Genomic DNA, 72089 nt, shown 5'->3' with positions numbered 1-72089 from the left:
CATATCACCAGAGTATTTACTGTGATATCACCCAAAACATTTTTGTAGTAAAATATCCACATACTTATTAGATAGATCATCACTGTAATGGAGACTACATATCTCTGTGTATATATCCATTTAGCTGAAGGGTTGACCAAACAATTGCTCTGAGAAGTGATCAGGGTACACTTTAAAAGATGAATTAAACAGCATCAGATTACTTTCACGAGTTCTTAAAGATATCAATATCTAATTAAGTTGAAATAATTTCTTAAATAATTGAAAATATTGCTTTTTGTCTTGATTTATTTCACAGCTATACAATGAGACAAATGATTAACTCATTTTTCATCTTTGGGTAACTGGGATAAGAATTTTCTTTTCATTGATTACAAGCATTTCAACAAAGTCTTACTTACCTGTACAGCTGACTAAATGAAATACATTAAAGCACTTATTAGATATAAGGACCTCAAAACATTGGACAAACAATTCTGAAGTCAGTCTTTGTGTGTGTAAGAGATGAGGGGAACATATGTGGAGATAGACAGGCAATATTGCATGTGCATCCTTTTCTTCCATTTTGTTTTTTCACTTCTATATAAATCAGGCTCAAAGGAGCTTGTGAACTCTTCTGTCTCCATCTTTCTCACCCAAGAGGAGAAGGCTTACAGAAGTGCAACCATACCCTGATTGACATATGTTCTTTGGATTCAAACAAATCCTTATGTGTGCATAGCAAGTACTTGACTTGCTCTTTCAATGTCATTACCTATCCAAACCCTTAAAAAGTACAGTACTGTTTGTGTTAGATATTTAATGCACCGTAAATATTTCCTCGAATCTCAGAATCTTATAATACAAAGAATTTTAGAATTGGGACACTAACTATTGTTTAGGATAATATGTTGAAATACAAAGCTCAGCCTGAAGTAATCACAGATGAGTCCCTTTGCCAGTATTATCAAGACTATAAAACATGCATGGAAAGTAATAAAAGAAATAAACTAGAATAGATCCAACAGGCACTATGCAGTCAAACTTTAAGCATGTCGTTGAAATGGTTGAAAAAAAAAACCAATACAATAGTTAGAATAAACGTGTCATTATGAAATGTTATTTTAACAAATATTTCTAATTTTTCTGCCTGGAGTACATACACCACATTCATATCAAGCACTGTGCACAGTAGTATTGATTTCCAGCTTTAGTAAAGAAAAAGTGATATGATAGCAAATCAGTTCAGCTTTTGCTTTTGTCTCTGTTGTGTCTACTGACTAACGTTGAAAGGCAACAGCAACAAACTGGTCTGGCATTTAAGTTTTAAATTAACTGAATTGTTCCTTTGTTTATAAATTACTTTTTAACGGGAAGATGCAAAACTATTATGCATAGTTTAATACTGAAGGACACAAATAAGAAATACACACACATATGAATACAACTATTTTCAAGAAGAATATAATTGCTATAAACTGGTAAACATTGTCAGTTATATGTATGCTGGATATCTTTGCCTCCAAGCAACATAAGGTAGGAGGAGAGGGGATGGCAAAGAAGAATTCAGCCTGAAGAATAAGAGCAGAAACATTAATATGTGTGTATTTTCTTGAAACATTAAAATTTTAACATTGCATAAATATAAGGTATGAAGGAAAACATGCACTGCTCTTTCTCTGCCATCCTTCCATAACCTGTGACGTCTACCTGAAGAGCAGGAAGCATTGATGGAGCCCTTATCTGAGCCAGGCTTGCTGCCACTGCTTGATTCGGCTACAGTCTTCCTGGGCCCATAGGTTCAGCCTTATCGTCTGAAATACTAATTCTATATGAAGAGAAGAGGAGGCAGAACGATATCCTAGGAACTCCTGGCATCCTTCTGAAGTAAGTCAGTTAAATCTGCATACTCTGTGCAGTGGGTGAAAAGTAGAGGGGGAGACTCTATTGTAAATGTTTCCAGCTATAAAATACAACAGCATGTATAGGAACTGAATTACTTAAAAGAATGTCGGAGACTAGACCATTAAACTATGTTTAAATAATCCTTAAATAATCCTGTTTTATTTTGACTGCTAAGGGATGTTATACTGGGAAATATTGGTGAAATGATTAAGGCCACTCCACGTAGTTAAAAGGGAGGTTTATTTAGTGGCATAACTTACAAATGAAGGGATAGGTAGGTTGCAGGGTCTGGGAAAGACAGCGCAGTCCTGTGGTGTTCTTTGGAGAACTCTCCTTGGTCTACCTCCAGCATCCAGGGTCCAGGAACCAAGAGAGATGGCGCATACAGATCTCGGGTCTTCAGGGTCCTCTCTTGGCCCTGCCTTGTAGGCGTGACAGTTACCGAAGTCTCAGTGGGGCTTGGAACTTCCAGATCAAGGTTGGAATGGCTACCCATTAGAGGGAAACATATGTAATTCTTGTTAATGGCTATTATATTTGTCAAGTATTTACCTAGACTTCATCTAGACATAGTGGACAACTTTGTCTTGTTCCTCATTTTAGTGGAAATGATGTGGGTTTCTCTTCATTTAAGTTGATGTTGGCTATGGAGTTCTGTAAATTGCCTTTCTTGAAATATGTCTCTTTTACCCCTAATCTCTCCAGGACTTTTATCATAAAGGAATCTTGGATGTTTGTTAAAGGCCTTTTCTGTATCTAATGAGATGATCATCTGTTTTTTCTCTTTCACTTTATACAGTGGATTACATATATCAATTTAGTTATATTGAACCATTCCTGAATCTTTTGGATGAAACCTACTTGATCATGGTAGATGGATAATCTTTCCATTGTTTTATTTTAATCAGTTTGCAAGTGTTTTATTGAGAATTATGACATCTATGTTTATAAAGAAAATTGGTTTGTAATTTTCTTTCTTTCTTGGGTGTTTATATGGATTGGGTTTCAAGGTAACTGTGGCCTCATAAAATAAATTGGGCAATGTTCCTTCTGTTTCTATTTTGTGGAACAATTTGAAGAGTATTGGAATTAACTTTGCTTTCAAAGTCTGGTAGAATTCTGTGCTAAAAATGTCTGACCATGGGCTTTTTTTTGATTGGGAGACTTTTAATTATTTCTATGTCATTGGAGTTTATAATTCTATTTAAATTGCTTATCTCATCTTGATTTAACTTTGCAAAGTGTTATGTATCAATTTATTTTATGTTTTCTAATTTGGTGGAGTATAGATTTTTAAATTATGTTCTTATTATTATCTGGATTTCCTTACTGTCTGTTATGTGCCTTTTTTAATTTCTAATTTTGTCAGTTTAGATGTTCACTCTCTGCCTTTTAATGAATTTGAATAAGGATTTGTCAATATTACTGATTTTCTCCAAAAACCAGGTCTTCTTCATTGATTCTTTGTATTTTTTGTTTGTTTGTTTCTATTTTTATTGATTTTGGATCTGAGATTGATTATTTCTTACTATTCACTCATTTTTGGTGTTATTTCTTATTTTTGTTCTAGAACTTTCAGATGTGCTTCTAAGTTGCTAATATGAGATCTCCTCTCTTTCTCTCTCTCTCTCTCTCTCTATTTTTTAATGTAGGCACTTACTGCTATGAACTTGCCTCTTAGAACAACCTTCATGTGCCCCATAAATTTTAATATGTTATATATTCATTTTATTCAATTCTACAAAGTTTTATTTTCTTTCTTACTTCCTGTCTTGATTCATTTTTCATTCAATAGTAAGCTTTTTTCTTAGGTATACCAGCTTTATTAGGTCCATTTGCTTGAAATATCTTTTTCTTCCTTTTACCCTGAGGTGGTGTCTATTCATGATGCTAAAGTATAGTTCTTGGATACAGCAGAAAGATGAATCCTGTTTTCTCATCCATTCTGTTAGTCTGTGTCTTTTAAATGGGGAATTGAGACCACTGATGTGAGAGATATCAGTGAGCAGTGATTGATTCATGGTATTTTGCTATTATTGTGGTGTATGTGTGTGTGTGTGTGTGTGTGTGTGTGTGTGTGTGTGTGTGTGTATTTGGTGTGTGTTTCTCCCTTCTTGATTTGCTGATCTGGGGTTATTTATTCATTGTAATTTCTTGACTGTGGTTAGCCTCTTTATGTTTGGGTTTCCCTTCTAATGCTTTGTGTATGGACAGATTTGTGTGTGTGTATATATATATATATATATATATATATATATATATATATATATATATATATTGCTTAACTTTAGTTTTATGATGGGACGTCCTGTTTTATCCATCTATTGTGATTGAAAAGTTTGCTGGATATGGTAGTGTGGGCTGGCATCTGTGGTCTCTTAGAGCCTCTAGAACATCAGTTTAGGCCATTCCTTCTTTTAGTCTCCATTGAGAAGTCAAGTGTTATTCTAGCAGGTCTGTCTTTATATGTTACTTGGTCTTTCTTCCTTGCAGCTTTTAATATTTTCTTTGCTCTGTATATTTAACATTTTAATCATTATGTGTGGTCAGAATTTCTTTTCTTGTCTAATATATTTAGTGTTCTATATGCTTCTTGTACCTTGACAGGTATCTCCTTCTTTAGGTTAGGAAACTTTTCGTCTATGATTTGTTTTTGTTCTCAAAGATTTCTTTAAGAGTTTGTCAATTTATTTTAATGACTTTTATCATATTCATAAAAGCTATTTTAATGTCTTTCTCTTGTGCTTCAGCTATGTTGAAATATTCAGGGCCTGCTATTGGAGGGTTGTTGGGATCTAGAGAAGATATATTGTCATTGCTGTATAGAATGTCTTTTTACACTGGGGTCCAGGTATCTCTGGTTTGGGAAGATTGTAGTTCTAGCTGCTGATATCTGGTCTTTTCTTTGTTAAGTGGGGTGATATTTCCCTGGTTTCTGCTGCCCTTTCTGGTTCTAAGGAGAGTTTGATGGTTATGTATTGGATGGTATGAGATTCTTCTGAGAACCAGATGTGTGTGACCACTGGGGTTTTTAGGTATTTGGAGTTGACAGTTAAAAATGAAAATGAGGATAGGCTGTCAGGTAAGCCTGATGGAATCTACAGGATGGAGGAAATCAGGGTTTGTCACAGTACTCAGCTTGTGACATAGTGCCCAGGGAATGGGGAAAAAAACCTATGGAGAGGCCACAACATATTGTCTGCAAAAGAGCTGAGGGACAGACTAGCAGATATAGAGGAAAGGTGAGAGAGTGATGACATGAAGCTTGCCTACCTGCTTTGCTGGCCTACTTGCTTCTCTGGCTACCTTGACCCTTGATGGGTTTCAGAGAGTGCCACAGGAGGTGGGGTGGAGCTTTGATAACAGGATGAGTGGTTGAAGGTTGGAGAAGATGGGTGCCAGAGCCAGAGGAGGTCACAGTAGGTGGTTCACTCCAGAGACTGGGGTGTTGAATTTGGAGGAGAAGAGGGTTAGGTGATAATCTGCAGTTAGCTTATCTGCTTCCGAGACCAGTGAATCCCCAGGAAATTCCTGTTAGAATTTGGGTCTGAGAATAAGCAAAGAACTGGGAGAAGGTAGTTTGGAATAGAAGATCTGTGTGAGCCCCCATAGATGGGGGAAGAAATGAAAGATGTGCAGCAGGTTGTTTATTACAGAGCTGGGGACAGGACTGGGACATTGGGTTTGGAGGAGCAGAAGAGTAGGTGAAAATCTGGTTAGCTTAGCCCATAGACTTCTTACATGTTGACTGTGTAAAGTTGTTTGCCTGAAAAAAAGTAAGAAAGAAGAGCAGATATAATAGAACTAAAATGAAATAAAGCATTAAAGTAGTTAAATCTCCCACTGCTAATATTTTAGACATAATAGGCTAAGGCTGGGTGGTGGTGGCGCATGCCTTTAATCCCAGCACTCGGGAGGCAGAGGCCGGCGGATCTCTGTGAGTTCGAGGCCAGCCTGGTCTACAGAGTGAGTTCCAGGAAAGGCGCAAAGCTACACAGAGAAACCCTGTCTCAAAAAAAAAAAAAACAAAAAACAAAAAACAAACACACACACAAAAAATAGGCTAAGGTGTTAATGATGATTCAATGTGAGAGAAAATAAAGGGCAAACAGACAAAGAACACCATGAAACTTTGCAATCATTTTGGATAGTTCTTCTTGCTTTTGATTTTGGCATGGATAGCAAATAGTGACTTGAAGAGCACTAAGTTCCTGATTTTGAATCACTGGTTTATTCACTTCAAACAAAAGAAAGACTTAGTTATGTTCATTCTGGAGTACACTCAAGCAAAAATAAACAAGAAAAGCAAACTGGGATTTTGGTAAAGAGAGATTTTATGTGAAAAAGAATATTGTAATTGAAATTGGAAAATCTCATCAACCCAATTGCTGGGGGATGATCTGTATGTTAAATTGCTCTGATTGGTCAATAAATAAAACACTGATTGGCCAGTGTGTAGATGTAACCAACCTTCTTATTAAATAAGAAACACAGAACCAATGCAAAGAAGAAAGCCAAGAGGTCAGAGCTAAGAGCTAAAACCTTACCCTTCCTCCTGCAGTGGTCCTACCTCTCCGAACCAGAGCTACCCCTGTGTTAAAGTCTTTATATAGAGTTCCTGTTCTGCCTTCTCATTGGTTGTAAACCCAACCACATGACCGCCTCATCACGGCCTGTCTGTATAGGCCTCCAGGTTTTCCATGATTGGTATTGAGATTAAAGGCGTGTGTATCCAATAATGGCTGTATCTCTGAACACACAGAGACTTACCCAGCTCTGCCTACCAAGTGCTGGGATTACAAGCGTACGCCACCACTGCCCTGCTTTCCTATGGCTTGCTAATAGCTCTGACCCCCGGGGCAACTTTATTTATTAACATACAAATAACATTTTAATACAAATAAAATAACACCATACCAGTGGCCAGGCAAGAAGTATAGGTGGGACTAACAGAGGAGAATTGAGGAACAGGAAGGCAGGGAGAGTCACTGCCAGCCGCCGTCATGACAAGCAGCATGTGAAGATGCCCGTAAGCCACAAGCCACATGGCAAGGTATAGATTTATAGAAATGGATTAGTTTAAGATATAAGAACAGTTAGCAAGAAGCCTGGTACGGCCATACAGTTTGTAAACAATATAAGTCTCTGTGTTTACTTGGTTGGGTCTGAGCGGCTGTGGGACTGGCGGGTGAGAGAGATTTGTCCTGACTGTGGGTCAGGCAGGAAAACTCTAGCTACACCCAATGGGGTGGAAAGAGGTATGTTTAAAAAATAATGGAAAGAGCAAATTTGGCTGGAAAGAAAATGTTATGCATAGTTGGGGTGAAGGAGATTAAGGAGTGGGTGGGGCAGTGACAGGCCAGTAGAATATTTTAGTTCAAAATGAACTAACTCTTGAGGGGCTTTTTAAGGAAATTTTGAACATAGAAGGGAGAAATAGGTTTATATAGGGAAACTTGGAAATGGAGAAGTTTCACTAATATTCAGTTAATAAATATTCTTTTTACAACTCAATCAATTTTCAAGAGATTCTGTTCTCAGCCTAGTCCCAACAAGCAAGAGAATGTCTCTGAAGGTTAGATGGGAGACTTGAAAAACGTGTAGTTTTGTGCTAAGCAGCTGCTAGGACATCATAGTAGGTGGTCTTCAACCCTCAGTCTTCCTCAGATCACAGAATAAGTGAAGAACTGACAAGCACTTTGACTGAGATGAATCAATGCTGTTTTTAACAAATGTTGTTCATTTGTTCCCCAATACTGAATCATACATTTCCCATAATTAGCTATGAAAACTCCTGCTTCATAGTCATAAAATACTTTTAAAGATTTATTGTCATTATTGTGTGTGTGTGTGTGTGTGTGTGTGTGTGTGTGTGTGTGTGAAAATATAGAAAATGTCATCTTGAATAAGGTAACCCAGACTCAGAAGGACAAACATAGTATGTACTCACTGATAAGTGGATACTAGATGTGAGGGAAGGGATGGCCAGACTGCAACCCACAACTCCAGAGAGGCTAGCTAACAGGGAAAGACCCTAGGAGGGACACATTGATGACCCTGCAAAAGAGAAGTGGATGAGATCTACATGAGTGGACTGGGTGTGGGGGGAGGCAGAGGACGACGAATGGGGGATGAGAACATAGGGAAATGGGAGGGTCAAGCTGGAACAGGGACAGAGCAGGAGGGCAGGGAGGAAGATACCATGATAGATTAGGACATCATGGGAATAGGAAGAGGCAGAGTGCTGGGGAGGCTCTCAGGAATACAAAGGGATGATCTCACTTTGATCTGATGGCAGTGGTCCAAAGGGTGCCTGGACTGGTCTACTCTGGTGACCGGTCTAGCAAATAACCTAGCTGTCATCATAGAGCCTTTGTCCAGTGACTGATGGAGGAAGATGCAGAGATCCATGGCCAGGCACCAGGCTGAGCGCCGGGAATCCAGTTGATGAGAGAGAGGAGGGATTCTGCAGGAGAGGGACATCAAGATCATGATGGGAGGACGTGCAGAGATGACCAGCCACTCTAGTGGAAGCCCATGAACTGTGGACTGGTGGCTCTCTAGATATGGAAGACAGTTGTTTGGCTTGAACTGGGGCGCACCCAGGCAGGGGGATTGGGATCTGTCCCTGGTGCGTGCTCAGCCTTGGTGCAGTGGGGAGGACACTTGGACCTCAGTGTGCTGGGCTCTGCTGACTCCCCATGGGAGACCTTGATTTGGGGGATGTAGGGATGCGGGGTGGCTTGGGAGAGAGGGCTGGGGGTAGGAGGAGGGAGGAGCAGGATCTGTGGGTGGTATGTATTTCTTTCTTAATAAAGAAAAACGAAAAAAATGATTTATTTTCATTAGTGTGTGTGTGTGTGTGTGTGTGTGTGTGTGTGTGTGTGTGTGTGTGTGTGTGTTTATGTGTACAGGCAACCAAGGCCAGAAATGCCAAGATTTCCTGGGATCTGGAATTAAGAATTAATCTGGAATTAAGATGTTTTATTAGCCACCCAATGTGAATGTTAGGAACTAATCTCATATTTTGTACTAGAGCAATACATGTTCTTAATCACTGAACCAGATCTCCAGACACTACCTTCATCAGGTTTTAAACAAACCTCTCTAGCATTATGCAGTTGACCATGTGGCTTATAGGAGCTTGTCTATTCTGTTAGGGATTAAACAAAGCAACCAAAGGATTTGCAGATGTTATAGTGTGCTTCTGTAACCTGACCATCGGCAGGCTTGATTTGATCTTAGGAGCCCTGCATGGGCATTGCTGACACATGCATGAAGGTTTCATTGAACATTTGCATGTATTGTGCATAAATCATTGTAATTTGTTGGTTTACATTGAAGCTGAATATTGTGATTTTAGTATTATACTATGTTACAGGTGTGGGAACATCACAGTGTACTCATAAAGTATAGATAATATGTATAAAATGAAAATAATTGTAAATAAAAACTATGTAATAAACACTTGTATATTATTTAAAACTTTCAAAGACTGAATAAAGTCTATTGTTTAGTGTTTACCTTTAGAAATTATGATTTAGGCATCAATTTGTTTTAAAATATCAAGAATGATTGACAAAATACTATTAAAAATAAAATTTTATGAGAACTCTGGGACTTAAAATCTTGAGAGAAAGAAAATATTTTGGTATCAAAGGCCAATCCTCTGGCCATTTCTATGTATTTAGAGTCATTCACTGACACCTTAGATATCAATTCTTTGTCCCTTGTTAAATTACAGGGCTTTTTACTCTTTAGTGAGCCGAAACACTTTCATTTGCCAATAATTTCTCCATGCCCTCTAAGTAGAGCAAAGAAATAAAACTAGGAAAAATAAAAATATAGCTGCATTTCTTGTCTGTTACTTCATTTCTTTTAATAGCAGTTGTTTTAATTTCAGTTTTGTTGCTATAACAAATGCCAGAACCAAAAACTATTTAGAAAAACATGTTTATTTGGTATATATTTCCAGGTCCATTCCATCATTGATGGGAGTGAGGGCAGGAACTGAAGACAGGAATGTGCAGACAAGGATGGTGAAGGAAAGCTGCTTGCTGGCTCACGCTCTGGCTGGATCACAGGGTCTTGATTGGGTAGCTTTCTTTATTAACATGGACCTCTTGCCTAGGGATGGTTTTGCCTGCAGTGGGCTGGGACCTACTACTACAATTAGTACATAAGACAATCTCCCACAGAGAGAGAGGCCCATAGGACAATCTGTTTTAGATAGTTCTTCAACTGTGGCTGTCTTTTCAGACTACAGTAGCCTATGTCAAGTTGAAGTTAAAGCTAACTAGATCAACAATTAAAATCATAATATATTTGATAAGAGTTGGTTTAGACAAACCAGTGAGCTTTTCACAGAAAGAGAAGGATTAATCACTTACAGATGCTGTGCATCATGTCAGCATAAGTCTTTCACATGACATTATCTGATCATTACCTATGGGAAAACTGAAACTGAAAATATAGTTGAGGTACCACTAGCCAAAAATGGCAGAAACAAGCAAACAAACAAATGACATGTTGATCTGTTTGTGCTCAGTGATTAATATCATAGCCACTATTAAATATTATACAAACACTTGACTAGATTACTCTTCCAAGCCCAGTCAGAATAGTGGCCAAATGTATGTGCCATCTGTTTATCTATTTGTATACATCTCTGTACTTGAGTTAGTGTCACTGTCTGGAAATTATGTATATTATTCACATAGTATGAAATCGATTAACCAAATTAAACCCTTTGCTTTGAAAAAAATGTGCTTAAGGAAGGCTATACCCAAATAGAAGCACTGGTATTTATGAATAATATATTTCTGTCATTTATTTTCCATTCACAGATCATATTTAAAAAACGAAGCAAATTGGTGGAAGATAGAAAGATTTATCTTGATAAGAGTTATCTTTGTTGGATAAGCAAAAGACTAAACATGTTAAGTATCTCATATAACGACTAAGAAGCCCTTCCAAATTCATCCTGCTCTTCATTACTTTCTGAATCCTTCTCTGACTTTACATAGCTGAATGTTCTTTCAAATGTTATCCAAGATCATCCCCTCTCAAGCTAGTTAACAGAACTTTCCTAGTTTGATCCACACAGTGGTCCTGGTAAGCCTGCTCTCACCACGCCACTGCTCTTTCCTGCACTGCTTTCTCTGCAATTGTGAATTCCTTGGATATTATCTGAAGGGGAAAGTAACATCTCCAACTTATGACCAGAAGTATTATTAACTCTTTTAAACTCTTATGGCTACTAGAATATTTTCTTAATAGTAATCCCCATATTCAGGTGACTTGGGCTGTTGCTGACGTATGACTACTATACCCACAACCTTTGTGGAAAACTGAGCTTTATAAATAAAGATACAAGGATAAAGAATCTCACAAACAAATACCCCAAAGCAGTAATCCATGAACTCCAGGTTTGACTTTATGGTCTAGTTGCGTTTGGTGTAACAATAACATTTGTTTTGACTACTGGAGAAAAATATGAATAATCATATATTATAATCTTTAAAAGTTCAGGACTGATTACATGGAACAGGAGGTGTCTGTTATTCAAGTATGAGTATCTAAGGTTGTGTTCTAAGCAATAAGGTAAAACCCAGGGATAGCTGTATGCTGGTGCTGAATGGGAAGCCCTGGGTATCATTGACCAAAGTTCTACTGAAATGAATGTATAACAAGTTCAGTGAGCAACTTTCCTTTGGAGGATAGAAAGGAGAGCAATTAAGTAAATACTGACAATGTCCTTTGGCCTCCATACAGTTGCACACATATATGCTCACACCAATGTGAACATGCATGTATAATACACATACACACAAAAAATAATTTAACAGTCATAAAAATTGATGTTTCTAGGGAAGCAGACGATCTGTAATATATAATTTAAGAAAACTGAGCCTGAAAGAAACAGAGAACTTAACTAATCTCGTTTTTCTTTTACAAAAGTAAAATCATTAAAGACATTCTTATTGAAAAGAAAATACCTTAGGATGAAACATATTCACTGGTAAATTAAAAGAAATAACACTAATCTTTCATAAGCCTCATTAAAATGCAGAATAAAGTGGGAATGTTTTGCAACTTATTTTTTAGGCTCTACATGTACAGTAACAAAGCATAAAAATATTATCTTTTTAATTGCAGATTAATCTTATTTCTAAACACATTTAAAAAGTGTTTAACAAATGTTAACTAACAAACTACAGAAGAATATCGGATAATAATAAAAGAAGAAATTACAAATATTTTAGTTGTTATAAGAATTCAAAGTAGATTTAGCACTTAATTCAATGCAATTAAAAATTTGAGGTGACAGAAAAAAAGTAAGAGGTATAATATAAAAAACTAAAAAGTATAATCATTTAACTTATTTTATAAATAGTTTGAATAAACTTAACATAGCAAAGAAAGCAAATGACCATTTAGTAGAAGCTACAAATAAACTACAGGAACATATAATGAGGATGTTTTTGTTTGTCTTGCATGGAGTTGGATGGAAGGAGGTGGGGAGGATCTGAGAAGAGTTGTGGGAAGGGAAGCCTTGATCAGAATATATTATATGAAAGAAAAATAATTTTCAACAGAAGAAAATAGCAAGAACATTGTTGAAGAAAAGCACAGTTGAGCAGATTACACTAATTAGCTATGCAAAGCAATCATCGTGGTGCAAGAAACAAGACACAGTTGTTTATATGCAAAGACAAGCCATAGAAGAAGGAAAGCTGCACATACACCTTTGTGGGCATAAAATTGTGACAAGGGGCCATGCACAGGCATGCACAGAGGACAGTCTTTACAGTGAGCTGTGCAAAGTGAATGCCATATCTATAGTTAAAATATAAGACGTGACCTGAGCTTCCCATCATAAAAGAAAAAAAATCAGTCCTCTGCAGAATGTGGATATAAATGGCAAAGGCAAAGTGTCAAATATCAAAGGCAAACTAATAAAAGTATAATATGAGAAAAATATTCATAAACTTGAAGCAGAGTAAGTGGTCAGAAACAGAACGAGAGGTACTAACAGTTCAACTGAAATTTTCAAATGAGAGGTTCGGATATCCCAATCTCAAATGAAGGAGAACAAAAGGCCAACTATGTAGTGAAACACATCAGAGAATAAAAATGACCAAAAGTAGGTCATGAAATTTTATACTTTGAAAATAAAAACAAAACCACAAAGCAGTATAAGATAGATTGTTATAGTGCTTCATGAAACCAAATAGTCAATGACCATGAAAATATAAAGTGATCTCTAGTTTATTAGTGTCATGGGAAATAAAAGTAAAAATCAAAACATGGACACTACTGCATGGCTATCAAATAGATAAAATAAAACACAGAAAATAAGTAAAATTGCTGAGCTCAGAATCAAGGAGACTTCTCACAACACTAAGTCTGTGTATAGTAAATACTGTGAGGATCTGGAAAAAAAAATCTCCCCAATTTGAAAACTGATATCTCTGTAACTAAGCCATTCTGCTCTTTGGTATACACCCAGAAGATTTGTGTGTACAGTTATAGCAACATCATACATAGATATTTACATAGTAGCACTTTTCATAAGAGTTAATATATGAAAAGCCTCAGATTTTCTAGTTGTAACTTACATAGATAAATCACTTACATACTATTTAGCAATAGAATTGAGTGGAGTAAATTATATAATATAAACAATTTCTTTAGAAAGTTGTTTCAAATTTAGTCTTGTTTGATTCTATTCAAGAAAGTTCTCAAATATATATATGCCTATATATAGACATATATATAGGCATATATATATATATATATATATATATATATATATATATATATATCATGAGGAACTTGAAATCATGATAGCATTTGCACAGAAACAAAAGTCTAGACTCATTTTTTGAGAGACATAAAGAGGGATATGGAAGGCTGATACATTTTTGTTTCAGACATTGATGGTACCTTTGTGATTTCTCATGCATTTGATTTTTTTTTTTTTACTTTGTGACTCATGCTTCACAGTAATTTTTAATAACATTTAAAGTAAATATCAAGTTATTAGAATAAGAAAGGGCAGTTAAATATATCCTATCCATTACGTTCTGGTGTCTTTGTTCTGAGACGTAAGTGAGAATGAAGAATTTGGTAAAAGGAGGAAGTAGGAAATAGAACAGTACTGTTAGTCAGTAGACTGGTGAATTCATTTCATTTTTCATTATATTAGGGAAGGACAGTAGCCTTGAACTTTTCTAGTTCTGGTCTTGTTTCTTCTCCTCTTGTATCAGATAGCTGCTGACATTACAACACCTGATTTCTTTCTTTTTTTTTTTTTCATTTTTCTTTATTAAGAAATTTTCTACTCTCTCCACATAACATCCACAGATTCCCCCCTCCTCCCTCCTCCCACCCCCCAGACCTCTCTCCCAAGCCACCCTACATTCCCACATCCCCCTAATCGAAGTCTCCCGTGGGGAGTCAGCAGAGCACAGCACACTGAGCCTAGGCAGGTCCAAGCTCCTTCCCACTGCACCAAGGCTGTGCAAGGCGTCACACCACAGGCACCAGATTCCCAGAAGCCTGCCCATAGACTAGGGACAGATCCTGATCCCACTGCCTGGGTGCCCCCCAAACAGTTCGAGCCAAACAACCATCTTCCATATCCAGAGGGCCTAGTCCAGTCCCATGGGGGTTCCACAGCCACCAGTCAACAGTTCATGGGTTTCCACCAGTGACAACACCTGATTTCAAACATTGCTATTTTTCCTAACTAATTTATTCACCTGGTCCAAGCAACTTCTTCCCTATGAACTATTTAACATATTTAACATATTTAATGGTATAAAATATTGACTGTTTATGGTAGAAATTAAAGGCATATTTTGCCTAATGATTTGTTTGTATGAAGAAAGCCAATTTTATATTTTGCAACACTGATTATTTTGTAAAATCCTGGCAAATAGTCAGCATTCAATAAACTGAAGGTTTGCAGAGACGACACTGACCTTCATCTTTTCTTCTTATTGAGAACAAATAAATCATCATGGTGAGAAACTGGGCTTGACTCGTTTTGCAGGGAAACAAACTTGTAATTGTTATTAAAATTGTTATGGCCTGTTATAAAGAATTAGCTGGTACCTACATCATTTATACATTTTTGTAACTAGAATACAACATCAATAATATTCTTGGGTTTTATAAGATTTCCATAAGATTCATAATGACAGTGACATCACTTAGATGCCCTGTCTTGTAGCCATTGGTTTCTAGCCAGTGGCTTCTCAAACTTCCTATTGACTAATTTTCTATTGATGTAACTAATCAGATTTGTTAGCAGAGTATGATGGAAACAAAATGAAATCTTACATTTAAAATGACTAAGATACTCTCTGTTTCATGGAAGAAAATTTAATATGATTTTATTCATTCAGCAGTGGCCTACCCTCTTCAGCTAAGTAAAATGAGCTAGCCACGCTGAAGTGCATTTTAAGTCACTTGTAGATTTGTTCAAATGTGTTTCTCTCTACAGTTGGATGCTGAGCTTCTTTGCCCAAACGATGAAGATTAGGTGGCCTACTAACCAGAAGCTGATTGCCTAGGTTTCCATGGCAAGAAGTTGACTATTACTGCTGTTAGAGTCAGTTCCTTCTGAAGGCAGTGGGGATCATCTGATATCTGTCTCTTTATAATATTGTTGTCTGTTTGTGCTGCTCTAGCCAAACATTAGAATGAGAAACCCATTTCTCACAGTTCTAGGAACATGGCAACTCAAGATTATGGCATTGGGTCATTTAGTTTCTGAGGAAGTGCAGGCATCTGTTTCCAAGAGGGGACTCCCAGCGCTGCTTCCCACAGAGAGGACAGTTACTACAGCAGGGCAAAGGAGACCTAATTTATTCTCCATCTGTTTTAGTGGATTACTAATCCTAGTCCCGAGGGCTCTTCCTACATGGCTTAATTAGCTGCTACAACCCTTCCTTCTCCATGCTACAACATTGGCAATGTAGTTTCAACACACAAATTCTGTAGGGCACATCCCTGTCATAATTCATGGCATCAAGTGGTTTGCTAAGCATCCTTTGGTGTTTCTGGGTCTCTACTACATTCATATAACATTTTTCTTACTTTGTGTCTCTATGACTGAATCACTTTTTTAATGTATAGGCCTAAGTAATATTGGATTAAGACCCACACTAAAGAATTCATCTTTCCTAATTACATCTGCGAAAGCTCTCTATATAAATATAGTTTCTGAAATGCAGGTACTTGTTAAACATTTCAAGATGTGACTTTGGAGAGGATAGATTCAGTGATAATATAGACCTTTTACACACACACACACACACACACACACACACACACACACACACACACATTTTCCTCTTAATCTCAGCTCCTTATTATCTGTTAGGTTAAAATGTTAGGATTTATCAAACCATAATAAGTTTTTAGCTAGACAACAACAGAATGAAACATATCACTTGTAATCCTTGCATGTGAATGGTATGATTACATGCATGTATATGAGTATGAGCACATGTGTGTCAATCTATGTGAATGGAGGTCAGAGGAGATCTCATATGTCAGTCCTTGACACCTATCTTTTGAGGACAAATGTCATGTTACTTGCCTCTGTGTATGCCAGATTAGCTGCAAAAAAGATCTGTTTCCATCTCCCTTGAAGAACACCAGGTTTAAGGGTATCTATCTGCCACTGTGTCTAGCTTTCTGTGGGTTCTAGTGATCTCAATTCACGATTGCACAACAGTCTTTATCCACTTAGCAATCTCCTCAGCCTATGCAGTAAGATTTGTTTTTATAAGGACCCAAGTGTCAAGGAGGTCAGAATGTGTTGTCTGTTTTTAAATTGTCTCCCTCCAGTTTTATGACCTTTGCCTAAATATCGCTTTATCAGAGTGTATTTCCACACATAAAAAAGTGCTAAGGCAATGCTGTTCATTGTTCATACAAATGAAAATAAATTTTAATTAGTCTGTCTGGTTCATTATTCCATCTCAATTATCTAAAATTTAGTAAGTTTTGTTAAGAGTCCCACAAATTAAGTGTGGCTTAGCTTGGACAGCAGAGGGCAGCAAGTGGAGGTTCCCCTTTGTTTTCTCGTCACTGGTTCGTTCTTTTAACACTGTTTCAAATTTCTAACATTCTGTCTTTATGTGGTCTTTAGTATCCTTCTTTCTGTATTATACTAATAACCGCCTCTGTGAGTGAATGAATGTGTGTGTGTGCTCGCGCGCGCGCACACGCACGCACACCCCTCTTTCTTCCCTGACCTCTCTCATTCTCTCCCTGTCTTCTTTCCTCCCTCCCTGTGAATTTGGTCTTAATTTGTTAATTAGTCTTACTTGAGTTTTCATTTATTTATCATCCTTTTAACATAAGGAAACATGTAGTACATGCTGACCTCACAATCACTGTCTAGCCCAGGATGGGCAGGACCTTCAGATGCCCTGTCTATCCCTCCTGAGTGCTGGCAGTCCAAACATGTACCACCATACCCAGGTCATATTTTTTAAATTTCCTAATTTCATGAATATTTTGGAGACAGGTACCACATTTGTAATTTATTTTTGCTCTGGAATTTTGGATAGCGAAATATCAGAAAGATTAACTCAGCCCTATCAAGAGAGGGTGTACTTATCCATTAGGAAAATAATACTCAAGTTCATATTCCAAACATTTATCATTATAGATCTTTAAAAATGAGTAAATTATATATAAGCCAAAATTTTTATATTTTATATTAACAATTATATCATGTCTATACACTTTTAATACTTGATATTCAGTTTGAAAGTTAGTTTAAGTGAAAATGATACAAAATAAATTTTTTAACAACATTCTTTCTAAAACTGAACTGTGATATTTATTTCATCCAAATATAGAAAAGATAAACATTGTTATTTCTTTATACTCAAATGTAATTTTTAATTTCCAGTCATCAATTCAACCCATAATTCATGCTGAAAATATACAGTTAAATTAATTTCATAGTGAGAAAACTAATTTCTTTCTATTCTTTTCTAGACTAGTTATTTACAGAAAAAAATTTAAAAATTACTAAAACCAAATAAGTATGTAGCAAATTCTGTATTAGTTTTGGTGTTCTTAGCTCTTTGATCATTGGTAATGTATTGTGGAAAGTACTTTTAATTCTGAAGTGTATTTCTGTATTTTGTATTATTTTTATTTTTATTTTTTTTTGCTGTTGCTGTTACAGCAGTTTGTTTATTTTTCATTAAATGGTACTGGTGATTGCACCTTCAGGCAAGAGTTGGTTGCCGAATAAGATCAATTTCTTCCACATTTTAGCCTTAGATAAGTTTCTCATGCTCTATTGGACAACTTCCTAGCCATGCTTGGACAGCTAACTCTAATATAACTCAGTAGGTCATACACAAAAAGAGGATATGAGAGTAGTATGGGGACTCATTTAGAAGGGTTCCACTGGAAAAGAGAGTGCCATGACGGAGTAAAAGGGTTCTAGAACATCAAAATATAACCAAACCAATAAAAGTATGAATCACAACACAGAAATATAAGAAACAGGAGGAACAAGGTAATGCAACTTCTCTAAAAGATTACAATTGTTGAGATTGGAGAGACAGTTAAGTGGTTAAGAGCACTGACCACTCTTCCATAGTACCTAGGATTGATTCCAAGAAATCCACTTTTGCTAGGCCCTCTGAATGTGGGTGACAGTTGTGTGGCTTGGGCAGTTTGTAGGGTCACTGACAGTGGGACCAGGATTTATCCCTAGTGCATGAACTGGCTTTTTAGAGCCCATTTCCTATGGAGAGATACCTTGCTCATCCTCAATACAGGGGAGGAGGGACTTGGTACTAACTCTATTTGATATGTCAGACTGTGTTGACTCCCCATGGGAGGCCTTACCCTCTCTGAGAAGTGGATAGGAGGTGGTTTGGGGGAATGTGGAGGATTAGTGGGAAAAGGGAAGGGAGGGGGAACCGTAGAGGTATATAAAATGGAAAAGGAAAACTTTTAAATAAAAAAAAGAAAAGAAACCTACTTCTGATTTACAGCTCACAGCTAGCTGTAACTCCAGTTCCAGGCATAGCACCAAATATGCACATGACGGCAAATAAATGAATATACAAAACAAATGAACTTCTGAACTCGCAGATGCTGAACTCGGAGATACAAATGCCGGATCAACTGTTTTCTGGGGGAAAAATGATCAATGGTCTAAAGGAGATACAACTAAGCGGAAGAGTTAAATCCATGGTCTGGTGAGTAAATTCAGCAACATAAGGGGGAAGTCTGCAACATGGAAAGACAACAGCTATAAGGGTGAGAAAGTCATTGAGAGTGAAAATTTTTCAGCAAATAAATTGAGGTCTTTCTTTGAAAAATTAGAAATGTTGAAAATGCAAAACTCAATGAGTCAAAAACAACAGACAAAGCAATAGCGAAAAGGGTCTCCCACAGCTGTGACCAAGGAGAAGAAATGTATCAGTGATAGAGGACACATTTGATCAAATCCACATCTGATTAAATACTTCATTCAAAAAGAAAATACGAGGGGAGGGGGAAAGAAAGATTACAACATCCTAAAATTCTATATGTTATCAAGAAACCAAACCTAATACTAATGGAAAAAAAAGGAGCTGAGGTAAACATGGGAGGCATAGAGAATATATTCAGTGGTATTATAGCAGAATATTTTTTTTCTTTCCTGAGACAGTTTTTCTGTGTAGCTTTGGAGCCTTTCCTGGAATTTGCTAGACTAGACTGCCCTCAGTCTCACAGAGATCTGACTGCCTCTGCCTCCCAAGTGCTGGGATTAAAGGTGTGTGCCTCTACTGCTTGGCACAGAATATTTCTAAATTTGAGAGAAACAACAAGTCATTCAACACAAGAGACATTTAGCACCCTAAATTCAAATGGCGATAGAACTCTTTCATGATATGTTATAGTTAATATATCAAAAATACAAACCAAAGAAGCAACATTGAGCACAGACAGAGAAACATGCCAATTCATCTCCAATATTTTAAAAAAGAGCTCAGAATAACATCAGATGTCTTATTTGGAACTCTCAATCCAGGAAAAGATGGACTATTATATTTAACACTCTGAAAGTAAATGATTGCTAACTAAGCTCTCTTTAGAAATTGATGGAGGGATAACGTATTTTCAGACAAGCACCAAGACCATTCCTAACTGTTGGGTAGTGCTGCAAAAGATACTTAAAGTAACATTTTACACAGGGAAGAAAGAAAATTTCGAATGATAGAACACAGAAAAGAACACATTTCATGAGAAGAGTATCATCAGAAAATATAGAAGGGAAGGAATCAATCAGGCATAATACAGGAAACTGGCAAGTGCGTGATGCCACTATGGGAGAAACAAGGAACAAACAACAACTCACCCAACTCGAAAAATTGCCAACAAAATTACAGGAATTATTAAGCATCTCTAAAAAATAAATTTAAATATTAAATGTTCTCAGCTCACCAAATGAGACACAGACTGGTTGACTATAATTTAAAAGGCTAAATAAAAATTCTTCTGTCTCCAAATCCTTTTCTTATTGGTGAAAACACCCATAGACTGAAAATTAAAGGATAAAAATTTGTCAAGGGAACTTGAACAAACAAGTTGGTAAGGTTAGCTATTATGACCATTGGTAAAGTAAATTTCAAACAAACTTTAGTATCAAGACACATAGAAGACCTCTAAATATTAATTAAAGGAAAAATTCATACAGAATATTTAATAACTTTAGATACACATTCACCAAATATCTGAACTCCAAATTTCATAAAACAAATATTAATGGGCATAAAATGTTTTATATTTCCCTCTAATAACAGTGGATGATTTCAATACTCCATATACCTCATTCTTACTCAAGTTAAGTCTTCCAAACTGGAAACTAACAAAGAAATCTCAGAACTTAGAATATCATATATAAATTTATGTAGCAGATATAGACAGAATATTCTGTCCAATAGGACAAGATATCCATTATTTAGTAAAGAGACCAATCAAATCTTCTTTCAAACATGTAACATTATTGGCCACAAATAACTTTAACCAATCTACAGACTTGCAAAAAAGTCTGTGGTATTATACTATAAGGCCATAGTAAAATAAAACTAGAAATCAGTATCAAGAAAAAGTAAAAAAAGAAAACCACACAACTCCATGGAAACTGAACAATACAGTGTTGAATAACTAGTAGTTAATAAAATAAATTATGGAAGAAACACAAAAATTTCAGATTTAAAATTGAAATGAAAATACAATCTACCAGAACCCCTGGAATATAACTATGGAAGTTCTAAGAGGAAATGTATTTACAGTAAGTGGAAGGAAGAATGCTGAGTGTGAGAAGGTATGGAGGGTAAGACAGAGAAGGGGTTGGGGAATTGATAACCTTCAATATGAATATATGAACAATAACCATATGGAAACCTACCATTGATATTAAAATTGAATATTAAAATATTTTAAACAAAGTTAAATTGCATAGATGATAATTGTCCTTCCAGAAGCCATATTCTATTAAATAAAAATCCCAGTGCTAGGCATGAGATACCTCTCTATGAGTTGTTTGTCAGGGATGTCAAGAGGATCCCAAAATGGTGCTAGCTGTTGTCCTTATTGTTCACCAGAACTTGCTGGTAAGATCCCACTGCTGAAAGTATCATATACTATGGTCTCAGGACAAAGGAAATCAAACAGGAACTAAGGTGAAAGCTTCCCTCTTATTGAGTAGCTTTCATCGTTCCAGCATTTACTATGTAGATTGCTAGCAGAAAAAAAAAATCATCAGCTAGTTGTGAATTTTGTGAACTATGAAGACTAGCATGGTAAGCTGTGCCCATTGGTACAATGGTATTATGAATGTCATGGGGAAGCAGGTAACCAATTGCTTTATGATTTGATTCAAGGTCTTTTTCATAGGAATAAACTCATGTCTGGTACTGTAACCTGGTCAACAGATGGTAGCTAGAGAGATCATAGGCCCCAGAGAGGAACTTATGTGATCCTTTCTCTCCCTCCTTGGCTACTGAAAATTATTGGTGGCTGGTGGTTGGTGGTTGGTGTGTCATTTTCTTCGCTGGATTATTGACTAATAAATTTCCGACACTCCAGTAAATAACCTCTTATCCATTCTCATGCAAACAACTCTAATTAAACTGAGTGGTTCACAGACACAAAATAACAGGAAATAGGAATATGAGAGGAAGGAGGGGAGACCGAGGGTGATGGGTGATGAAAATGACTGAAGTATATTATGAACACAAAAGTGTCAATGAATAAAAAGTAAATATGTATTCAAGTACAATTTAAAAAGAAAAAAACCTGAAAAACTCAAGTAACACTTGAAGTAATAAGAATACACTTTAAGATTCTAGAAAAACAAGAACTATCCAAACTCAAAAGCAGTGGATAGACAGAAATAATATAAACTGAGACACGAATTAATGAAATAGAAAGTACGAAAGTATTATTCCATTTGCTTTCTGGTCCCATTTGCTTACAACACCCTTTTCCAACCTTTTCTTCTCTACAGCAGTCCCTTCATGTTTAAAGCTAAGATGAACTTCTTGCAGACAGATGGATTTGGTTTTTACTCTATTAGGCTAATCTTTATCATTGTTTCGGGGAATTAAAACCATTAGCATTTAGATTTATTACTGGATCATATTTGTTCATTACAGTCATTTTTATTTTTGCTGTTAGTGTTCTTTGTCCTTTTTGGGGGGGTTTCAATAATTATAATTATAGCCTTCATTTTATTTCTGTCTATAGTCTCTTGGCTATGCTCAGTCTTCTTTTTACCCTGAACTGTTATTTTCAGGTTCTCTTTAAGGATGGTTTTCTGAAAACACATTCTTTTAGCCTGCTTACATTATGGAAAGGGTTTCTTTCTTCTTCAACAATGCATGTAGTTTCTTTGGGTGCAATAATCTAGTTTGTTATCCATGAACATTTCAAATTTGGAATATTTTGTTCCAAGTTCTTTGAACTTAAAAGCGTCTATTAAGAAATCAGATGCTGCTTGAATGTGTTTTCCCTTACACATTACTTGCATGTTTTTCTTTTGCAGCTTTCAATATTTATTCTTTAATCTGCTCATTTATTGTTGTAATGATAATATGCTATGGGAGTTTGCTTCTGGTCCTGTCTGTTTGGTGTTCTGTGTGCTTCTATATCATCTATGTTTCCTTACTGTGGGGGAAGTTTTCTTCTAGGATCTTCTTGAAGAGCTGCCATTGTTCTGAGTTTATTTTTCTTCCTTTATGCCTATAATTCAAAGATTTTATCTTTTCATGGTTTATCACATCCTGTACACTCCTTTTGTGTGTGTGTGTGTGTGTGTGTGTGTATGAGTTTGTTTATTTTCTTCATATTCTTTATTTGTGTGCTCAAATTCTACTTTATCCTCAAATCCCGATATTAAAACTTCCATTTGATTCCTTCTATTTGTAAGCTTTTCCTTAGAGTTTTATGCTTGGGTTATTGACTTTTAAGTTCCATCTCCATTTCAGATCGAATTCTCTTGAATATTTATTTTTACTGAATTCAATTTTCCTATACTGGGTTTTCTTCGTCTTTCCATTAGGCCATATGTCTGTGTATTATTTGGCATCACTCAGGCATTTACTGCTACTCTCAAAGTATAGCTCTCTCCTCTCTTCAAAGAAGTTTCCCTTTTGCATCAGAAAGAGACCAGTGCTGAAAATCACAATTGGTCAAAATGCAGAAGGCCACTAACTGCAGGGTACCCAGGCCCAACGTAGACATCTACACCACAAACCCTATATCTAAGACTGAAAGAGCATCATGGAAGTGGGGAGAATTAAGAGTGTAAAAGCCAGAAGAGCAAGGCATTTACTATGAGATTTTTCTTTAATAAAGGACAGGGATTCTGTACCCATGAGATCTCAACAATGTTTTAGCCTAAACAAGACCTAAACAATGACTATATCAGTTACGGATTAGAGGAAATTTCACAAGGTCTCTCCCCTAAAAGTGCTAAGAGCAATTAGTTACTGCTAATTTATTTACTCATTTGTAGGGAATTCTGTGTTCCCTATAAACGAGTCCCTTTAATTGGTTACACAATAGTAATTGCTCAGCCCTAAAAACATACAAATTTGAATAACATGAAATTGACTCAGAAGATTATATTTATATATTTATATCATGCATATATATGACTATTCAAAAAATTTACCCATTTTTTTTTAGTTGAGCTGCATGTTTCTTATTATTGAGTTGCTCACAGGTTATTATAGTCTGGAAGTAAATTCTTAGTCAAGAAAAAATACACAGAATAGACCAAACAAAGAAAAGGTTCTGGGATGTGGTATGAGATTGAAAACACATTGTCAAGCTAACCAGAAGAAAGAAAGAGACACAAATTAATAAAATTAGAGATGAAAAAGGAAAGATTACTACATATATTGATGAAATATGATGTATCATTTAGCATGTCCTTTGAAAACATATATTCCAAATCATCTGGTCCTTATAATATTACATGTATGAACAGGATTTGAGGGCCAACCCCTTTGTGTTGGTTAACGAACTGGTTTGATTTTCCCTGGGAAAGACTGTCTTGCTCAACGTCCATAGTTGCTTATAGTTATCTGCCAAGGGTTTGGGGCCCATGGGGCTGTTCTCATCTTTTCTAGCATACTGTTGCTAGTATCTTTGTTTGTGTCTTGTTTTGACAGCCAAGTTGTTGACATTTCATGGGTATAGGTTCCCTGATATTTCCAGAAGATAGGGTCTCACAACAAATTTCTTGTTCCTCTGGCTGGGAAAAGGGGAGAGAGGCTTGGTCCTGCCTCAACTGAATGTACCAGGCTTTGCTGTTCCCCCATGGGAGGACTTACCCTTTTGGAGAAGGGAATGGGGGGTGGGTCGGGGGGGAGGTGGGGGATGGGTAAGTGGGAGGAGGGATGAGAGGGGGTTTTGTAGTTGATATGTAAAAATGAATAAATTTTTTTCAATAAAAAATAAATTGGCGGTGATATACAATTTATGTTTTAGGGTTAAACTGGGAGAGTTGAGGATGACTCTCCTGAAATAATGGGATCCAGTTGTTGGTTAAAAGTACCAGTTGCAGCTTGACTGAGAGAATAAACATGTGCAAAATTACCTTCATGTTAGATAGATTTGCTGTATTATTGGGTTTTGGATGAGAAATGCTAAAAATTGGCCCTGGGGTAGTTGACATGTTTGAGATCATGAAGAGCCTAGTTATCCATGAAGAGATTTTATTCTGTGAACATTGGGGAACCAGTAATATAGTTTACCAAAGATATGATACAATCTAATTTGTTCTATAAAGAGGACACTTTGGCTGCAGTGTAGAAAATGGATTTGATTTACAAATGCCACTACAGGCAGAACCACTCATTGGAATCTATTAAAGACATTGCAGCTAGAGAGTCTGGTGGCGTGGACTAAGTTCATCATTGAAAATGGAGAAGAAATGGACCAATGTGAATCATATTTAGGAGACAGGCTTGACACAATCTGATAATGGATTGGGTACAGGAGACAGGAAAATGAGGAAGTAAAAGTCCAATGATATACAGTTTCCTGGCCTGAATAACATGGGTGAATGGCAGTGCCACTTTCCCTCAAGGAGGCAGCATGCTAATCAAGATAACAATTTATTTCTTATTTTTCCCATTCAATTTCTTTTCATGACATAATTCAACAGTTCTAAATCCAGCCTAAGGACATAATCGGAAAGTGGTGACTCTACACAGCGGGCTGCCAGTGTCTAACTCGCAAATTTCTCACATTTTTCTGAAATCACGATATCTGGTAATTGATGCCAAAGTAAATTTGCCAGACACTTGGCAGAGAATCCCTGTAAGGAAACTAGTAGAGAGATGCGCTGGCAGACATTAGACATGTGTGTTTGCACTTGCCTCCTTTTAATGATTGTAGTTAATAAGAATATATCCAGGATCGGAAGTCATCTTAGATTCGCCAACTTTATTAAGTCAGGATTATCCAAAGAAACAGAGCAAATGGATGGTGACGTTAATTGTCTACACATACATAATACACACATATGCACATATGTGAACATGCATAAGTGGGTATATGTGTGTGTTCATGTGCACACAAACACAGAGAGAAAGAAAGATTAATTGATTGATTTTATCAGTATAAAAACAGAAGGACTACTAAAGCCTGGAACAAAATTGCATGACTTGGTATCTATCAGGGACAAAACTGAAAAAGCAGATAACAGGGATTCAAGTCAAGTCCAAAGGTCTTTAGGATGGTTTGGCTGTGGAGTAGTGTTGGATCGAGGAGTACTACGTGTGACTATCAATACTGTGCTGAATTGGAAGACCAAGAGTAAGGGCTGCTAAATATCTCTAACAGAAAATAAAATGATATCCTGGCTTAAAGAGGGAACTATTGGTGCAAGTATTATGGCAACTCCACATAGTTAAATGGGAGGTTTATTTTGTGGGGTAACTTACAAGAGAAGGGATAGGTTACAGGGTCCAGGAGAGGTGAAGTGCAGTCCAGCAATGTTCTCTGGAGAACTCTGCTTGGTCTACATCCAGCATCCAGGATCGAGGAACCAACAGAGCTGGCACATCCGGATCTTGGGTCTTAAGGGCTCGTGTCTTGGCCTGCCTCATAGGCATGGCAGTTACTGAAGCCTCAATGGGGGTAGTACTTCCAGGTCAGAGCTGGAACAGCTACCCACTTCAGGGAACAGTTACCCTTCTGCTTTCTGTTCTATTCAGGCCCTTCTTAGTTAGGAAGAATCTCATTCTGACTGGAGATGAGAATCATTATACCCATTCCTCAATGAAAGCTACTATCAAAAGGCAAATTGATGTTCCCAGAAATTTTTGACTGTTTCCTTTTGAATATCATAAAATCTTAGAAGCATAAAATGATTCAAAGTCTAGTAGCTGAATGACTACTTTTGTAAATGGATGAACAAAATTTGGCAGGGTATTTAAGGATCTCTTAGGTAAAACATTTTGGAATTAATCCTAAAAGACAGACAGGAGAAAGCTGAAGAAATTGTACAGCACAGTATTTGCAAGATGGAACAGCACACTGAGCCTCAGTGGTGAGAGAATCAATTCATTCTTCTTGGAAAAAATGATGTGGCCTTACTGGAATGGAACCTAGAAGAAATACTTAATAGGAGAAGCCAGAGGGCTTTTGGGCTGATGGAAGATTTGTAAAGAGATGTGATCTACAGTACTTCACTTGCTACAGTATGAAATTTAGGCAGCCATAACCAAGTCAATGAGATGTTTAAGTGTGTCTGAACATAAGTGCTACTTTACATCTATAGTGGGAATGTGTTGTAATACTGTATTTGAATGTCCAGAGTAAATGTACAGCTTATTGACATATCCCTCTCAAGGATTTCACCCCACACTTGACTGACCGCAACAGCAAAACCAGCAAATTCAAGTGTTAACTAAGTGTTCAGTCTTATTCTTGACAAAAAATGTTAAAATGTATTCTAACAGATTTTAGATTCACAATCTTACAGTGACATCTTCATCTAATTTAAATTGACTTAAAGTAGTAACACCATGTAATATAATTATAGGAAGAGAAATAAAAAGTGTTGGGAGTGTTTTTCCTTCATATTTAAAGATGTTGTTACTGTTGTACTGTTAAACACCATTTCATTGATACTGATCATTCACAAAGAGAATGAAAGGGAAATTACAAAAAAATTTTACCAATGCTGTATGTGTAGACACTTACCTAAATAGTTGCTCCAAGCAGTATATGTAAATACAAGAGGTTTGTGTTTTCTGGTTACAAAAATGTACACATATAAATAACATTATCATTTCTCCTAAAAAGCTACTTCATTTCTATAATGTCTAAACATTAAACGTGTATTATCTTTAAAAAAATAAATTGTGGTCAAATCTTTGCTTTTTACCATAGAAACCTACATTTGTAGTTTTATTTGGAGGGGCTATAGTGAATCTTAATTTTATTTGTATCAGTGGACATTAAATACCAGGAGGTGTTTCTAATACAAAAATTCCAGTATTCCACATCTCAAAATCAGATATGTAGATTATTGTTAATAGAATTTTAAAAGCTCAGCGTTAAACTCTAAAATTTACAGCATATGAAAAATAGAGTCGAAGCACTTAAAGCTCTTATTTTTGTCAGATCATTTTACTTCATTAATATAATATATTGTTTGTGTTCTGAAAACTGTCCAGAGGACACCAATGGTACTGATGTTGATCCTTCACACACCTCACTACTTCATGTCACTCTAGGTTCCAGAGAAGCTTCCTCTGCTCTCTCTGGTCACTTGACTGTTCACATGTGTGGATGTAGCCCACTGCTTCTGTCCGTCTTACTTTGGCCTCTTTGCATGATGGTTACATTGATTCACTTCATGGTAATTACACTATGTAAAAAACTCCATGTTACCTTGCTTTTGCCTGCATTCTCAGGAGATGGCTGTAACCATGATTTATTATAACTAAATTTAAAATGTGAGAAACAGCATCAGTTTCACATCCCGTAGTCCTAGCAAAGATGACTAATGCACATGATGCATTAGAAGAAACTGTCCAACAGCCATGGGATTAACTATGGATTATAGTTCTTGAAGGAAGAATTATTGTAAATATATATCAGCCTGGTATTACTTTTTGGGTGTTCTGGTCAACCTTAAAAAGGAATGATAATATTCTTATGAATTACATATATGGAACAACAATCTGTAGACAATTTTGCCATTATTTTTCTAGAAGGCAATTTACTACTTTTCTTTAATTTCGTGTAACTATTTATTTATTCATTGAAAATAGATTCTTCTCTCATACAATACATCCAGACCACAGTTTAACCTCCCTCCACTCCTCCCACCCCTCCCACCCCTCCTATCCCCCAGGTTTATTCCCCCTTTCTTTGCAGTTGTTCTTTCTTTGTACTACCAGCTTCCAAATAATGGCATGGAGACTTACACTAATTATGAAAGCTGGCCTTAGCTTTGGCTTGTTCCCAACTAGCTCTTAAAACTCAAATTAACCCTTTCATATTAATCTAAATTCTGCCACATGGTTCATTACCTCTCCTCCATACTGTACATCTGACTTGTTCTGCGTCTTGTTGTCTAATCCCCCCACTCCCACATCCCCACCTCCCTACACCCCTACATCCCTAAGCCCACAGCTCAAATTCTTCCCAGAGTTCCTATCCCTCTCTCTCTGGAAGTCCTACCCAGTCTCTCTTACCTAGCTATTGTCTGTTCAGGTCTTTTTTAATCCACGCAGAAAAAAACACACAGTGAGATCAAATATCCCAAAACATTTCCCTTCAATAAAGATGAGGCTTCCAAGAGACAATGACTAAACATAGCAAAAAAAAGACAAAATAAGACAAGGCTCACAGAGACTGAAGCAACAAGAATGTGGCATGCAAGGGTTTTCACCAGGTTCTCTGCTTATATGTTAGCTTAGTATTTTTTTGTGGAACACCTAATAGAGGAAACTGGTATTTCTCTGAGTCTTTTGCTTGCTCTTAGGACTCTTTTTCTCATATTGCTTTGCCTTCAATTTTAATAGTAGCTTTCAAGTTACTTCTTCAGATAACTGATACATTAATGTTTTATCAATGTTTTTGAAATTTTTTATTTGGTAATTAAAATTTCTGATTAAAATATTATGTGTTATTTGGAGAATAGTTAAAGACATAACAATATACTTATAAGTATGTGCTTCAATTTAAAGGCTTCCTCTGAACTCTATATTCTTGAGAAGGTTTCTGTCATCCACCCCCCTCAATTTGAAAATGAATGAATATTAGAATAATTTAACACTAATATCCACATCAATGCTATGATGATGTACTCAGAGGAAAACAAATATTGCAAATACATAACAAAACACTAGAACATTTTGGAAAAAAACATAGAGAAACAAAATAAAATCTGAATTTATGAATTAGAGTTGGAAATCCCATTAAATGGCTTAAGAAGATGTTAAGATATATATGCAGGAGAGAATGAATACATTACTATATAATTGCATTTCACTGAAAGAGGATTTGTAAATTTTGTCAATTTAGTAGCAAGTTAAAAATAATTCAATTCTTCTTAACTCCTGTTCTATGAATTCATAATAAATATGAAACCAAATGTGGAAGATGCACTGACGGTGCTAAGGAGGATTTTAAAACATGCTAAGATGTGTATCGTACTTTCAATAGCTTTATATTTAAGAATAACGATAATACAAGTTCCAGGCTGGAGTGTAAAAGACGACAATTAAATGTCAGGAGGCTCAGAGAACACAGAGAGTACTTTTAATTGGAAAGATCAGGAGAGTTTTAATTAAGCTAATTGCATTTGTTCCTGTCTGATGAAGATGAATACCATCTAGATATTTTACTTTAGGCCGGGCATCATAGGTATTCTGGCTTGAAAGAGAGTATTCTCTGTAAGCCCTGAGATTTGACTACTAGGTTCCCACTTGGTGTCATGGTTGGGGAGGTTTAGGAGGTGTGGCCTTGCTGAAGTAAGTATGTCACAAGGAGAAGGCAGAGAAGGTGCTAAGAGTTTAAAGCCTCAAATTATTTTTGGTTTTCCCTCTCTTTCCTTAGAGCTTGTAGTTGAAGTATGAATCGCATCTTACTGATTCAGCCTCTATGTTTCCCACCATTTGTCCCTGCCATGATGGACTTAAGATGTTTTCACATGGCTGACTTCTTGGAAGGAAATCAGTCTTATCTGATTTGCAGCCCACCATAAAACATGCAACCTCATTTTATCCTAACTATCCTATCCTATGTAAAAAGTCTATTTTAAAACTATGTCACATTCTGAGACACTATGATGTAAAGATACAAATGTACATTTTTAGAGAGCAATAAAGTCAAAGAGATCTTGGTTCCCCAGCAGGATTAAAACAATATGATGAAAATGTCTCTTGCTTTGGTACTTTTCCTTCTACAAACTCATTATCTCTTTCTAATCTTGAAAAAAAAAATCTCCACTAATATACAGTTGTAAAAACACATGGCCCATACTCCTCAAAACAGTTACTAAAACAACCACCAAACAAACAAACAAACAAATGAACAAAGAAGTTAGAAGTTAGCACAAAGTATAACTGATGTTCTAGACAAAGAATCAGAAATGAGAAAATACACAGTCAAAGTCAAGGAAATGTAAATCAGGTATAGATTTTAGTTAACACATGAATCTTACTCCATTAATCATAACAATATAACGTAATTAATATAGCTACAACTAAGGTGGGAAACTGAATGAGGGTATGTGGAATGTGTAAGAATTCTATGTCCTATATTTAGAACTTTTATTTTGTTGAAAACGAAAGCTACTCTAAATTTTTGAAAACTTAAAAGATATAATTAGTATTGATATTTGAAAGGAAGATGAAAATATAATGTGCTTAGTGGACTGTGTGTGAAGTAGAAACTTCATAGCAGATACCATCTAGTTTTATTCTTCTCATAAATAGCACAGATATTGAATACTAATTAACAGCAAATGAAATAAATCTGCATTCAACCAGCCTCTTCCTCCCTGTTTCTGGTATCATTGTCTAAATGTGTATCTCTTGCTGGGTTCTGTAATGTGTGAACATGGTTTAGCAAATTTATAAAATGTGCAAGTCTTTAGATCACAATTGTCAAAGTTAATAGTTTCAGAGTTTTCTCCTTGATTATAGTACATGAAAATGTGTTGGAATTTTATCAATTCACGGAATTTAATAATCCTTTAAACTTTCAGATAGAGAGACAAGTCCAATTGCTACATCGTGACAAATGGTTTGGATCTTGAAACTAAAAGTAATTATAGATGCTGACATTTCTCAGGGCTGTTCACAGCATGTATGCTCATGGTTGCTTAGTTCATCTAGTGTAATGGTGAAACGTGAATCTTTATGAAAGAATATTCTACTAAACATTTGGAGTCTTCCAGCTCCTATTTTAGAATTATAGAAATGTTCATGGGACTTTCACTGCTCCAACACAGTGGTAGCTGTGAGTCCAGTTCAGACTATTTCCTCAAGCATTTACAGAATAATACCGTCTGTCCGTGTCTTTTCAAGTCATCTCTCTCCTTTCCTGATAGCACTTCAAAACCCCAGTGTTAGCTCTCAAGTGCACAAAATGAGCTACTAACACAGGGCTTTGGGATAGCCTTTAGAACATTCTTGCCCATTCTGCATGAATAGCAAGGGCAGGGTTTTGCTCAAATTTGCTCAGCATCCTTGCCTACAATGTTTAAAACTGTACTTGTATTCCTCCCCTAATTATTTTCAAATTATTAGTTGTTGATGGTCTTCTCTCCCTAACTTTAGTGTTTCCTATTTTAATCTAGGAACTCATAAAGAATGCTTACAGTTCATACAGTTGCTCAAGAAAATACATGTGGAATAAAAGAATAACAATGAAAACTCAATCATTTATTTCATGAAGCCATATAACAATAATTTAGTCCTATAATTAAATATTTTTCATTGCTTTGACTAATTCAGAAAACATACATATTATACAAGCAAAGATCCTAAATGTATATTATGCCTTAGCTGTTCCAAATCACCATGGAATTGCTAAAGCTCTCAAAGGAGTCATTATGAAAAAGTATGCAATATATAACACACTTTATTAAATCTCAAAGAGACAAGTAACTGCAAAGGCCCCATCATCCTTGAGAGCTCCTATTTGTGACTGACATACATGGTTAAGTGTCCCTCAGTAAACCACTATTCCCATTGACTTTGGGCTCATTAATTTCATGTAAGGATTTTATATATTTAAGCCATTAACCAAATAGATGGCAGAGATTGCCCTGATGTGTTGGTAGAACACTACCTGTTGATATAATAAACAAAGTGGTATAGTATTTATGAGCATGTCATGATTAGGTATTGCACAGAAGCCCTTAAAAGATCCCTAATCTTGATGTATGATTTAGATGAAGAATAAGCAATAAACATGAAAAACAAAACAAAACTAAGCAAAACATCCTACCATGTTAAAGCTCATAGATCACTTCTAAATCATCATCAACTAAAGAAAAAGGTTAAACAAAAAAACAAAAAAACATTACTGTATTTAAAGAAATATGGTCATCTGTACAATGAACCAAAACTTATAATGACCTGTAAAATGACAGACATGCAATACTTTATTAATGTGTAGTATTTACATGAAGTGGTGAAGCATTCTTTTAAATTCAGCACTCAGGAATCAGAGGCAGGAGAATAACTGAGTTCAAGGCCAGCTTTATCTACAGAGTTCCATGACAGCAGGGGTACACAGAGAAACCCTATCTCAAAAAACAAAAGAAACAATAACAACAAAAATAGTATTTATAGTTTGGTCAATATATAGTACAAATACCATTGTACTAATAAAAATAAGTAAGATTTTGTTATTTTAGGTTTTTTCCTTTCCTTTACCATATCAGAAGCTGCTGATTCCTTAAAATATATTTTTCTTTTTACTTTAGCTAATAAATTTATTGAGACCCAATCATTTATGCAATTTATTTGTTGGAAAGAAAAAAGATTCAAGACACACTTGTATTTGCTGATGGTAATTATTGTTATAATTAACACTTATTATCTTTTCCTATTTATATTGGTTCAAATATTAATAAATATTAAAGGCAACTCCACGTAGTTAAAAGTGAGGTTTATTTTGTGTCGTAACTTACAAGTGGAGGGATAGGTTACAGGATCTGGGACAGGTGTTCTCTGGAGAACTCTGCTTGGTCTACCTCCAGCGTCCAGGATCCAGGAACAAAGAGAGCTGGCCCATCTAGATCTGGGGTCTTCATGGCTCCTCTCTCAGCTCCGCCATGTAGGCATGACAGTTACTGAAGCCTCAATGGGGGTGGCGCTTCCAGGTCAAAAGGGAACCTCCTCGAAGTTAGGGCTGGGGGAAGGGTTTTGATTTTGTCTTTCAGGAGAATGAAAGCTAAGGAATCTGAAGAACACTGGGCAAATGACACAGCTGAAGAAAAACCACAAATCATCCAGAAAAAAAATGTCCCAGGAAAAAGATTTTCTACGGTGATCCATTGTCATGACTAACAGCGACTTTGAAGTCTCCAAAAAGATGATGGGATGCCACAATGACAATTCCATCAGGACAACGAAATTGCCAGCGTCACCACTCAAAGATTTTCACATTACTAACTGCTCAGGACAATATCAAGTTGGCCTAGCTGAGATGATACAGCCTCACAGACTACTCTAATCAGGACTTGATGACCATAATCCTAAATTTCCTTTGTGTTTGCATAAGACCACCAGCAGCCCCAATCAGTAGGAAGTAGCCTAGGAGACTATGCCCACATTCCCCAAAAAATGGATTATGGATGTTTTTGTCTTTGTTTAGAGGTTGGTTAAAAATTGTTATTGGTCATAGTCAATTTTTTTTCTAAAAGAAGAAGGGGATACAATATAAAAATGTATGATATAGAAATGATAGGACAAAAAAGTAGATTGTTGAATCTAATGTAAAAAAAGATAGGATAAAAGCGTAGATTATTGGATCTGCTCTGAAAAAAAGAGGATATGGATATGATAAGGATAAAATGTAGATTATTGAATTTACTTTTAAAAAGCAACTACTAGATTTAAATATTTTATATTGGATTGGATTTTTGTATATCATATACAAATTTTGTATATTGATACAAATTTGAGATTAATTTTGTTAGAATATACTGTACATATACTTCTAATCTTGTTCAAGATAATATACCTATACAGTTCATTTAACAATGTAATGCAAATTTCTAGTCATTGAAAGTTATTACTACCAATTAACTAGCATATAAAGAAATGCAAGTTAGGAGTTAGTCATTGCAGTCAAACCTATAGTCAAGTTAAGTGTGTTTTCAAGGTCAAACAGATATATTTTAGATAGAGAGGTCATCTACAAATACTTCAGAGATCTACAGAATATGACATTTAAGATGTTTTAATAACATAGATTTTTTTATGACATTGAGATACGTCAGCTCCTGACAGCACCAATCTACTTCAGAAAAGATGATGGTCATTGAAGAAACTACGTATGGAGTTTAATTTCTTTGAGGCAAAAGTTAGCTACTGGGCAAGAAAGTGCCCTTGCCACAACTGCTCACAATATGCTATCCAAAATGGACAAACACAAAAAGAAAGGACTGTCAAACCTTGCCAAGACAAAGTAGGATGGTCCTTCAGAATATCCTGCTTCAAAGATAAATCTGTCAGATATGCTAGGCTTGTAGGCCAAAGATGGATGCCTCAGTGTTGCAGAGGAAACTTGAGTGACTGTCCAGGCAGCCAGCTGTTTGTCATTTCCCATATTTTTTGGAAGTTTCTTGTTTGCACTTTCTGCTTACTTAGGTAATATTATTTCCTTCTCAGATCTCTGAGGGAGTTGAAGACTAGATAGTTATAGTTATAGTTTTCCTTGTTATGAAATTCAGAAAAGAAACTCACTAAAGTGGTGTAAAATGTATAAGTTTGAAAGACATAAAAAGATAGTTTTGGGCTGGTAATACAAGCTAGGATAGAAAGTGAATTAGGTACAACATTTTTAACTCACCAAAATAGGCAGATAATGGAATATTGAGTATTTTCTCTGAATTTGTCAAATATTTATGGACTGGACATTTTTAATGTAATTCTTGACTGTATATATTGTATATACTTATTGTATATAGTTTCTCTTTTATTAGTTACAACATTTTATTATTTTAGATAAAAAAGGGGAAATGTGATATATTGTGTACCCTAACAAAATTTGCGTGAAGATCAGCGAATATCACAAGCCACTAGAATAAAAACCATAGATGCCAGGCAGTGGTGGCACACACCTTTAATCCTAGCACCCGAGAGACAGAGATCCATCTGGATCTGTGAGTTCAAAGCCACCTTAGATAATATGAAATTGACTCAGTCTGTGAGAGAAACAGAGCCAGTCAGGGGTGGCACACACCTTTAATCCCAGTAATTGGGAGTCACATGCCTTTAATCCCAGCACTTGGGATCTCACACCTTTAATCTCAGTATTTGAGAAGCACACACAGTCATTAAGCTCAGCACTAGGAAGGAAGTGATGGCTGGCCAGAGAAAGGTATATAAGGCATAAGAGACAAGAACTGAAGCCCTTTTCAGGTTGAGAAGTCCTAGAGGTAAGAGGTAGCAGCAGCTTTTTCCTTTCTCTGATCTTTCATCATTTACCTATGGTGATGTATTGTGTCCTCAATATACTGTGACCCCCAATAAAATTTACCTGAGGATCAGAGGAAAAAGCCAGCCTAGTAAACATAGAAGTCTGACAATGGTAGCACATGCCTTTAATCTTATCACTTGGGAGTCAAAGATCTGTTTGGATCTCTGTGAGTTCAAGACCACACTGGGGAACAGAGACAAGCCTGGTGACAGATGCCTTTAAACCCAGCACCAACCACAGAAGTCTGGAGGTCTGTGCAGACAGACAGGAAGTGACAGAGCTGAGCAGGGAGAGGAAGTGATGGAGCTGGGCTGAGAGAGCAAATGAGAGAACAGAACAGAAAGGCATATAGGCATGGGTAGACAACAGTAGGTCTCTTTGGAAGCTGTGGAAGTGGTGAGTGAGGTTTGCTGTGTCTTTCCCTATTTCCCTGATCTCTCAGGATTTCACCCCTCTATCTGGCTCTGTGTTTTTTTATTTAATAAGACTATTTAGCATTTCATCTACAATTACTCCAATATCTGGCTATGTTTTTTTTTTATTAAAAGTCCTATTAGAATTTCATGTTACACAAAATAGCTTTGAAACTACTTAGGAAAAAAGAGGGAAAAGATAACAGAAGGAACTCCAACATTAAATCCATATTTGGTCTTAATTTTTTGAACATTTTCTTTCCTTTTTTCTTTTTCTTTTTTGTTTGTTTCTGTTTTTTTGTTATTTTTTGTTTGTTTGTTTGTTTTTTTGAGACAGGGCTTCTCTGTGTAACAGCTCTGGCTAGCCTAGAACTCTCTTTGTAGACCAGGCTGGCCTGGAACTCACAGAGTTCAGCTTGCCTCTGCCTTCTTGAGTGATGTGATTAAGGGCATATACCACCATTGTCCAGCAACTTTTATAGACATTTTACATTGTCTTCAGAAACACGTAACTGAATACATAATTAATAATGGTGTACTATAACTTTTAACTATTCCAATACCATATAATATGTCATTTTATGGCTTTTCTAATTTTTATAACACTATAATTAACATCCTTAAATGTTTTATAATTAGAGGTCACAAAACAGAACTGGGAGAAGAAAGGATGCAGGCATTTTCCATGAGAGTTGGGTGCAGGCATTTTTCCATGACAGTTGGGTGTAGGCATTTTCCATGACAGTTGGATGCAGACATTTTACATGACAGTTGCATACAGGCATTTTACAAGGCAGTTGGATACAGACACTTGAAGGAAAATCAGGACGAGGCAAGGGAAGGTGAACCTTTCTTGCTGTGCTCTTTGGCCTCAGTTCTAGGGAAGGTTCTGGACCATTTCTGCTGTATTTCTATTCTTTGCTTCTGTTTTCTGCTTGCTCTAAGAAAAATCTGGGTCTTGTTGAGGTGAAGACGGAGTGTCAGTGATTGCTGAGGGAATGGCTACCTTGTTTAAGGCTCTGTTTCATGTAGCTGCAGATGAAATGGAAAGTAGGTCCCTTGGAAAGACCATATTCAGTGACAATGAAATTTCAGATGTGGTGGATCATCATTCCAGGTATTGTCAGTCACCAATCTGGCTCGAGCCTTGTGTAGCAGTATGAGCTGGTGTCAATATTTGGTGACCCAGAACTCCTCATGTCATCTGGAGTCCTGACTAAACTGAACACCAGTTAACCCAGACTAGTAGCCACAGAGCTCATAAAGGAATTAAACAAAGATCCCAGATTCTAAATTCTGCCCCCAATGGCCCCATCGAGTACCAGGTGTTGCCATTAGTATACAAACATGGCATTTATTTTCCATGTATTAAAAAACAAAAACATCAACAATAAACAACAATTAATCCTATTATACCAAACACCAATGTGTTCTCTTAGTTTTCATTACAATTATGCAGTTTGAAAGGTGTGTGTATGTACGTGGGTTTATGCTGTCTCAAATCCCTCTCCTCTCATTTTTTTTTGAGAATATTTCATTCAGAATTATATCACAAATGTACTGAAACTTCCATTATCAAAGAAATCAGTGTCTATCGTGTCGTGAAATCCAATTTCAGAACTGATGTTTTTTGACCAATTAATCCATTTGACAGTTCCTTTTTTTTTTTCCTAGAGAAATTTCTTTACTTGACTCACATAATTTCTTCCTTACGTCTACATCAATGGCTACTCTACTTCAGGCTTCCAGGAAATGGAAACAGTAAGATTTTATATAAAATACTTTCCTTAATTTTTCCCCTCTGGTTAAACATGGAAATGGATAAAAATACAGCTCTGTCTTTTCCAATTACATTTCATTTAAAAAAATACTCATATCAAGCTTGTTATTTTTCTCTTTTCTTCTTTCTCAAACTTCTGATTAACTACTATGTGTCAGAGGCAAATGAGAACACTTTACTAGTTTGATAATGGACTTCCTTAAATCACTACTCAATTTTCCTATACAAGCAACTGTGGTGACTTCAAAATGAGGGGGCAGATACTATTTATCTAGCAAGATGACAAAGACATCAAGGCAGTGAGCTAAGCAAATATTTTGATTATATATCACTTTCTAGAGATAACTACTTCATTGTGATTAATTTACTAAATTCTAATCTTAACCAGAGTTCCATCAAATACTAGAGTCTTAGGAATGACACAGAAGCCATTCTATACAAGTGGACTCTTCAACTGAAGAATGGTTCTCCGCTGTTTTCTCAGAGAACTTTTCATTTGGTTTAGACCACTTTTTCTCCGCCTTCTCTCTGTTGGCAGCTTAGTTCAAACTCTTCTCAGGAAATTTTAGAAATAAGAGCTGCAGCCAGTAGCGGAGCGCTTGCCTGGCCTGCTTGGGGAGTTTAGTGAATAGTAGTGAAAATACATCAGTCACGGATCAAAATTAAAACGCATGCTCAATGTTCTAATACTTAATCTATGAATACATAGAATAGAAATTGGACTATCAGAACTATGACTTTTCTTTAAGCTGAAAATACATTCATTTTCTAAAGGAAGAACTATTTCCCATTGAAGGAAGGAAACTTCAAATAGTATTATAATGCAAAAATATAACCCAAAGCATATTGGGGTTTGAATTTGAAGGAAATAGTTTCAAGATGTTTAGAAACTAATATGTTGAAATAATGAAAATCAGAACATTGTCATTCACTAATCATACTTTTAAATGAAAAAAATTTTGCCTAATAACATCTCATTAGCATATATGAAATTTGCATAATTTGAAATATTGAACTTGCAAATATTAAAATTAATAGTCCTTTAAAAAGCACATGTCTTTCAATAATTGTTAATTTATTAAAGTTAACAATGCAAAGTGCCATTATATCTCTAATGCTTAAATTGGATTTTAGTTCTATTTTATATTGGAAATATGAGGCCTTCAGATTGCCAAATATTTAGTTTGCTGAATATAGTTGTTAGCTCAATAATTTAGCATTTCAATATCTGAAATTTTACTTCTTATCTAGGTCAAATATATTTTCTTTTATAGTGTGATTTTTAAAGCAGTTTAATCATATTGCTCACAATTCCTTTAACTTGAATCAATTAAATTAATTTGAGCCTAAGGTTTAGGCTGTGTATGCATGAGGACACCAAAAAGACACTGCAGCCAATAAAACTATCAACAATTGTCACATAATCTTACGACAATCCTACCACTGGTTTCCTCATTCATCAGATACCTTGGGTAAGATAATTAGAGGGACCACAGCCTGCAAGTATTTCCTGTGATAACCATCTTACATCCCATTTGTCATCTTGTATCTTTGGTAAGAATGGCAGGTTTTATGCTTGGTGCACCACGTTCATATTAAAGTCCAATAAATGTTTCACACTAGTAATTAGAAACCCGTGGTAAGATTATGTGTTGTTTTCTGGATTTGATTACATAGAATATCACTGAAGCAAACTTTAAAAAAATGTAATGCCATAAAATCAATCAATTTTGACATTCTGATTTTAGGTAGCACCTCACTACTTGGAATAAATGTACCAGAATATATATACAGATAGATAGATAGATAGATAGATAGATAGATAGATAGATACATAGATAGATAGATAGATAGATAGATAGATAGATAGATAGATAGATAGATAGTGAATATCTCCAAATAGTTCTTGCCCTAAATAGAAAGAAACTAAATTTGGAATTATGGAATAATTAGCTTTGTGTGTTTTGTTGTTATTGTCTTTTTATTATTTAATGAGGGAGCTTTGCTAATTCACAGTTTCCATACAAAGAGTAGAGTTACCCCCACTTCCCAGTAAGCATCTGTCACTCACAAGCTTTACTGCTGTCCTGTTTGAAATGTGAATGTGTCTTCAAAATTTGATTTGGGAGGCTGGAAAGATGGCACTGAGTTTGAGTCTCCAACACCCACATTAAATGAAAACACTATGGTATATGTCTATAACTCTAACACTCGGGGGCTGGAGACGGGATAAGGCCTAGAGTCTGGTGGCCAGCTACAAGATTGAGAGACATGTTTGGGTACGCACATATGCACATACGTAAATGTGCACACAAATGTATTTAGACAGAGAGACAGAGAGAGAGAGAGAGAGAGAGAGAGAGAGAGAGAGAGAGAGAGAGAGAGAGAGAGACTTTTGTTTATGTATACACAACCTTCTGTAGCAGACTTAGTACTTTCTTCACTGCCCTTTCAAGGATTTTCTATGGGCTGTGTATGAGACAGAGCCATAGGAGAAAAGCAAACAAATTTATTTCATGTGTATTCCACAAGATCCTCAAAACTGCATAAGAAAATCCGAAATGTAAAGTATGTCAAGTCCTCAAGGATTTGGTGTAATTTGAACAAAGACACAATTGAGGCAAAGTAACTACTGTGTGACATGTGTTTCTCAAAAGTTCCTATGAAGAAAATAAACCTCTCAAGTTCATATGCTAAAGTATTTTGAGTTGATGTCTTCAGGGATCAACGAGTACTCATGAGGTTGTAAGACAGGGGAGCCGTGATGGCCTATGAAAGCAGGAGTGTTCAACATTTTAACACTGTGGCATTATGCAAGGCTTTCTGGCCTATGAACTCCAGGGATTTCCTATTCTAGTGGCCCACAGCGAGGATTACAAGCATGTGCCACTGTACCCAGTTTCTTACTGTGAATTCTGAGGATTGAACTCAAGTTCTCATATTTGCATTGCAAACATTTTACCAACTGAGCAATTTTTTTCAGTCTCTCTCTCTTTCTCCCCCATCCCTGCCCCCACCTCTACTTTCTTCTCCTCCAACAGTCTCTCATTATACAGGTCAACTTCAAACTTGTTTTCCTCCCATCTCAGCCCTTGTGTTGCTGAAAATCCTTACCTTTTAACCTTGTGTCTTCACAACGTGCTGTTTTGTTTTTTTTCTTTTCTTTTCTTTTCTTTTTCTTTTAAAACAGGGTCTCACTATTTAGTCCTTTCTGTCCTGGAACTAGCTATGTAGACCAGGTCAGCCTTGAACTCACAGAGATTCACTTGCCTCTCCTTTTCTAATGCTGGAATTAGAGACATACCATCACATTCAGCAGCTTCCAGTGCCTTTTTAATCGTTTAAATGACATGTATTGCTTTCCTCATTATTTGGCACTTAAGTTTTCAATTCATTTGTATCTCTCCAAACCTATTTAAATATATGCTTTAATGTCAAGATTAATACTCTTACCACTCAGTTGAAAACATCTATTGATTTAAATTGTCTTTATGAATGTAATTCCCCAGGATATCTGAATCAACAAAGAGTGAGTAAGTGGTAAGCAATAACCACAGTTACTCTCTAGAGTTTCTTTAAGGGAAAGAAGCCAAGAGTCAGAAAGTGATAGTGGCTGTTTCTCATAATATTTCAGTCCACTTCACATGTCCTCCTTTTCTCTATCCTATAACTAGACAATGTCTGGTGAAATTTAAAAAATTAATCCATCTAGAAGAAAAAAAAGCCACAAACTTCTGAAGCTTATATTTAATTTCTCTAATATATTTCTTTACAATAAAGGAGGATGAACTATGTCCTCTTTCTATAAGGGCAAAAATAATGACATTTATCACTTGGACAACTGAATACCAAACGTGCCTCATGTACTTAGCAAACTTAATACATTAAGAAAAAAATTAATAAATAAAAATATTATTTATTTATTTATTCAACATCTCAGCCACAATTTCCACTCCCCCCTCTCCTCCCAGTCCCTCCCTGGCTTTCCCCATTGTATGCCCCACTCACTTCACCTCCATTTCTATTCAGAGAATGGCAGGTCTCCAATGGATATCAACAAAACATTGCATATCAAATTGCAATAAGAATAAGAACTTCCTCTTGTAGTTATACATAAGTCTACACAATTATAATAATAAAAATCTTGTACCACCTACCTCAATGTGGTATTTTTAAATGAATATTATTAAATGTATTTTACATTTATCACTTTAAACATCAGACAAAGTATTTATCTAAGAATCCTTTCATCATTAATAAAGAGCTAAAATCTTCCTCATTTTAAATACTTTATTTAAATCATTAAATTATCTTTTATCTTTTCTTAGTGTAAGCCTCATTTTAACAACTAAACTATAAACAACAAAAAAAATGTGAATATTGGTCATGTCTCAAGAGTAAAGAAATTATTGAACATGAATAAATTTGAGTAAGACACAGGTTTTTTTTTTCTTTTTTTGTTTGGAAGAAATTTTTTTGTAATTATGTTGAAGTTGAATATAATTTTCTTCTTGTAGTGTCTATGTGAAATCTCCCTAAATTTTAAATATATTTGCTGTCCAGAAGTCAAAATTGCCTGGGAAAAATCATGTGATTCTAATACTATGTTTTATGAAGCTTTGAAAATGTTGAATTTTTCATTGCTTATCTTTGTGTTTGTCAAAATCATGCCCAAAAGGTTATTTTCCAGGGAAGTCTCAGGGAGTAATAGCTACAAACAATTCATAGCATCTCATTAAAAATATGTTCTCCATATGGAGAGATATAAAACATAAATTTACATGAGGTCCCTAGATAATTCAATAGTGGGATCTGAGAGTTGGCAGTGAGGGATGGCAGGCTATTTCTGATGGGTTCTCAAGGAGTAACTCTCCTCACGACTAATTTCAATTTCAAATCAGACATATTGCATGACTGTGAGACTATTTTTGAGAAATGTTGATATGGGCAGAGTCTAAGGAAACATGCCATTCACAGGTGCTTACAAGGATTCTTACAGCCTATTTGATTATTACCCATATAAGACAGCATTTAGAAATATCAGCAGATCTTTTTATGCAGTATTTGTACACTACTTATCAAAAATAACTTTTATTAAGACCCATTTAAGGAATATGCATGGAGGGAGTCTAAGTCAATTCACAGGAACTTGATCTTACTTCAGGACTCATTTGTTGGCCAAATAATTATGATTGTACAATTGAAAATTTATTTATGATGATGGTCATAAAAATGATGCAATTTAAATAACTTCCTCTAGAATATTTGGAATAAATATGAGTTCCAATTGGATTATGGCATTAAATTTGCTTTTATCTAAGAATATATTGAATACTAAGAATCATGTTTTTAAAAATATTTCTAAGTTCCTCTACAATTTAAAAAAACTGTCAAAAATTAACATTGCAGAACTTACTTTCTGTCTAACGTCACTAAAGTTCTACTGCTATATTTTCTGACATTTAGCATGTCAGAATATTATGAAGTTAACCTTCATTTTCAGCCCTCATGGATACCCACATTTTCAATTCATTTACTTGATAAATTAAAAGATGTGATCTCCAAGTGAGAAGATAGTCTATACAGGAAGCCGGCAACTTAAATATATTATATGGGTCACAGTGTAAAAGCAATTAGCATACAATTTACATCTTCTAGGGAATTGAAAGCTGATTTAAGGAACAAGTATGTTTACCTACACATTTCTTTAGTGAATACAGATTTTTAATGATGCCAAAAGTTATCGAAGGTTTATAAGTAATGAAAAAAAGGGCCACTCATCTTAGGAGTTTAGGCCTCCTAAGGAGTTTCTCAGAATATGCTTACCTCAGCTGCATGCTTCCTATTCAGTAATGTTCCCAAAATAGCAAGATTATTTGGTATCTGGTTAGATTTTGTGCTAAAAGCATGCTGGTGATTTATGCTCAGCAAACATAATACACCAAACATTTAGAGTTTTTTCCAATTAAAAAAGTTAAACTGTAATTATATCATTTACCCTCTCCTTTTCCCTCATACATTTCATGCTCCACAACTTACTTTAAGTTCCCCTTTTCTTTTATTTATTATTGCTAAACACACACACACACACACATACACATACACACACACAAATACACACACACACATACACACACACACGCACATACACACACACACACACACACACACACACACACACACACACAAAACCTGCTAGATCCAGTTAGTGCTGTGTGTATGTATATGGGACTTGTTGACCATTTGGTATTGGGTAACCAATCAGTCTCTGTGAATGATTAAGTCTCACTCTCTCAGCAATTCTTAATCACTTCTAGTTATTTTGGGCATGTCTGAGTTGCTGGTATCACAACTATTGTTCCCTGAAGCCATTGCTAAATAAGAAAAGAGTTATTTAAACATGACTCTGAGATACTAAGACAACTGGCCTGGCAGTCTAGAAGCTACTGAGCTGCTAAGTTGTGGTGGAGGAGCTTGGGTTACATTTTACTAAGGAATTGCTTTAGCAGAGTAGAGGGATGGCCCAAGATTCTTCACTACTCAGAACGCCCATTAGTTAAAGTTGTTCTAGTGCTTTATTTATGAAATTTCCCACATAATATTTATGGACTCTTGTGACCACATTACTGAAACTTAGAAAAAAAAGAAAACTACATATTAATTTATTTGTATTTGCAACAAGTTAAAGTTATATGTAGTGCATTTATTGTAAAAATGCTTACAGTTTTCAATCAGCTTCACCAAAATTTAAAGATGGAGATTGATGAATTTTAATTTTATCATTCACTCTTTTTTTTTTTTTTTTTTTTTTTTTTTTTGGTTTTTCGAGACAGGGTTTCTCTGTAGCTTTGGAGCCTGTCCTGGACTAACTCTGTAGACCAGGCTGGCCTCGAACTCACAGAGATCCACCTGCTTCTGCCTCCCGAGTACTGGGATTACAGGCATGCGCCACCACCGCCCCACTTGTCATTCACTCTTTTTTTTTTTTTTAAATTTTTATTTTGCAATACAATTAAGTTCTACATACAGGCACAGATTCCCTTGTTCTCCCCCCTCCCGCCCCCCTCACCTTCCCCCCAGCCCGCCCCCCATTCCAATCTCCTCCAGGGCAAAGTCTTCCCCACAGACTGAGATCAACCTGGTGGACTCAGTCCAGGTAGGTCCAGTCCCCTCCTCCCAGGCCGAGCCAAGCGACCCTGCATAGGCCCCAGGTTTCAAACAGCCGACTCATGCAATGAGCACAGGACCCAGTGCCAGTGCCTGGATGCCTCCCAAACAGATCAGGCCAATCAACTGTCTCACCCACTCAGAGGGCCTGATCCAGTTGGTGACCCCTCAGCCATTGGTTCATAGTTCATGTGTTTCTGTTTGTTTGGCTATTTGTCTCTGTGCTTTATCTGACCTTGGTCTCAACAATTCTCTCTCATATAAACCCTCCTCATTCTCGCTAATTGGACTCCCAGAGATCCACCTGGGGCCTAGTTATGGATCTCTCTTTTATCTCCCATATTTACCAATATCTTAAAATTAAGAACCAATTAAATTTCAACTGGTATACAAGTAGAAAATATTATATATTTTTAAATTATATATATATATTTAATGAAATTATGCTATTATTTTTGAAATGAGTTATAAAAATGAAAAATAGTTAACATTTTATACCGTTTGTTGTCATTAGTTTATCCATCTATGTATCTATCTCTATCACCTACCTATCAACTGCATGTCTATAATTTATCTATTTTATATTTATCTATCATCTATCTTTATCACATAATAATTCTAGTTTTGAATGGTTCTTCCACAATAAGACTTATTTTTCATCATTATAAAAAATATGTTCAATATAAGGATGTTATAATTTCATAAATATATTTTAAAGATCATATTGCTTATAAAGAATAAACTTGCTATAGCTTTACATTTCATATAATTGTTAAAACTGGCAATAACTTTATAATCTGTTTCAGAAGGAATCGCAATTCAGAATTTCTCAGAATAATTTAAATGTAATGTTATGGGAAGCTTCAGAAAAATATTAACATTTGCAAAATTTTAATAATTAGGTAATGAATATTTATTAGAACTAATGATTAAGAAGAACATCATAATTTATACTTTTTCTTTTAAATGTCACAATTTGTTTCTTGAATTTTTCCATCTTAAATTCCCTCTCTGTATTTGATTTTGACATTGAACTGCAGAGTGAAACCTCTATTTCTTTGATTTATTACAGATTTGTTGAAATGACTGCATTCTTATATGGAGATAGTTAGAAATAATTGTCTTTTCACCAAATGTTTTTCTCTTTCTTTTATCTCTTTGCCTAGACTGAGTAGGGAGGATCAATTCCCAATAGATGCTCTATGTATAATTCTTTGGTATGCTCCATTTTTTTTCAGTTCTCAATTTCTTTACTATGCACACTGCAAGCATTGATTTTCCTCTTACCACAACTCACTAAGGTCTATTCTAAGGAAGCATTTTTAAATGCAGTTTTTTTTTCAGTTGTGGTAATGGAGGTTAGTTTTTGATCACCACATTCAGTCATCATTTTCTTTACGACACTGAAAATTCTAAAATTCTCCCCTGGGTCTAAAAGTTGTTCTAAAATTTACTTCTAATCATTAGTTAATCTAATTCACCCAAAGACTGTATTATGAAACATATTACTCTTAAATTTAAAAATACAAACTTAACACTTGATTGAACACACATATAAATACTCATAAGTTAGTTTTCAATGACAACACAAGAAATGTTCACTTTAACTATCCAATAGTGATCCAAGGATTGTACTGTACAAGCAGGCAAGGGAAAAATCAAATGCATTTGATGGTTAAAAACAACAGCTACGAAATGGTGCCTTAGACATCTATTCTACTACTGCCCATATTTTCTAAATATTTCTGACCTTTTGTGACAGTGATGCACTAATTTTCACTTACTGAAGGTTTATTTTAAAATAATGTGATTTATTAACTCTGGAGGATCTACATAGATGTGTAAGTCAAGTGGCCTTAAAACTCTGGAGAAAGGTAAGAATTTTGTTGGGAAATCCAAGGAAAAGTAGTTTTTGATGCTCACATCGTATGAAGCGAGGATTGAAGAAGTCACTGAAAATATGATGGAAAGTAATTATTTTAACTATACGCAGATTAAGTTTATCTGTAAAAATTAGGAGTATAAATTTAGTCCTGGCTCAATTGTACATACTTCATTGCAGCTCAGGGATCTCAAGAATACAGCTATTTTAGAACAAGTGGATTTGCATAATTTTAAAAAGGGCTGTAGCATTTTAAATGACGGCCTACCAATTGAAGAAAGAAACATTTCCTAGATCTGCCTAAGCATGTGGATTGTCCATAGAACATTATATAGAAATATTTTAAAAATTACCCTCAGATTTCATTGAATCAAAACCAAGGGCATTCCTAGAGTACATTTCTAAAACACTTTGTAGACAATTCTTAGGCAGTACCTCATATGCAGAACATGAGCTGAAAATTGCATCTCTATAACAGGAAAGATTTTTCCCAAAATTAAAACACTCATATCACACTTTATAGAAATTTTCTCCTTCCTTCAAAGATTATCTCAGTGTAGTATCTCTGCAATTTCTTCTGCCAGAGATATCTTTTTAAAAAAGGAAAAATAATCATAATCATTGCAATGTCACATTTCCTATTAATCTCCTCCAGTCTATGACCTCTCCTGATGTATTTGGCAGACCAATAACTGCTTCTCTATTTTACCGTAGGAAATCTCTTCCAGGTTGCTTCCCATTAAAATGTTTTAAATCGTCAAAAATATCATCACCTCTATAGTCATACATTTCTATGAATTCATAGACATGTAAATAAACTGCATATTTTCATTTTTGTCTTCTCTAACAAAGATTTTTGCCAGTTTAAACTACTGACCCCTAAACATTGATACCAACGGAGAAGAGGAAAAGTGTCTCCAAATTTTCAGCATTTCCGAGGAGATGGAAGAATAGAGGCTGTTATCGTGTGGATATGTTCTCAGTGCTATCTGTAATAAAGAAACTGAAAGCTGATTTATAATAGAAAGTATCATTTTTTTTTTAGTAAGAGTGATACAATTAAAAATTTTTAATGTATAATTGGCACTTATAGGAACATTGGGTAATGGATATATAAATCACACGTGCAAGTAAAATAAGCACCAATAACTGAAAGTGATTTGTCATTTCTGTGAAAATTTTAAAAATACATTTTAAGATTCAGCTACCTAAATTAACATATTAGGTGATTACAAGAAGAGTGAAATTGAATTTATATAAGGGGAAAAGAATATAAGCTGAAAATATGCATTGATTGTTACTAAAAATGCATATGTATATGTGTATTAGTTATATACAAGAAAGGCAGCAAGAAGAGAGAAGCAACCATCAACGTGTTAAAAGTTCCTGTAAAGAATTATCAAGAGAGAAAGAAATGTTCAAATGCATTTGAAGTTTTCAACTTGGAAACTGATTGATGGGTACAAGGATGATCATTTTGTAAATTTATCTTAACATAAGCACATATATTTTATAAACTTAGGAGCTTCTATATAGTCTAAAACTTAGTGAACTAGGGTCTAAATGAGTCTCTAGTAAGTGATGGAAACAGATGAAATTTCCAGCACCAAAATGTAAAAATATCCAGTGTGCTAAGTTAACAGTATGTCTCTATAATAAAGATAGAACTGTATACCCAAGCGTGTTGTCAGACAAATTCTTTAGTAAAACTCAGTATACAAAGTTTGGGCAAAACACTGTCTAAGCACTTGCCTTGATTTGAAGATGCTTTCACTTGATTTTCATAACTAATTCACTTTTTCTTTCATTAGAAGATGGTATTCTGAAATGCATTCATATGCCTATGTATGCACTTATTCATTCCTGTTTCAGTAAGTTTCATCTGACACTCATTTCTAGTTATTAAGAATTTGGTAGATTTATGTGAAAGCCATGTTGTTTTAGTTGGCTTTCCTGTTGTGATAAATGCCATAACCAAATTAACATGGGGAAGAAAAGTGTTCTTTTGTTTGTCTGTTTTGTTATTTAAAGATTTATTTATTTATTGTATATACTATATTCTGCCTGGCTGTAAGCCTACACGCCAGAAGAGGGCACCAGATCTCGTTATTGATGCTTGTGTTTTTATTCTTGTTTGTTTTTTCTTTCCATTTTACAGCTTACATAACACTGAGGGAAATCTAGGTTGGAACTCTAGGCAGGAACCTAAAGGCAGGAACTGAAGCAAAGCTCATGGAGCAATGCTGCTTAGTATCTTGCTCTCCTAGGTTTCCTTGGCAATTTTTGTTAGACAGCTCAGGCCTTTCTTTGATAGACCAGGATGACCTCTCTAGGGGTTGTACCACTGTAGCTAAAGTTTTCCTGGTCCCACCAGGATCCTGTGGTCCTTCACTCCTGTAGTTCCTCAGATTCAAATGAACACACAGAGGATTAATATTATTTATAATTGCTTGGCCATTAGCTCAGTATAACTACTGACTAGCTATTACACTTAAACTCAGCCCATTTTTGTTAATCTGTATGTTAACACGTGTTTTGTGGCTTTATCTGTATGCCATTACATGCTGCTCCCTGCACAGCAGACTGGTGTCTCCTGTCTCAGCCTTTCTCCTCCCAGAATTCTCCTCTCTGCTTATCTCACTTATACTCCTGCCTGGTGACTGGCCAATCAGCATTTTATTTATCAACCAAAAAGAACAGCACACATTCACAGCATACAAAACATCCCACAACATACCACCACAGTCAACTAAGCCAATCCAACTCAATTAGAAGCTAATAAAATACTTCACAGACATGGCCACAGACCTCCCTGATCTGAGGAATTCATCAGTTGTTTTTTTTTTTCTTCCCAGGTGACTCTAGGTTTATGTCAGTTGGCTTAGATACATATGACAAATGCTATGGAATAGCCCATTTACTATATGACAGGGAAATAAATAACTGTAGCTTGTATAATCATACAAATACACAGCACTAATATGGAAAATCCAAGACTATGTTAAGACTTTACAGATTTATTTAGTTTTTGAGACAAGTTTTTAATGCAGACCAGACTGGCATCTAACATGCCAGAAAAATAAGGATAACTTTGAATTCCTGGTGCTGGGAATATAGGCACATATCACCACACCTGGCTTATGCAAAGCTGAGAATCTCTCTTGGCTCTACTCTGTTCATAATGGTAGAGCACTATACTACCTGAACCACATCTCCAGCTAGTTTATGCACTTACAATATCCTACTTTAAATTGCTATTCTAGAGAACATCATGTCTACTCAACAAAGCAAAGGTTTATTGTAAAATCATTCACTGCTTTGTTTGGGGATAATCAGCTCAGCAGCAGCCTCATGCATCTGGAGATTTTGTGTCTAATGTTTGCATCAAGAGGCCTTGTACAATGATTGTTCTGTGCTGTTTAGATGTGTCTAAGAACTCTGTGAGGTATGTATAATGACAACTGTGCATAAGAACACACTTCTCAGATTGCTTTTCATCATTATGCAATATATGTGCTGGTTATAGTTCAGTTAGTAGAAAAATAAACTATACTTCATTTTCTTAACTGTTATGTTCAGTATCCTTAGCCCTGTGAACCAAACAGAGAAGAGATTTATTTAGAGTATTAAAAACACATGTATGTGGGTGAGGTCTTAATAGAAAATAAATGAAAACCCCAACAATTACTTACAATTGGTGGTTCATATAGAATTTTAGTAGAGGTATGTTGCCAAACTCCATTCTCTGACTATGAATGTTGGTCTCTTGAAATTAGAGCTGTGGAGATTACCTGCCTGAGGCTAACACAAGCTTAGTCCTACTAACATTCCTTTGTGGACCTCAGATAAGACTCACAAGACTTGTGAAGTTGCACCTTAGCCCTCCCCTCCCTGAGAATTTCAAAGTAGTTAAAAATTGCTATAAAGAGTGACTCTTCTGCCGGGTGCTGGTGGTTCACGCCTTTAGTCCCAGCACTCAGGAGGCAGAGGCAGGCAGATCTCTGTCAGTTCAAGGCCAGCCTGGTCTACAGAGCAAATTGCAGGACAGGCTCCAAAGCTACACAGAGAAAACTTGTCTTGAAAAAAAAAAAAGGAAAGAAAAAAAAAAGAAAACAAGAGTGACTCTTCTTATTTGGTTTAGCTGCCTATAAATTGCAGACACTTATGGAAACTACAGTTGAGCTCTTTGGTTCATCAAGCTATAATTTGTTGGAATTCGTAGTTTGGATTCTTGCCTTCTGAATCTGGGATGATTGGAAAGACTCACAAGGAAGAGCTAGGCATTAGGATGATAAATGGCAAATGTGTAATGCCACCAAGGAAAGGAGGTTTGGACTACTGCAGGAAGCAAACTCTGAGAAAGTAAAAAGTAAAAGGAAACAATGGGAAATAATGTTGCTGCAGACAGCTTTGCTATTGTAGCATCCCCTACATAAAACAAGTATCTCTAGTAGTTAACTCATCCTTCTCTCTCATGTATAATGGTGATGAAGAGCAATATGTTCACAAAATAAAATATGCACCTGTCAATAGACAAAGAGGTAGAGGGCAGAGAGTGTCACTGCCCTTACAATTCTCCTTTTGTGTTTAGCGTATGATAACCCCTATGTCAAAGTGGCTTGCATGAACATAAGTACACATACATACATACAGAGAGAGAGGAGAGAGAGAGAGAGAGAGAGAGAGAGAGAGAGAGAGAGAGAGAGAGAGACAGATACAGTTTTTCTATCTACAAATTACTGTGAACAAAAGATACATACATCACATTCAACACGATGAAGTAACAAAATATAGGAATAAGAGAACCACATGGATCAAAAAATTGAGATAGCAAAATTAAGCTTAAGGAGGTGCAAGGGTTGTATTGCAATGATCAATGTATAAAGGGTTTCTATGAAATAAGTGATAGGCCTGTACACAGCAAATGACAGTCTACTTTTAGACACTCCTCACAGATATGGGCCCAATAACATAAAAAATTGAAGTAAGGTGGAATGTTTCAAATGCTTGTGATAATGAATTTTGGAGAATATTAGGCCAATGAATTTTCTTTTCCTTTCTATTGGTCACAGCATTTGGGATATTTACATATCCCTGATAATAGTAGAAGAGGATATAAAATATATTGCCATGTAAATGATAAATAATTATCAAATCAGTTACATTGCAAAATGTATTGAATATAAAAATAAAAATGTGTCCCATAGAATGAGGAGATTACCACATTATATAGAAGTCCAATATGCTGCACCAGGAGAGTAGGAGGGAAAATACACTTCTATGAGATGCTGGTACTGGGGACACTTTGGAGACTACTGAAAATACTAAGTGCACATTGCTTTATTAGATAAGTCTTTTGAGAGTAGCTGAAGAACGTTGATCTTTAAATCTATTCTCTAAAGTCTGTATGTGATACCTGCTGAGTGGTTAGATGATAGTAGAACCTTTAGCTGGGGACATACAAGAAGAAAGGTCATTGTGGGATACTTTTGCAAAGCATGTAGGGACAGTGGACTCATTCTATTTCCTGTTATTATCAATTCACAATGAGATGAACAAGTGTGCTTCCCAAAATGTCATTCTTCATGATATTACGACTCAGCACAGGGGAAAACAATTGAGTTGAGAGCCCATGAATGAAAACTTATACATTTTTAACCAAAAATTCCTTTCATTGATTAAATTATCTTTCTCAGGTATTTGGTCATCATAATGGAAGCTAACTAACAGGTTTACTATCATAAATGACATTCCTTCATATGGTCCTTGTAAATGACATTCCATCATATTTTTATTAATTCTTTGTTTCTGTTCTCATGAACATTTGATAATGTATACAAAAATCTCCATTTTCTATTGAAATGTTACCATCAATATTTTACCCAGTTTTCTTATTTAAGAATCACTCTACAGCTAAATGAATCATTTTGTCCCATTGAGACAAATTGTTTTATCAATTCACTCATTAAAGATGGTATTTGTTTGTTTGTGTAGCAATAACTACAAAATTCACATTATTTGTAGGCATTTGATCTTACAGAAATTTGAATTTCTTTTCTTCTACCTATTTGAACTTTTACACAGTTTTCTGTTTTGAATGATAAGTACTTTAATTTTCAATGTAACATTTAATCAGTTTTTCTCTTATTTCTCATAAGACCAATACCACAATTTGAGCCAAATTTGAAGCAAGCTTGATATTTTATTGGGTGCACCCAAGAGCTGGCCAGAGATTGCCTTCTAAGTTCGGTTAAAGAGAGCATCCCAAATCTATCTCTTGGACTCTCTTTAAGAAGTAAAATGATGAGTAGTTTTACAGAAGAGAGACAATGGAGCAATAAGAAAATACAAAAAAAATCGTAAAAGTAATCATTTAGTCACCCACCATATGATTAGGGAGGGTTTATGGAAGGCCATGACATATAGATCAAGGTCATGAGTTGGGAAAGGTCAGGTTCCAGAAAACAGAGAGCAATTCAACTCACATAGTAAACAGAAACTTATTTTTAAAAATATAGCATACTGGCTCCTGCCTTCAAAACTGGAGTTGGGCAGATTCCACATGTAAAGTTTTTTGGTCACAAAGATGTTTGAAATCATTTCACAGTACCTTTAATGATTGAACTAATTCATTTCTAAAACTATTTTCCTTCTGGTGTATAATAACAATTTATTGTGGTTTTGATCATTTTTATTGCTAATTCAGAAACATAATTCTTTTTATTGTCATTCATTTTGTGGATGTCAATACTGAAGAGTGATAAGAATGCAATAAATCATCTGTTTTAATAATCCTGTTATAATTTTTCACATATTGTTTTCTTCATTATGATTTGATATTCACAAGTATGATTTGACAGTTTACAAATAATAAATAAATAATACTAATATCAGAGATAGAAATGGCCAATTGAGAAATAAGTGAACATAAAACACACTGGTGGTCTCAGCTTCATGACTCCTCAGAAATTATTTCAGGTTCTTCAAGTAGCATTTGATAGTAATAGCTCTGCAGTATCACACATCCCTGGATGTTTACAGTTATTGCAATGAAGCTTTGATGATATTGAGGTACACTTGATAAATCTGGCTGACATCAATATGAAATATACATGATTATAGTCCAATTATATGCTTCTATTTCTATGTTCTATTACTATTAAGAGACACCATTACCAAGGCAACTCACAAAAAAACAAAAAAACATTTAATTGAGAGTTTGCTCATAGTTTTAGAGAGTTAGGCCAAAGTCATCATGGTGGGAAGCAGACAGGCATGTGCTGGAGCAGTAGCAGAAAGCTTTTCATCCTCATCCTGATCTGCAGGTGAGAGAGAGAGAGAGAGAGAGAGAGAGAGAGAGAGAGAGAGAGAGAGAGAGAGAGATTGGGATTTTGAAATCTCAAAGCACACTCCTTGTGACAAATCTCCTCCCACAGGGGCACACTCCTATTCCTTCCCAAATAGTTCCATCCCATGGTGATTATGCATGCAAATGCATTCAAGTATATGAGCCTATGGGAGCCTTTCTCAATAAAATCACCACTACATGTAAATTTCTGTAGCATTTACAGAAAGAATAGTTTTATGATTTGAATCTTAAAACTGCTACGAATCAGTATGAAAACCACAAATACCATTATTATGTGAGTTGAAGAAAGTTTTTGAAACTTGTGAATAATATAGATTATATACACCCCTATCAGTTAATTATCAAACTGAATCCATTATAGATATGATTAGCTTATTCTTAAAAATGAATAAAAATCATTAGTGAAATGTATTACTTCCTATAAAGTTAAAAAATCAGTAAAAAAAATCACAGAAAACAATTTTATTATGTTGATATACACTTTTACAAAAGGAAAAAGAATAACTTAATGTGTGGCACCTTAATTTGAGTTTTCAGGAAAGTGAAAATGTTGGAGTATATAACAATATTATGCTATACTTCCAGGACAGAAAAAAACATAGTATCCCTGTCTTTGTCCTTTGTATAACTGAGTGCCATTTTTAGGTTGTCATCTTTGTTCAATTGAAAGTCAACATGCTTTTGCTAAGAATTCCACTGAAACTCTTAACCTGACCCCCTTTAGATGAAATGTGGAGAGCAGTTTATCTTTTAAAAGCAATGCTCCTAACCAAAAGATAAAATTTCAAAGCTAAGATTGTGCCATAATTAAGTGTGTTTTATTTCTGGCATGTAAAGTTAGTTGAAAATATAAAAGTTAAAAAAATCTATCAATAAAATTAAGGATAACAACTACAGAATCATATTAACAGATGCAGAAAAACCATCCAATGAAACACATTGAATATTCAGGATAAAATCCCCCCAAATTTAGGTATAGGACATGTGTAACATTGCAAGTTATAAAATCAACAAAATCAGTACTCTGTTGAACACAACTGAAATTAATGAGAACAAGCAGATAAGTAATTATAGACTAAGCACTTCAGTCATGATTTGCAAACCTTTTACTGTATTCAGCAATTTTTTGTTTTATTTTCTTGGTGTTATGTTTTGGTTCACAGTTGTTTTTAATATTCACAAAACACAATTGGTATATTTGTTCTTTTGTTGTTTATGCATTTCCAGTTGAATAATATACCTGTAAATTTATTGCCAATTTTAAAGTAGTGAAATTTTGACTTCTTCTACACCTCTTACTGTTTTAGCTGTTTAATTGTGTTTTATATTGTATTTTTTGGCATTTAGCTTTTTGAATACCATTCATTGAAAAGATTACTCTTTATCTGTAAATGGTGTGGGTATCCTTGCTGAACTCAACTACCAATATATGTGAGAATTTATTGCTTGATTCTGTCATCTATTCTGTGATGGGTCTGTCCTTTGATAGTACTATATTGCTTAATCACTATCACTTTGAAGTATGTTTAGGGATGTAAGGTATGGGGGCTGTACATTTATTATTTTATGAAATGAATTGCTTTTATTTTTATATTTCTTTGCATGTACTTATGCCACAGTGCACATGTGAAGGTGGCCAGAGACAACTTGTGGATATTGATTCCTTCTTCTACATGTCAGTTGGGTCTTAGGTACTGGACTTCTGAGTTAACTCATCTTCCCTCAGTTTTTTCTTTATTGTAATACAGTTTTAATGATGATAGGTACTATAAAATTTAATATGAATTTGATGTAGAAGTGTTAAAAGAGGTAAGATTTTGTTTTATCATAATTTCCCATGGTCAGTTTTTACTATTTCTTTTATTCTTTGCAAATTTTTTGTTTTATCCAAAGCAAAAACACCATAATGGAATGGTGTGGGAAAAGATGCTGCTAACATCATGGTGGCCAGGAAGCAAGTGTGTGTGTGTGTGTGTGTGTGTGTATGTGTGTGTGTGTGTGTGTGTGTGTGTGTGTGTGTGTGTGTGTTAGTGAGTGTATTCAAAATTGCATGAGTGAAGGTCAATGGACAATTTTTGGGAGTTCCTTTTCTCCTTATTGTGAGTTCTGGACAACTAACTGGTTATCTGGTTTGGCAGGAAATGCCTTACCTAAAGACTAAAGGTAGGGTGTGAAATGACACCAAATTAAAGACTGAACTGTACTGCTGTCAACACCAATTCACTTGTCAATCATGTAACTGAAATTTGCAAGAACTCAAGCAGTGTCTGGAAGTTTAAAACAGTCATTTCAGAAAATTCTTTCAGTTCAAATACTATCTTGGAGAGACTGGAATTCCTGGCATTCCTGGCATTCCCTGCCACTTGTTCTTACATTCCTTCTCTGCACTTCTCTTTTGAGAAATGCTCAGTTTAATAAATTGCTTTACTGTGTTATTACATGTTATCTCAGTGATTGTCCTATGTGTGAGCATATTATTCAATGTGGGAAACTACTCTATTGTCTTCCTTTAAAATTGGAAGACAAGTGTATCATTCATAATAGTTGATTCTCAGTGTCGGGACCTAGCTGTAGAGAAAATCAGGCTGCATTACATAGGGATAGAAGGAAGCTAAAGTATGAAATCAAGTAGCAATAGGAGCTTTAGAAACCTTAACTCAATTTGTAGGCAACACCACTATAATCCATACAGGTTTTCCTTTCTTTCTAGTCCAAGATAAAACTTATTTCACCCTTTTCTCTCTAGAATTATGCTATTATCTTTAAGATTTATTATTATTATTATTATTATTATTATTATTATTATTATTTGCATAGTGTATGTGTTGTTTGTTTGGGTGTGGAGACCAGAACACAGTAAGGGATGTCATTCCTCAGGAGCTATTCATGTTGTTTTCTGAGATAAAGTCGGAGATAGCTGAGTAGGTGAGGCTGAAGAGCAACCACCAGAGGTCCTGTCTCTGCCTCCTCGGTGTTGAGTTCACAAGTGTGTACCACCACATCTAGCTTGTTTTTTAGAATGTGGTTTCTGGGGATTTTCAGCTCCTTGTGCTTGCAAGAAAGGCACTTTATTGACAGAGATATTGTAAAATAGTCTGAAAGTACTAAAAATTAATAGTTAGTAGCGTGCCGTAAGTGCCTGTGCTCCCATTTTGTACATTGAAAATTAAATTATAATTAAACCATAGTTTTAATATTTTCAGGACTAAATAGCTATCTGGCATCTTAATCATTTTTTTTCAGGTCATTATATGTTATGATTACCAACAGAACAAAATGAACACCATGCTTATTTGGGTGCACCATTCAGACACCTTTTTGCAAGTCATTATTTATTTAGTTTTATTTGTGGGTATTGTACCTTCTGCTGATAGCTAATCTTAGTTTGCCTTTCTTTGAACCAGTGGCTCTTCTGCATTAATTGTTGACACCAAGATACTGAGAATCACAAAATGAAAACATAATAATAATTATGTGTTCCTGTAATTATAGCAAAGATATCCCTTCCAGCAGACACATCAAACAAATTTCTGTGAGAACACTGAACTCTGGCATGACCACAGTGATTCATGTTTTCTAGTTAGCATTTTCCTTCTTTTCTGATCCCAAACACTTCACCAAATAGACTATTGGAAAATTTTCCTGAGGGTTACTTACATTGCATAACAACCATAGGTCACTGGACTACAGCACTTTTTCTAAAGGCTGCTAAAAAGGTCTTTGTTTAATGGCAAACAGCTTTTACTAACTTCCCCAGGATTCCAGAAAGGCTAATCAGCAGTTCTAGTCAGCAGCACATTTATTACCCCGTGACGTGCTGGAGACAGCTGGTTACAAATAGAACTGCCTCTAGAAAAATGCTGTGCCAGTGTTTTATAATAAAGTGCACCAATTAGATGCATTCATTAGGACAAACTGCTTGTCTTCCGTCGAGGTGCTTTTTAAAAAAATCACAATATATTTTTGAGCTCACCCATCTGTATTATTATTAATCAAGCAAAACACATCACAAAATATTGATGTGAAAACCATATATACATACTGAATATTTTGTTAGCATCAGCCAGCCCACATAGACTCAGAAGTGATATGATATAGGACAATTTTTTCTCTTAAGGGAATCCTATATCTCTGACACAATGAGTGACTTGAGAATTCCGTTCCATAACAGTACTATTAGGAATAAAGATTCACAACCTTACACATATTTGCTTAATTTTCTATTTTGCAATATAAACTTAGCATCCATCTGTATTGATTTTATTGGTATTAGTGTAGTTCAGAGATTATAATTGCCAAAACAGGAGTATGGAATTATAAGCACACAATGTGGGCAAAAATCTGTCCTTTTTGGGGTAGAGGGCAACTGGATTAGTATACAACACGGAATAGAAGAGAACAAGACCGATCAGACTGTTTTCTCTGATGGCAACGTTATTTTTCAGTTTTCTACTTATACACAAAAACACTCAGTGGCTGCCAATACTCAGCTCTTCTCTACAATGGATGTAATTTGCTTTAGGTCCTACCTTGACTTGTAAATATTTTCCCATCTCCCTGAATACAGAAGTAGTATGCATGGTGATGCTCTCGGCCACCTACTTTTATTTATTTACAATTTCTATAGTTTATGTTTTTATGCATTGTTGATAAATGGAAACACTCAGCACTCATAATTTTTTTATGGCTCCCTTCAATCTGAAGAAGAGACCAATGCAGAAGAATGCTAGCTCATATAATCAGATAAATATTCTAATAATGAATAAAATGTCACTTACATGTTCATACTAAACACCTGCCTTCACATATATCATAATACTTATTTGTTTCACTTACTTACCTTACTACTTGATACAATCAATGTAGTCATTTAATAAAGCCCATCATCACTTGTCTGAATTAACAGTTTAAATGCTATGTAGTACTTATAAATTTACTTGAAGTAAAAATGTAGAAGTCCCAAAACTGGACCAGGCCCTCTGGATAAGTGAGACAGTTGATTAGCTCGAACTGTTTGGGAGGCCCCCAGGCAGTGGAGCCAGGACCTGCCCTTGGTGCATGGGCTGGCTTTTTGGAGCCTGGGGCCTACACTGGGACACTTTGCTCAGCCTTGGTGTAGTGAGGAGGGAACTGGATCTACCTAGGATGAGTCTACCAGGCTGGACTGACTCCCCAGGGGAGACCTTGCCTTGGAGAAGGTGGGAATGGGAGGTGGATTGGGGGTTGGGAAGAGGGAAGACAGGGGAGTCCATGGCTGATATGTGAAATTAAGTTAATTATAAAATGAAAATATTAAGTAAATAAAAAATGTAGAAGTCATGCAAGCAATACCAAGGATTTTATTGGAGACATTAGCGTCTTTTATGAAATGATATCCAGGATTATAATGTATATATTGATCAATATGTGTGTGTGCCAAATATTAAAAACTAATAAAATAAACTGTACTCATACGGAAACCATATTGAAGACATCTTCATCAGAAAGAGTATGGTGCTATGTATTTCTCTATCATTTCTCTTATGATGTACAACTTATTTACCTGTTTAATAAATAAACTACCACAATGGTACATTAGCTAACTCTGCAGATGTGTTTGCAAGTTATTAGGAATGTGTATGTGTGATTAAGTATAAATGAAAGTATGTTTTTAAAACATAAGGATTAGAATCCTGAAAAACTGAAATTTTATTTATGATTTAAATATGTTTAAATTGTTAAGTATTTATTCATTCACTCATTTACTTGTTTTAGATAATATTCTTCCATATCATATACAGTCCAAGTTGACTTTGAGCTAATGACCCCCTGTACCCACCTCCAGATTGCTTTGATTTTAGACGTGCACTGCAAGGCTTTGTAGTGTTGCATATGCTTATTTTATACATGTTGACATATTTAAGGCATGGTAAAACCAATAAATGAGGAATGGTTTATTATATCCCACATATTTCTTATTATAGTATAAAATATGATTAGAGTTTAAATTCTATGCAATTTAGAAATATTTAAATGTTGACATACTGGTTTATTACATAATGTTCCTTACTTTTTTAAGTTGATTAATATTGAATAATTTTCTATGTAATAAAACACACACACACACACACACACACACACACATATATATATACATATATACAGATTATAATGAAAATAACACAATCGTGCCTAATGAGCTATTAGGCATCTTTAACTTTGAACATCTCCAAAAGAACACTGAAAGTAAAATAAGATATAATTGCCATCACTTGGAATAATGATATGCAAATAGATAGCCAAAAATAATTTGATATTCTTTTACTTTTAGATCTTTAGCTTTATTCTTAGTGATATGATTTTCTTATATGGCCATTCAAACAACCTCTGCTAAGTGTTGCATCATTATGTTATAATTTCTTAATCATCTGATGCAGGACTAATTAAGTTTGCTTGTCATAATTAACCTCCTGCCCCCCCCCAAGCCTTTCTCCCCAATCCACCCCCCATTCCCATCTCCTCCAGGGCAAGGACTCAGACCCCAGGTGGAGTTCCGGGAGTCCACTTGGCGAGAGAGAGGAGGGATTGTATGAGCAAGAGATGTTGAGACCATGATTGAAAAAAGCACAGGGACAAATAGCCAAACTAGTGGAAACACATGAACTATGAACCAACAGCTGAGGAATCCCCATGGAACTGGATCAGGCCCTCTGGATAAGAGATTTAATTCTCATGCATTATTCAGAGACAGGGCAAGAGAGAACATTTAGAGGGTGGGTAGGACATGAAGAAATAACCCATTGTGAATAATGGAATCATAGGCTGATGGGTGTCGTTGGTCAAGATAAGCTTTACTCATGCATATATACCTTCCTTCATCAGGGAACTTTGCTTGGTGCCTACAAGTAAATAACTACACACTAAGAAGAACCAAGCTAGACCTTTTTAGCCCATACAACTAAGGGTTGAACTAACCTTTATTCTCTATGATTTTTTTAGTTTGTGGTATGCAGGTATAGCAACAGAAACAAAGCTAAGATATAGCCTAGGGACACAGATAATTAAATTATTGATACATTTAAATGCAAATTTCTGAAAATGCCACTATTATGAATATTCTTTTTTCTGTTATTGAAAATAGATTTTTTCAGACAATATATTCTGATTATAATTTCTCTACCTCCCACTTCCTCACCGCTTCTTTCCAATCCAAACCTTTTCTGTCTCTCATTAGAAAAGAGACAGGCTTTTAGAGAATAATTCACACACACACACACACACACACACACACACACACACACGAATACATATGCTATATAGCTATATATAAGCCAGAGCAACAACAACAAAATTTCAGACAGGACAAAGCAAACAGAAGCTGCACAAAAGGAACTGATACAGATATGGACACAGAGATACACTTGTTCGCATACTCAGGAATCCCATAAAAACATAAACCTGTAAGGATAAAACCTTCAGGATAAAAAATATATTTAAATAAATAAGATGAAAGTAAAAATGAAAAGGAACTTAAAAAATTAAATAAAATCCATCACACAACATGATGAGACAAAGAACCTCCAAAGTTCTGTTATGTTCATTTTCTCTTGGCACCTTAGTGCTGGGCATGTGGCCTACCTTCCAAAGCAGTTAGTTTCCCTAGTGAGATTTTCCTGAAGAAAATTAATTTTCATTTGCAAGTGGTAACCAATCGGAGATAACTTCTGGATTAGGGATGGGGCAAGTGTCCATTTCTCCTTTTAGCTCTAGGATCCCATATAGTGCCAGCCTTGCAGGTCTTGTGTACGCTGTCTCAGTCTTTCTATTCAGCTATTGCATATACTCTGAAAAATATATATACCTCCAACTTCTATCTACATTTTGTTCAAGTTAAACCCAGCCTTCAGAAATATTATATAGAATATTGACAAGAGAAATAACTTTATTACTGTTAGACATCTTTATTTTTAACCCTGTGTTTAACTGAAATTCTTCAGTGTTGTCTTAACAATTTGTAACAGTATTATATATAACATTTGTCTTTTCAAATAATTACCTTAACATTATTTTTTCTTTAAAGCACTGACTGCTCAGATTTTCCTTTCCGTGGTTATCAAATGTAGTCAGTTACTACTACAGACTTAATGTACAGTGCATCAGCATAATCTGTGTCAACTACCTTTGTCTAATCTGCCACTGTCACTCAACCCTGCTGCCTGGCCACTTTTCAATGCTCATTGGTTCCTAAACATGCTATATCCAATCTGTTGATACACTTTTGCTCCTCTTGATTTTTTTCTAAAATGGAGTTTTCCATGTTTTGCTAAAGAAACAAAACAAAAAACAAACAAAACACAGCTTTCTATCCTTAAACCTAATCTGTTTGTGAAAGTGTTTTTTTATTATTGTATCTAACTATCAACAACATCTGTTTTTACTCACTAAATTATTCATGTCAAGAAATGCGGTTAGTTCTTTTTATATTCCTATGCATATTAAAACATTTAAGGATGTTTAGTTGACTCAAAATTAAGGACTGACTAAATTTCCATTGCATTATACTTTTTTTCAAAAAGCCTTAAAGTTTTCATTTTGTTTAGAAATCCAAGCTGTGTGTCTGATAGCAATCAATGTATTCTACTAAACATGGGCCTCTGAATAGTCTGGCCTTTAAGAGAAGAGTAGTCATATCTGTCCAGGTTTCATTTGTGCGTTCCTAACACTCCTTTTTTAGAAAATAGTTGCAGCTTTAAAGCTTTCTTATGGAAATAATAGTTTGCTCTGCATTTGAAAGCCCATTAATATATTTATCCCATCAGCGTCCTGGCATCTGTTTGAAGGCAATGCTGTCAGTATTGACCGTATCAAATTTGATTTGAGTTTTTAATTGATCGCTTACCCAATTGTAAGCTAACTTCAGTGCTTAAATCTTCTATTCAGATTCATTAGTTCCCTCAGAACATAGAAAAGAGGCACTCTGCTGGCTGGGAGCACTCAAATCTACTGTGTGCACACTGTTTAGCAAACCAATCAATTTGTTAACTCAGCACATTTTATATTGGTAATTACACCACTTCTCTATCAATAACAGAGTGATAATGATGGGGAGCATTCCAGTGAATTGTACCCTTTAAAAATAATCACTCAGCAAAGAAAGTCATTTTTTTCCTTTGAAAGCATGCACTTTATATTAACAAAGGCAAGTAGGATGTTACAAAGTAGATGTCTGAATAATGCTTAGTTTTCATATTATGCAAACATTTGTAAGTAGCATTTTGAAAGAATTAAAATGTTTATCATTTGCTATAAACTTTTATTGAATTTTATTTTTCCTAATTTTTATGTAGTTTATAATTCAGAAAAAGTTGTAACTCATAATATAAACTAGTATCTTGAATTCTATATAAAGCCTCATGTATTACCAAATTTGTATGGAACATATATAAATAGAATTTAAAGTACACATGCAAATAATTCTTCATATAGATAAAAGCATTCTGCTTTTAAATCTCTGCTTTTCTAGGTTTTAGAAGTGCTTATCTATTTGAAAATGTTCATCCTTGTGTATAAATAGTCTGGCTATTTGCTTTATTTTTATTTTTCCTAATTTGATAATGAATTTATCTTTATGTTAAATAGCATCCTTCTAGCACAATTCAACACCATAATCTTGCATATTATTAGATAATATATGCAAATATCATATCAAACATGCTTATCTCTTAATCATCTAGGTAAGTGATCACGACTTTCATGATCAAAAAAAGATACAGAATAAGAGGATAAGATTACATGAAAAGGTCTGTCTATTTCTAGCTTACTAATCTTGATCTTCACCTCCCTGAAGCACTCAGAAGTGGTTAGCTCTGAGCAACTGGTAAGTGTAAATTTCTGCGGTTCAGGAATTTCCTTTTCATTCTAGAGAGAGACTGGAGCACGTGAAGGCCCCTTTAGAGGGGACATGAGATGAAGATCCAAATAATAATTCATTATATGAAGTTATTGAGCGGGAAGTAGAGATAAAAAATCACAACCTGGATACAATCAGGCAAGAAACAACAAAACAATACTATATAGTACAGTAAGTTATCCGGACGAATTGTTCGGCCAGTGGGTCAGAGGCAGGATTCCAAGGATAATTCTACTTCATCTACGGATTCCGTTATCACAGGGGTAATGGCTTATTTTCTTATTTGGAAATTTAGGTTAATGTCAACAAATATTGAAGGAAGGAGCAAAGAGCATACCAAGAAGGAGGAAACAAAAAGAACAGATATAAGAAGGTTGGAAGTTAGGGGAACTCAAACCGATGGAGGATGACAACCAGGAAAACAGAAAGGGAAGAAAAAAAAGGGAGACGAGAAGATAAGAACAGCCGATAGATATATGGTTTTGCTGAATATCTGCTGACTATCAGCAGTCATGATTAATAGTTGTTGTCACTACTAGCGCGCGTGCGCACGTGCACATGCACGTGTGTGTGTGTGTGTGTGTGTGTGTGTGTGTGTGTCCATCTGTGAACAGAGGTGAGAGACAATATTGGGAGTCAGTTATCTTCTTCCACTTTGGAACCTGGGGACACTACCCAGGGTTCTCGGGTTTGAAGGACAACACTTTTATCTGCGGAGTCACCTCCCAGGCTGAAGTTATGAAATGAAAGTGGAATCCATCTGCTTAGGTATTTTTTTCCTACTAAGGTAGGTTTGCCTTCCAGTAATAAGTGCTTTCACTTCAGGTTGAAATTTTTTTTTTTTTTTTTTTTTTTTTGGTTTTTTTTTGAGACAGGGTTTCTCTGTGTAGCTTTGCGCCTTTCCTGGAACTCACTTGGTAGCCCAGGCTGGCCTCGAACTCACAGAGATCCGCCTGGCTCTGCCTCCCTAGTGCTGGGATTAAAGGCGTGCGCCACCACCGCCCGGCCAGGTTGAAATTTTTTATCCTGAGTATTTATATGAACAATGTAATAGCTTCATGGGCTCATCACATTGGAACTGACAGTCATAAAGTAGATAGATACTGAATATAAAAAACAGATGACAGAAATTTAGAAAATAAAATTCTGGGAGGAAGAATGTGGATATTCTAAACTAGAAACACAGTTAGTTAATACTTTAGTGATATGATCTATGTAAATGAACCTGGATCAAGAATGCCATACCAACTCAATTTTCTGACTCATGTATTTCAGCTATGTAAAGCTTAAACCTCAAGTTTGAAACATTGAAGTGAAGGCTCTGATGTCTCTTTGAAAAGTCCTTGTTAGTACCTATTGTCTGTGTGGATGCATGGAAGCATGGGTAAGTAAGAAATATGGCTTGGCTTGTTTAATATGACTTGGTGTGTGTATGCTGTGTAATGTATTTACCTGCACATTTTCTTCTATGAGTATCATTTTATGTGTAATTTTAATTCCATTTAAGTGACTTACATTTTAAAAACATCATTGCTTTATATCTTATGTTTAATATGTGGAGAGACCCTTAATGTAGCTGGAAGTTTTCCTGTGGCACTCAGACATGGGGCAAGAATTTCCACCCAAAATCTGAGAAAGCTTAAAAAAAAAAAAAAAAAAAAAAAAAGGTTCTAAAATGGAGCCAAGGGCAACTTCCTAGTTTGTGTCTCTCAGGAAAGCTGTGATACAGAGATGCCGCTGGGGTGTGCGGACTTGAGCTATAGTATTGTGGGTTCACAGCATGGGCTTGAGTCAAGCAGCATGGCAGATTCCTGCCACAGTACACAGAGGCATCTCTAAGCTGCACAGTGTGGTGCCTGGTGGATTTAGCCTTTGCTGGTACAGAAAAAAAAAAAAAAAAGAAGAAGAAGAAGAGGTTTCTGGGCTACATGCTGCTGTGATAGAAGCATAGACCCACTGCCTCCCAGAGTCACTGGACAGCATGGCTCTCAGAGCTGGTGGTGAATTATCTCCACCGTGTTGAAAAGTTGAGATGGGCGGGGTCAGCAGCCAAGGCTGCTGCTTCAGCACTAACCACTGCAGTTTAAAGCAATAGATTCACAATAAGACAGATTCAGATGGAACAAGACTTTAATGGCTTACAGTGTGTGTAAAAATGTGCGTAGGCTTGGAAGAGAGAAGAAAATAAATATGGACAGTTATATAAAGAAATAGTTTTAAAAACTAAAGTCTTTAAAGATAAAGTAAAGATAATATAAAAATAAGCCACATAAAGGTGGATATTACACAGAGAGTCTGAATTATATTGTCTTTGGGATTTTTAACTGCAGAGAGATATTTGATTGTAAAAGCTGCTGAGTTAAATCAATATGTATATATTTTAAAGATATCTTGATTTCAAAGTTTATTTCTAAGAATATGTTGCTTTGGAAAAGAGATTCTGCTTTTGTTTTCACAAAAGAAGAGAACTTGTGGATTCTTTCTAGGCTAATATGGTTTGACCAATCAAGACCCCCTGAAAGGTCTCCAATGACACCATGGCCCAGATCATCCAACATCCAAATTCAACTTCAAGGCAACTGGCTCAGAGAATACAGTCTCACGGACTATACCAGTCAGGACTTGACCATAATCCTAAAATTTTCTCAGAATCCCCATAAGGTAGCCAGCACCCCCTATCAGCAGGAAGTAGCCTAGAAAACTATGCTCATATTCCTAAAAATTGGATTATGGATGTTTGTCTTTGTTTAGGTTATTGGTTAAAAATTGTTATTGGTCATAGTCAATATCTTTCTAAAGAAGAAATGGGGGATATAATACAGAAATGTAAGATATAGATATGACAGAATAAAGGGTAGATTATTGAATTTCCTTTTAAAGAGTGAAAACTTGTTTGAAATGTTTTACATTGCTATGAATTTTAGTTTATTGATACAAATTTAAAGTTAATTTTGTTATACTGTATGTATATTTCTACTCTTGTTTAAAGTATTTTGTTTGTGGAGCTCATTTGAAATTGTAATGTATAGCTGAGAAATACAGATTAATATTAGTCATCTATGATAATCAAACTTGTAATCATGTTAGTTAAGTCTTCTATTTATACATAGGTATATTTCAATTAGGTAGGTAATCTTTAAATGCTTCAAAGACCTACAGAACATGGCATTTAAAATGTGTTAAAAATTTAGACTTTCTGGACAGTGAGACACTTCTGCTCCTGGCAGCACTGATTTATTTCAAAGAGAAAGATGGGAGTTGAAGACACTCCATATGGAGTTTATCTTCTTCATGGCACAAGTTAGCCATTTGGGTAAGAAACTGTTCTTGCCTGGACTGCTTGACAAAATGTCATATAAATTGCTCAGGCAGGACCCATAGGAAGGTGACCACTGAAATTTGCAAGGCAAGATGGTCCTTCAAGTTTCTGCTTTGCAAAGGAGCTGCCAGATATTTTACAGGATACAGAAAAAAAGATGACTGAGAGACTAGACCTATGGGCTAAATATGGATGCCCCAATGTTACAGAAGTACTTTAGATGATTGTCCAGGCAGGCAGTTGTCTCTGTCATTTTCAGAAATTTGGAAGTTGCTTACAATTCATTTCCTGTTTACTTAGATAATATTATATCCTTCTGGGGACTTCGATGTAGTTGAAGACTAGATAGTTATTATTATGCTTTCCCTTGGTTTTGATAGGAGATAAGGTAGATATGAAACCTTGGACTTACAAATATAGGATAGATATAATATTTGCTATGATTTTTGCCAAATACAAATAGACTAAATATTATAACTACAATTCTTGCTTGATAACTGTTTTGTTATAAGTAATTTTACTATGTTAAAGTTAAAACCTTCTTTTTAAATAAACAGAAAATGGGAAATGCTGTGGAATAATGCTTTTGTACACTGGTTTAATAAAATGCTGATTGGCCAGTAACCAGGCAAGAAGTGTAGATGGGATAAGCAGACAAGGAGAATTCTGGGAAGAGGAAGGCTGAGTCAGGAGATGCCAGCCCACCATCCAGGGAGCAGCATGTAATGGCACACAGGTAAAGCCACAGAACATGTGACAACAAATAGATTAACAGAAATGGGCTGAATTTAAGTGTAAGAGCTAATCAGTAGTAAGCCTGAGCTAATGGCCAAGCAGTTTTAATTAATATAAGCCTCTGTATGTTTACCTGGGGGATGTGAGTGGGAAAGCTTTGTCCTGACCATGGACCAGGCGGGACACAGGAAAACTTCCAGCTACACCTTAAACTTTATTTTCCTTATTTTTTTAATGGAAAATAGATTCTTCGTTCATACAATGCATCCTGATCACAGTTTCCCCTGTCTTCACTCTTCCAAGCCCCCTCTCCCACTTCCCCTCTCCCCAAGATCTGCTCCCTTCTCTTTCTCTTCAGAAAGTATCAGGCTTCCAAGAAACAACTAAATACCACAAAACAAGATACAATAAGACAAGGCAAAAGTGCTTATATTGAGGTTGGACAAGTCAACCCAATAGGAGGAAAGAAGTCCAAAGATCAGGCAAAAGAGTCAGAGACACATCCACTCCCACTGTTAGGAGTCTAACAGCTACCGCATACACACAGAGGACTTGTGCAGACTCCTGTAGTTCCCATGCATGTTTCATTTACTTCTGCCACAGAAATGCCGTCACAATATACTGTCACAGATGTTTAAGTACAGACCTGTACTCATATAGTAAAACCCTTAGCTTCATAAAAATATAACCACATGAGATTTGATCAATGTTGCTAATAGAACAATGAATACTTCATGGCATTATTATTTCTAATGAAAATCTATTTCTACCAAGTAAATCCAATTCTGTTTGAAGTACAGAATACATAAAAGAGTTACTAGAACCAAGATTAGAAGTCCTTACATAAAGGATAATGGCATGTAAAGGAATGAGCAAGTGATAATTATACACAGTAATAGAAAAATATTTAATACACTTATTAATCAATATTGGCATAGCAATATTGAAATGCAGAAGCTATGTATTCCTCAAGTTTTGTTAACCATATAGTAAATCCTAAGAGTTACATAATCTGTGTCAGAGAGTGTGTCTCTACTTTACATTTTGGCTCCATTGATTTGTAGCAAAAATGCATTAATTGCTATTTGATTAGAAATAGCATCAATATAGGTTAGTGAAGGTAATTCATAGTTAATAATGAAAGCTCAACAAAACAATAGCATTGAACTGTCAATGTGTAGATAAATTCCTTTTTAAAATTTTACACAGATCTGTATAAATCCATAACTTGTTCCTCAATACAGTTTCATTCCCTCATGAAAGGAAATATTGACTTGGTATGAAAAGCAATGTTTGTGATCATGTTAATTTAATATTGTCTTGATAATAAAATGCTACTCAAAATATTTATATGTAGGCTCCTACATAGTAGGTCACCTAAAATTATGTGGCTTGAATTTGCTCAAAATCACATCTTGTTGTCTTATTTTTTGGAAATTTTAAATCAAACCTGTATTTCACTGAAAGACTTTCTAAAGTGTGTTCTCTGATCTCACTGTGATGGCACATGTCTATAATCCCAGCTCATGGGGAGGCGTAGGTGGGAGGACTGCTGGAATGTGGAAGCCAACTTGGTGAACCTATGGAGACACTGCCTTTACATTTGGAATTAGCCAAAGGGCTGAGCAACACTAGAGATACTTTGAAAACCAAACCAAAATGTTCATTATCTTCATAAATGATTACTACTTTGAATGTCGTCCATATGGTAGGTATTGGGTTTCTAATCTGTGTTCACAGTGTTCTACCATTTTTGCCTTAACAAACGTTTGAAGTAAATAAAGCATCAAAATTAGTGTGAAAAGTTAGGCTGGAATCTGTAGTTTAATACACCCTATGTGCCTTCTAGAATAGATGAAATCTAGGTTTACAGAAGCTCTAAAATATGAAGTAAGGAAAACGGAGACTGTGGGTAATTCTTCAGTAAAGAGACTGTACTGACTCAAAAACAAGGTATTTGAAATGTACAACAAAGGGCTGTCAAATCAGGATTTTCATTCACATATAAAGCTTTTTCATTCTCTCATTTTCTCTTTACATCCTCATCTATCATGGATGATCCTTTATCTCATAGTCTACTTAAATACTTTTCTGACAACTTGGAAGTCATTGTTTTCTCTCCCCTGTTCATTATTTTTATTCCTCAAAAAATTTTGCTACATGTTCACGTACACTAGCAAAACAGCAGCCACAGAAATTTCTTAGAAGTAAACAGTAATAAAGACTGACAAGGTGAGTTCCGATGCCTTCAGCTGTAAAGAACAAGACTCCACTGACGACATTCTAAAAGAAGTAATTTGTGTTGCTTCACTTTCGAGGATGTCCTGATGACTGGGGATGAATCTACAGTTACTTAATCCAAAACAGTCCTCAGGAGAACAGTACAATTATTATGCTGTTCTCTGTCTGGGTCAAGACAGATATTGGCTCTCCTAGTGGCTTAAGGATAAACCACAAAAGGTTCAAAAGATTCAGTTGCTTGCTGCAAGTCTTTTCACAGTGGATACTTTTCTTATATCACTGTAGCTAGAGTTTTCCTGCCTGGCCCACAGTCAGGACAAATCTCTCTCACCCGCCAGTCCCACAGCCACTCAGACCCAACCAAATAAACACAGAGACTTATATTGCTTACAAACTGTATGGCCGTGGCAGGCTTCTTGCTAACTGTTCTTATATCTTAAATTAATCCATTTCTATAAATCTATACCTTGCCACGTGGCTCGTGGCTTACTGGCATCTTCACATGCTGTATGTCATGGTGGTGGCTGGCAATGTCTCCCTCACCCAGCTTCCTGTTCTCTCAATTCTCCTCTCTGTTAGTCCCGCCTATACTTCCTGCCTGGCCACTGGCCAATCAGTGATTTATTTATTGACCAATCAGCAACACATTTGACATACAGACCATCCCATAGCATATCACTCATCATTTACAGGGAAATTATTAATCAGGAGATATTAAAATTCACTCCTGGAAATTTAGTACTGGCCTGAATAATTCTGAAATAAGTTTTAAAATGGGCGCATTGGCTTATAAATGAATTTTTCTGGAGTTTAAGTTACTTTTGTTCTATTATTATTATTATTATTATTATTATTATTATTATTTTGTATTACATGCCAAGTGTGAGAGTAAATGTTTTAGAAGTCTGTCTCTGATTGAAAAATACCAATTTAACTAATGAATTATATTGAATTCACCTGGTCAATAGGATGCTCAATCAGAGGTTTACACTGATAAACACCTTGCTATCATAACAAAACAATTAATTGTTAATTTTCAGTAGCCCTTGATGGTAAGTAACTTGGAGTTTTTAATTCCCTTGTATCTCAAAAGAATCCTTTTTATTTTTGTCTATCATGTGTTATAAGTTTTAAATTCATTTGCTTTTCTTCCTTTTAAATTTTTGATATATGT

The sequence above is a fragment of the Peromyscus eremicus genome, chromosome 6 (genome assembly GCF_949786415.1).
Source record: "Peromyscus eremicus chromosome 6, PerEre_H2_v1, whole genome shotgun sequence".
In the NCBI taxonomy this organism is placed as follows: Eukaryota; Metazoa; Chordata; class Mammalia; order Rodentia; family Cricetidae; genus Peromyscus; species Peromyscus eremicus.
This window is presented reverse-complemented; position numbering follows the sequence as displayed.